The sequence below is a fragment of the Apaloderma vittatum genome, unplaced genomic scaffold (assembly GCF_000703405.1).
Source record: "Apaloderma vittatum isolate BGI_N311 unplaced genomic scaffold, ASM70340v1 scaffold9282, whole genome shotgun sequence".
NCBI lineage: Eukaryota > Metazoa > Chordata > Aves > Trogoniformes > Trogonidae > Apaloderma > Apaloderma vittatum.
Window position 1 is genome coordinate 1 of NW_009703033.1, and position 57,454 is coordinate 57,454.

The window sequence follows — 57,454 nt, forward strand, 5'->3', positions numbered from 1 at the left end:
AATCCGGCTGAGCCAACCCAATACAATGAGTTACTAATAAAAAAAGCAAAGGTAGAGGGAAACGTGGAGGAGAGCTGATAGCGAGATGAATAGGTAGAATACTGATCCACGAAAAGGAGGAATGATTACAAACAGTGAGCTTTGATAATCAGCCGGAGTTTCACAAGGGGCAAGTCTGAGGAGTACAAAGGTTCAGAGTAGCTGACAGTTCCTCACAGAAATGAAACTAAAGGTTGCTGTGCCTCAGCAGAAAAAGGATGGGAAATGTAGTAAGAAATGAACGTGGCTTTGCAATAGATCAGACAGCAAAGAAGTAGTTAAGGGCAAAATAACAACAAGAGTAGGTATGTGCAAGGAGCTGTACGCTTAAACACTGATTTTCAAGTGTAGAAAAGATCCAAGGTTAAGAAAAGAGGATATGAGATCATTCATATATATTGTCTGGAGTGTCATATATATTGTAAGGATTCCAAATTCGATATTCCTGGGAGGTCTGTAAGAACAGGTTAGACAAACATCTGTCAAGAACGACAGTGTTACAGCTGCCCTGCATTGGGAGGGTGAAGTAAGCTGGATATTTTCTCAAAGCTACCTCAGCCTTCCTAGGCCTCTTTAAAGACCTTCACATTGCTTCACATTTATTTATTTGAATGCTTGCTTTCTTAGTGGATATTTTCTGTGTGCTGTAGTCCTCCCACACATCACAGGCATCCGGTGTGCCTGTGCCAAGAGCACTGTGATGAAGGAAGGCTGGTCCCAACCTCCCCAGTGAGCTAAGGATTCCAAATTCGATGCACTTTTGCATCCCTAGTGCCATGACAACTGTCACATCCCACCCAGGAGAAGGGGCACAGGTGACTTTTAGATTTGTAATACCCCAACGGAGCAGACAACGGTGAGACAAGTCTCAAGGTCCATACACAAACATTTATTATCAAATTTCTCACAACATAGAGATCGGGCTCATGACAATGGATTCTAATTTAAAAGCACGGTAGGGCACACAATATAAGAAAAACCAGGAAAAGGCTAAATATGCAATGGACTACAACAACTTAATAATAACAAGAGATAATAAAGGACATCTAAACATAATATTACAACAGACAATATTATTCTTAACCCTGACAAGAAAGAAATTTTAGCATGAACTCAGTAAACAGTACGATAGGCCTTGCATTACTTAGCAAGAAAAGGAGGGGGGAGGAGGAGACAGACAGAGAGAGAGAGAGAGATCACCTGTTCAGGTTCCTGCATTGGTCCTGCCAAAGCAGAGTTCAGGATGCATCCATCATTGTCTTCCACTCCTCCTGCACTTTTCTTCTTCTTCTTTTCTTCTTCTCTGCCTGCACTTTTCTTCTTTTCTTCTCCTCCTCCTGCACTTTTCTTCTTCTTCTTTACTTCTCTTTCCTCCTGCACTTTTCTTCTTCTCCTCCTGCACTTTTCTTCTTTTCTTCTCCTCCTCCTGTACTATTCTTCTTCTTTTCATCTTCTTCTCCTGCACTTTTCTTCTTTTCTTCTCCTCCTCCTGCACTTCCTTTCTTCTCCTCTTCCTGCACTATTCTTCTTTTCTTCTCCACTCCTGCACTTTTCTTCTTTTTCTTTTCTTCTCCTGACTCATGCTTTACCTTGCCTCAATTTATACACAATCTTCTACATGCGGACATGCGGAATGTCAGGTAGGGGATCAAGGCACTTCATTGTTTTTGATAATCCTCATTAGCATGCCCGAATGTCCTATCTTCTTGGGAGATAGGCTACAAGATAAGGCCATTCTGCCTCCCAAGATTATCTAATCTCATCAATACTTTTTGAGAGACCTGTAGCCTTATCAGATCACCCTTCTACAACATTCCATCACTTTGCCACACAGGACCAGAAACTGGTCTTGTTTTTCACCAAGCTGGGGATTTGTAAAAATGACAAGAAATTTGTAAGGCAAAATTCACACATGTGTCTGCTACAGACAACATATGCCCTATTTTGTGATATTTATAGTTATATGATGAGGGCCATTGTGGTGTGCACACCTGACAGGTCCGAGAAGTAGGTCCTTCCATGTTTAGGAAGAGAAGCTGCTTGTCTGTGGCTTCCATAGTGCGTTGTGATCTTCCTCTTGCTTTCAGCATCCAGGTAGATGCACACGATAGCATCTCACACCATGTTCTTTCTCGTGCACTGGGTCATGTACAGGCTGCATTGCTCCACTCTGAGTACACGAGCTGCTGCCTTGACCACAGGGTGAGTGAAGATAGGACTTCTCTGCTGGATGCTGGGGACTAACTGCTGTGAGGAGTTTGCTTTGCAGCCCGATGCCAAATGCTAAGTCTAGAGAATCTGGTGCATGCAGGACTACAGAAACAATGTAGATCTCCAGAGGGATATGGATAGGCTGGATCACTGGGCCAAGGCCAACTCAATGAAATTCAATAAGGCGAAATCCTGGGTCCTGCACTTCAGCCACAATAATCCCTAGCAGCACTACAGACCGGGGAGGAGTGGCTGGAGAGCTGCCAGGCAGAGAGAGACCTGGGGGTGTTAAGAGATGGCCGGCTGAACATGAGCCAGCAGTGTGCCCAGGTGACCAAGAAGGCCAATGGCATCCTGGCCTGGATCAGGAATAGTGCAGAGAGCAGGAGTAGGGAGGTGATCATGCCCCTCTACTCAGCTTTGGTGAGGCTGCATCTCCAGTACTGTGTCCAGTTCTGGGTCCCTCACTACAGGAGGGACATTGAGGTGCTGGAGAGGGTACAGAGTTGGACTGCCAAGCTGGTAAAGGGCTTAGAACACAAGTCGTATGAGGAAAGACTGAGGGATCTGGGGCTGTTTAGCCTAGAGAAGAGGAGATTGAGGGGAGACCTCATCACTCTCTACAACTACCTGAAAAGAGGTTGTAGAGAGGCAAGAGTTGGTCTGTTCTCCCTAGTGGAGAATGATAGGACGAGGGGAAATAGATTTACATTGCGCCAGGGGAGGTTCAGGTTGGCTATCAGGAAGAATTTCTTTACTGAAAGGGTTGTCAGCCATTGGAACAGGCTGCCCAGGGAGGTGGTTGGGTCACTGTCCCTGGAAGCATTTAAGAGACGACTAGATGTTGCATTGGGGGACATAGTTTAGCCGGTTGATAGAGCTGGGACAAAGGCTGGACTCCATGACCTTGAAGGTCTCTTCCAGCTGAAACTATTCTATGATTCTATGAATGCAATTTGTGGAAAAGAAAGATCCTTAAAGAGGTAGGAACTGGTATTGGGTCTGGGAATGGAGTGAAACTGTGGGAAATTCAGGCTGTATCTGGACCCGCTTGCTGAGGTATAGCTCTCCTTTTCTTGCTGGCTTTTCTCTGCACCAAAGCAGAGATAGCAGGGTGCTGAGCACATGCCCAAGTGGGGAGGCCAGTGGTGTGTACGTGGGGTCAGGAACAGGTATGTGCTCCCAAGAACCTCAGCAAGGTTCTGCCTGAAGGCATTAAACAGCCCCTTTGTGTATGTTTGAGGATATTCTCATAATGAACCTCCTGTTCTATGAGACCTGCAGGAGTCTGAGTTAACACAGTCCAGGAGGGGTATGCAAGTAGCAAAACACCGGGAAATACAGTATTTTCTTGAACTGTCATAATCCATGCACACACCTAGAAGTTTAACTGAATTCTCAGCTTCAGGTTCACCACTGAGTGATGTCTCTTAAATATAAAGGCTGAAACATTATCAAAATCGGAGCTGAGCATGAACTGAAGATCTGGATCTGTGCTTCGAATTCCAATAACCTTCATTTTTGTGCAGAAGAAGGATTTACGTTTGATGCTTTCATTCAACTCATTCTAAAAATAGGAAGCCTTTGCAGAATTTTAATCCAAGGTTTCAGTTTGTGTTGGCCCTGAAGCACTCACATTGCAGCTCCAGATTTAAAACTTAAGCAACCTGATCGATGCGTGCGCACTGCCTCCATGTGACCAAACAAGAAACTGAAGTTTCAGTTTTCCATCAGAAGATTTCTGCCACTGGTTCCAAATAACTGTCCACAACTTGAAGAAAAAAAAGTTGCTCCTCTTTGAATCAATGTGATTCCTGTTCATGGGCAATCAAAAAGCTTGATATTTTTTGTGATTTTATTTAAACATATGTATCAAATATTAATTTTCATGGCTTTAAAATGTTTACTTCATTTTCCAATAAAATTGTTCTGTGATAAACTGCATGAGATCTAGTTGCCTAAATATAGGAATCCAATGCCATTTTAGGTGGTCTTTTGCTGCCTTGGCTGCCCTGTCCCTTCTACTTCAGACAGGTACAGATGTTTTGAAGACCTGTGACATAATTGGAGCTCCATGTAGTCCTCTCATAACTCCCTGAAAAACTCAAATTTCACTCTTTTAATTTCTTTGATTACTCCTACTGCAAATAACTTTTACAGCATGCCAGGAAATTATTTTTAAGTGAGCATTTGTAGATAAAACTTAGTTTATTTTCTAACTAATTTTTTAAGTGAAGCATTAAAAGATTTTATTTTCTTTTTCCTGTGATTCAGAATGAAAACTATTTCCTAGACCACGTGAACAAATTTGGCTCAGCATCACGCTGAACATACCAGCCCACAGCACTTCCATGCCTCCACGTTAGCCCAGGAAGCAGCTTGGTAAAGAAACCCATCAGGGCTGTTTGTGGCCAGTTTTATTTTAACAGCGCTCTGTGTGTCTTTCTCTCTTTTTCTTTCCTTTCAGAGATTGTCGGTGTAGGATGTGTCCTCAATGGAGTCAGATATAACAATGGGGAAACATTTCAGCCCAACTGCAAATACAACTGCACGTGCATCAACGGGGCTGTGGGCTGTATCCCCATGTGCACAAACTCACGCCCTCCCCTTGTCTGGTGCCCAAACCCAAAGCTGATTAAGATGGCAGGGAGGTGCTGTGAGCAGTGGATTTGTGATGACTCCAAGAAAATCAGGAAGACGTCTCCACGCCACATCTCATCTGCAGGTATGGCGAGAGCGAGAGTGGATCTCTCCTTTGTCATTGGGCAACTGAAGTCAGAGCCTACAACCAAAGTATCTGCTTGTGCTGCCAGAGCTGGCAGGTGTCTGGTCTTTGTGTGAACGAGGCACAGAGGCGCCCATACAGCATATAGTGAGGGACAGGACATGCAAACACCAGTGGTGGGCTTGAACTCCTTACCAGAGGTATGAGATTCATCAAATATGCTGTGTGACCCTTAAAAGCACACATCTGCTGACATGTCAAAGATGTCACCAGTACTTTCAAATACACCTTTTTTTCTTTGTCTTTTTCTTTTTTTTTTTAAGGCTGGGCCCTCTGGAAAACAGTATGGGCTCAGTTTAATTTGAGACTGAGCCTTTCTGTCTGGTTATATTGCTTTAGTAACAGGAGTTTAAACACCCTGTACCTTAGTAGTCCCAAACTTACATAACAACTTGAAAACATTGTGGTGGATGTTTCACTGTTGTCTAAATTGTCTTTGTGTTAGTGTAGTTTTTTAGAAATTCTGGACTGATGATAACATTACTGAACTACCTGTTTTATGTATCACACAAGGTGTCTTCTTCACTCACACATTCATAGTGAGGATCATGTAGCCCACTGCACAGAGGTGACACCATTTGCCTCCAACATGGTCCCAGATTTTTTCCCTCACACCCTGTGATGAACATAGTGACATTAGCCACAGTAGGTCCATGTTTTAGGCTATCTCACACCGAGGAGCTCAAGGAGACATAGGATCCATGTTGAAACCCAGGTTTTTGGTTTCTTGATGGTAGGAGGTTTTTTTCCCAATCCTTGGCTTGTATTTCTGTTGCACAAAACAAAGCCTTGGTCTCCATTTTGTGGTTTAAACCCACCAGATTTTAGCCCTCACTTCTGTCCCTGGTAGCTTTAAACCATGAGGTAGGTCCAAATTCAAAATACTTATTACTAAAATTGGCCTTATGTCTTCCTAGCCTGTGTCCCAACATGGGAATAAGAGATTTCCTTGCCTAACTTTTTCTCTTATAAGTAGAAGTCTTATAGAAGTGAGACTAGCATTAATTACATTTAATATAACAATAAATGTAATAGTAAGAAATCTCAATGCAGCAGAGTTTCTATCAGAGTTTTGCCAGAGTTTGGGCTGTACTGTGAGCTGAAGACCAGTGGGGACTTTGGCCGAGGCTGTGAAGGAACCTGGAGTTGTTGGCTGCTTTCAAAACAGAGCCCACCCTTTCTTCAAGCAGCTTCCAAACTCCCTGAGAGCTATTCAAGCTGCTCTTCCTCCCAGTGAAAGGCTGTGGCTGCTTCCCAAGCCCCTTGGCCACCCAGCAAAGACTGTCGACCACTTTCTGCTGCAGGGAATCAATTGAATGGGCTCAGAAATAAACCTTCATAGTGAGATCAGATTCATCCCTTTTCTACACTGGCTGGTGCAGGCTTCTGTAATTAAGTGCTTGCATTGTGGCAGCACCTGGGCATCCCAGACAAGGACCCTCTTGTGTGAGCCTGCTAAGGGAAATAAAGAAGCGAGCCCTGTCCCCGAGCAGTCACAGCACAGGAGGGTCTGACTCAAGTAGGTCAGCAGCAAAGGGGGGTGGGATGAGGAGGTTCACAAGAATGCTGAGCCCCTTCGCTGTGATTTAATTATCTGGGTTAGTGGCCTGAATGTGTAATGCGCTGGAGAGAGGGTGTTTAATATGGAAAGCTGCCCCAGCTGAATACTGTGGGGTTAATCTGCTCTCTGTAGCGTACGAAGGAGAGGATGAAGCCTGGCAGAAGAACTGCATCGTTCACACCTCACCTTGGAGTCCCTGCTCAAAGACCTGTGGGCTGGGCATCTCCACCAGGATTTCCAATGACAACAACCAGTGCCGGCTCCTGAAGGAAAGCCGTCTGTGCAACATGCGGCCCTGCGAGGTGGATATAACCAAACACATTAAGGTGGGGAATGTTTCTTCATGTGCCTCTTGAGCTTTGCCTGGACACGGGGACAGCCTTTGTTTGGCAGCTTTCAGGCTTCTGATGGCTGCACTTCTAAATGGACTTACTATGCTGCAAAGAGGTAAAAAAAAAAAGAAAGTGCCCTCTCTGTTCTTCCACACGCTGGTATGAAAAATTTCGCCTGAAAGCTTTACTTCCAGCCAAAGGGTCCTTACAAGGAAAGAAAAGCCAAGTTCACTGTGCTCACTGCTGGTTCAGACCCAGCTAGTGCGAAAGCGATGGTGCACTGCTGGTCATGTATTCTGCAAGTATCCTACTTGCAGCTTTTGCGTTCATATGTCTAAACACAGTAATCATAGAATCATAGAATGTGGTAGGTTGGAAGGGACCTTAGAGATCATCTAATTCAACCTTAACTAGACCAGGTTGCTCAAGGCCTCATCCAACCTGGCCTTGAGCATCTCCAGGGAAGGGGCATCCACAACTTCTCTGGGAAATTTATTCCAGAGTCTTGCCACCTTCCTACTGGAGGATTTCTTCCTAAGAAGAAACCTATTCTCCTTCAATTTAAATCCCTTTCCCCTTGTCCCAGTGCTGGACTCTCTCGTAAAAATCCCCTCTCCAGCCTTCCTGTAGGTTCCCCTCAGGTACTGGAAGGCAGTTATAAGGTCCCCCTGGAGTCTTCTCTTCTCCAGACTGAACAATCCCAGCTCCCTCAGCCTGTCCTCAGAACAGAGTTGCTCCAGCTCCTGGACCATCTTTGTGACCCTCTTCTGAACTTGTTCCAACAGATCCATATCCCTCTTGTGGTGGGGACACCAGAATTGTATTCGAGGTGGGGTTTCACAAGAGCAGAGTAAAGGGGGAGAATCACCTCTCTTGCCCTGCTGGCCACACTCCTCGTAATGGATCCGTCACACCCTTTAATAAGGGCTGCAAAATGCTTGCTAACAGCTTCAGAACCCTTTAAATATTGGGAAGGTGGTTTGTATGTTCTGCTTGTGCTAGCAATTAATACTAACCTTTCTCTTTTCCTGTTCTTCTCTAATTTAGCCTGGGAAGAAGTGCTTGGCTGTCTACAGGGCGAATGAACCAATGAACTACACCATCTCAGGGTGTGTAAGCAAAAGTTCATATAGACCCAAATACTGTGGTGTCTGCACAGACAACAGGTGCTGCACACCCTACAAGTCTAAGACTATTGAAGTGAGGTTTCAGTGTCCAGATGGAACTGAGTTTTCCTGGAAAATCATGTGGATCAATGCTTGTTTTTGCAACCTGAACTGCAAGAACCCCAATGACATCTTTGCCGACTTGGCTCATTACCACGATTACTCTGAAATCGCTAATTAAATTGGCTGAATGCTAGAATTGACCCATTGCTCTGATTTTACAGAGGTTTTAAAATAAAAGGAGAATCTTCATTTGCTGCCAGTGTACAAGTTGTTTTTTTCCTGAGTTAGTGTGTTAAATCTCTTTGTTTTGACACGCTGTTTTTGGAGAGGCCTTGAACAAGCAGGATCTTCAACTCTAATGGACTTCCATCCATTAACAGCAGCCAGAAACTCCTCTATATACAGATTCCAGGACTTAAATGACAGTCCTGTTGGCACTTCCATTTATTAGGCCAGCAGTTTAATTGCCCAAAGGAATGAACAGTACACTAGTATGACAACAAAAGTATGGCTGTCAGTAGCTTAGACATGAATTGTTACTGTCACTTCTTGAATAATATGGTCTAATCTGAAAAATGGGCATTGGCATGGGTGGTTTATTTTCAACAATAGATTTCAGCGTGTGGTGCTCCTGTCCCTCAGGACCAGACTCTAGTCTCTCTCACATTGAGATCAGTCCTAGAACTTCTCCTCTGTCATTCTCAGCCAGGTTCTACCTCATGGGAAAAGCCTAGGGAGGTTTCTCCTGAATTCTCTGTGCAATGGGGCTCTCTCTCTCACTTCACTAGGCTGGGTCAAAGAACCTCTGTGTACTACCGTCTTGGCCTCACCTTGACCTCCCTTTGGTGTTACCAGCACAATTGTCCTGCTTACCACTGCCGCCTTGCCAAGGCTGATGGAAAGGAAAGGAGATGTGAGAAAACAGGTATTTGGCTTCCCATCAGCTCTGTGGATGAGTGGATGCGAAAGAAGAGGACAACGCTTGGCACATCTCCCAGTGCATTAATTGCAACTGGGCTGCTCTTTAGAGTAAACATCAATATAAACATTTTATGCACAAGTGGTTTCACATGCAAATATCAGCTAAGAGAAGCAAAAATCTGTCATTACTTTTCCGGGCAATAAATTTATCATCACTGAAGGATGATGGAGACAGGTTTTTCTTCAATAAGTTGTTAGTTCAGCACCCATGCCCCATGGTGTGTTCACTGTTACTTCACTTGGGAGAGTAGAGACATATTTCTTCATGGACAGCTGTAGTATCTGCTTCCAAAATTCCTGGCGCCGCGGCAGAACTGCTGAGTGACACATGGCCTGGAGATTAGACCAGTACAGGGCTGAACTTCAGATGATGCAAGTGTTTTAAATCAGTCACTTATATTGTTTTAGTTTCATTTGACAAGTTGTCTGTCTTCATCTTGGTAACTCAGAGGAAGCTAGATTAGTTCCCAGGAGATATAAATCTTTCTGGCTAAGATAAACTAAAGCTTCTTGTGAGCAGGCTGAAAATAATGCAATCCCTATGTAAAAACATCTAGGAAAAATGCTGTATATCTTCAAAAGCTGTTAACTTCAATAGCATCCTCGTTTGTATACAAATAATTTTTTTTTGGCCCATAAAGTTCTTGTTGAGCTAGGTCATTCCTTAATTCAAAGCTTTAACTATTTCTATGTTGATGTTTCCATGAAATCCCCAGTGGCATAAAAGAAGGGTGAACCCTCTCTGCATGTTCCAGTGCACATGCAAAACACCTCTCCTGCTTGTTCCTCTGGTGACGAGAAACTTGTAGACACCAACATATTGCAAGATTCAGCGTCGTGACTGCCTTTGGCCTGGATGATGTGACAGGAGAGGTCACACCTGACCTGTTCACCCCCACCAAAACAAGCGCTCAGCGCTCACAAGACTGAGTGTATTACATTTTTAACTCCATCACTTGGTCAAAACAGGTCCATGGGAACTTATAGAAAAAGGCCTTGGAAACGAAGTTTTCCAAAAGGGAAAGTGGCTTGTATTGAGAAGCTTGGTAGAGAAGCCATCTTTCTCAATCAAATTCCTTAATATGGCTTGGAATCCTGTGTTCTAGTTCTTGTCCATCTTAAAATACCATCTAGATGTGTGTATGTGTATAACATATGTGTGCATATAAATATATACATATGTATATATGCATACATACATATGTGTATGCATGTAAAATTTTATATGCATGTCTTGCTGTAATGTTGTATATAATACTATATATAAAAACTTAAATGTACATGTACATGTGTATCTTTACAGGTACATATTCCTATGGTGCAGTCTATGGTGCATAAAATGGTGTGCATATATAATATCCATTTATATGTATAATCAGTCTTTCTCTGTCTTACATATACACATAATCAAACAAGAAAGCAGGATGAGAAGACGTTCCCCAAACTGTTGCACTCCACAGGCTTGCTTTGATTTGCAATTAACTGATGCTGTAACCTCCATCATCAAACGCTGCAGTGGCTGAAACACACAGCTTTCACTGCCAGATAAAAGAAGCCATTGTAAGCTAATGCATGACGAGCAGCTCCAGTGTGTGTCTGTTTTTAGTGAAGTGAATGCCTGGAAACCACAGATCTCGCCCAATGCACCCAAGATGTTTCTGTTTCTAGCCCGGTTTCCTAAGGGAACGAGGCATCTGCAACCGTACTGTCCACTTGTCTATCAATCAGTCCCTTTGGGGAAATGTCAAACAAAGCAAGCAGAAAAGTAAACATCTCAAAAGCATCACAATGCCTGAAATAACAAATGAAATATAAAGTAGCAGGACAGGGAAGATGCCCGCTTTGCCCCTATCAAGCCCACACACAGCCAACATGTCCAGCACACCTGCAGCCCTAAGGGATTTTGAATGGATGCATCAGCTGGTAGCAAGCAGCCACAGAAGAAGGGGAGCTGAAGGCATCACAGACGGGGAGCAGTGTTTTTTACACTGCTGTAAAGGAGTTTTACGGGTACACGGGATATAAGCCTGTAGGAAACCAAGACTTAATTAGCTCCACTGCTTGTGCATCTGCTTATCCATCTCATGACACTGAAAGGGGAAGAGCAACACATCACCAGTGAACTTGATTTGCAGTTTGTGGTGCATTAGAGATCATATTTTAACAGATGTTTACAAGGAGATTATCCCCAGGACCATGACAATAGACCAGCCTTTAGTTTCAGTTCCCTGGCTCCTTGTGTGCCTGGAAAAATCATATATATTTACAAAAGTGCTTTTGTGGTTACTGTTTAAATACATTGCGGATCTAGATCCTCAAAGGCTTTCATGGATTAATTTCTTTGCTTTCCCTCCATTCTCCAGAGCCAGAAGAACAAGGCCCTACTGTTCATTGCATCTGTTGAAAATGAAAACTCCTCCAGCAGGAACTGGTGCTCACTGTACATTTGTATAGTGATTTGTACAATGGTTCTAGGTCTCTGCTGGGACCTCAAAGCAGTTCCATCATCCAAGAAAGCAACAATAATAGCATTGAGGAGGTACCAGCATATGAGCTGGTGCTAGACCCAGCTGATGCATCGGTTCAGGGAAAGGCTTGAGAAAGGATGGGAGTGACAATTTTGCAATCCAGACTAAGCTGAGACAGTTTCACACGTGTCCTCCTCATGACAATCATCCTGTTGCCCTTAGAGGCTGGGACAAGGATGCAGGCTGGGACTTTGAGGGTCAGCTCGTGCTGATACAAATGGTGAGGCTCCAGCTAGCTCCAGTGACCATAGTCATTAGCCTTCTATAGGGACTTTACCAGAGCCAGTACCATGGCCTGAATTGCCTTGTTTGGGAGCCCCAGAAAGCAGGTTAACTCACTGAAGAAGCAAGCAAGCATGTAACTTACAAAGATGTCTTTGCATGGAGCTTTGACCAGAATTAAAACCATTTTGTTGTGCATACAGCTGGAAACAGGGTGTAGTGCAGTTTTGATGTGCTCACCAGGATTGTGCTGTGTATATGTAATACTCCAGGAAGACCACAATATTCAGAAACACTGTGTTATTTTGTAAATTAAGCCCTGAGATTTTGTCTCTTGTTTTTTTGAAGGAGTTAAGACAAGCAGTTTATTAAATTAATGGAGACAGAGTGCTCCCCATTAACTACAGGCACATATCCATGCATATATCTTTTCAGACTGTGACTTTCCAGTTTAAACAGTTCTACAGAGTTATTTCTGTAAGCTTCATGTGGTGAAATATATAAAATATCAGCAGGAATTGGAAGTGTCGGTTACCCCAGCTACATGACATGTATTACTTATTTGTACAGCATCATGGTGAGGTTTTATATGTGGCATGCTGCTGCTATGGTTTAAAGATACTAAATAAAATCATACATGGTAAATGATTAATGAATCTATGGCTGACACCTCATTTAGAAGCTTAGGTAAGCAAAAGATGGTGAAATATGCTTTCCACTGATACTCCTTTTCCTTTTCCAATCTCGTCATCTGGTCAATGTCCAAGTGTGTGTTTGCAACCTGTGACAAAGCCCTGAACTGGAAGACACGTAAGAAAAATAAACAGACAATAATGTGGTATAAAAGGATGCTCTGAGAGAACTTCAGTGGGAATATTTTGGCAGCTTGGGAAACTCAGGCGTTCCCTAACTCACATGTCCTTGTTTGCTGGTCTGTTTATGGCTCTACATTTTTTGTTTGTTGTCTTCCCCCGACACACACTACTCTTACTGGATTTGAGATGCCCTGTCTTTTAGTAAAGCAGAGTGTGTTACTCAACCTGCATCAGCATGTCTTCTTTATCAGCTCTTCTGAGAGGGCGCAGCAGTAACCTGTTTGCAGCAGCTGTACAGACAGAAATTGTTCGAACAGGTTTATTAAAGACATGAAGAAAAGCATTTAAATTAAAGAAACATTATTACATATCCCCGTGTTTATGTATCCTCAGAGCTAACCCCAGTAAGGATTCTATCATTGAATTCTAGAAAAAAATACTTGTAGAGTTTTCCCACAAATCAAGTTTCCCTTCCAGCATGAAGTAGCTTATCTGTTTTGGTAGGAATGTAAACCCTTTGAGTGGCCTCCTGTCCTGCACAGTGACAGGTCTGTGTTGGGGTTGGCTTATGGCTACTGGGACGTTGAGCAAAAAACCACCCTTTCCCCAGCCTTCTCCTTCAGCATGCTTTTTATTGCTGGGAAGGGAAGTCCTCTGTATTTTTAAGCACTATGCAGCTACCTGTGCCTCTGGTGATAGCTTTTAGCAGAGGTAGCACATTTCCCTGATGCCTTTACAGGCACCAGAAGTCTCATCTTGCCTCTGTGTCTTCTGCTTGACACATGTGGCAGCTGCCAAGCACTTGATCTTGCATGAAGGGCTTCCTGGCTGCTTTCTCGGGCACGGCACGTGGGGCTAGCCTGGGAAACTAACAATCTTTTAAGGACTTTGTACTTTCCAAATGAAGTGCTGACCCTATGCTAGGCTCTGCTTCTGTGGGATCTCCCCTGCCCAAGCCTGGATGAGTGGCAGGGAGGGAATCACCACACGATTAAAGTTTAACATTGGCAGCTGGTGCTAAAGAACAAAGATTTTTTTTTTTAATTTGGTCACCGGTTATTATTAAAAATAAATGACAACACATTGCAGTCAGTCAATAAATGATAATTTTCCATCTGGAGAGACACAAGTGTAGGCCTGAGGTAAGGCAAGGGGGTCTGACTGCATTCATCTTACTGGTGGGTGAGGGACGGAAAGGGATCTTTGCTGGGGGCGGCTTGCCAGGCTCTACAAGCAGGCTATCCTTACTGATACCAAGTCTGCCACTTCCACAGACCTGTCTTCCCTTCCACAGAGGCTGCTGAGCTTCACAGGAACTCATGCACCCACACCTGAACAGAGCCAAGAGCTGTAAGGCACAGGCTGGTGAGGGTTCTTGCTGTTTTTCCAGTGCCGTTGCCCATGTAGGCTTTGCCTGGAGCTGCCCTAGCCCTCCCTGAGTGCGACTGCCCAGTAAACTAACCCCTCCCTCCCCCAGCCCCCTCTGTGTACTGACCTTGACCTGAATACCATAATCCACTTCAGCCATAAGCAATTGCAGAGAGTGGCGGGTCACCCAAGGATATTTTTCTCAGCTCTGCTGCAGGTCACGGCTCACTGTGGTGATGTTGCATGGGAAGGAAGCGTTGCCTGCTGTCCCCTTTCCCAGACCTAGAGCTCTGCTGGAGATGACCAGTGGTATCTGCACCCAGTATCTGATGCACATCCTGCAGCCACCAGTGCCAAAAATATGCAGGGTATACAGGGGCTGCTTCTTTAATTATGTACAAATAACAACTCTCCATCAGCGCCGAGGAGGTGCTGGGTGAGCAAACGATCCCTACCCTGAGTCAAAGGGAACAGACATTGAACTGTTTGGCAGTTGCAATCAGAAGCTTTTTTTTTTAGTTTTTTCTCCCCCCCTTCCAACACTGGTCAGCAGCTGTGTTGTTTATAAAATGAATGGAGCCCTTAATGAAGTAACAGATAGAAACAGTAAGAGGCTGTGTCTGTCCCTTACAAAGGGCTGAGGGGGAAGGGTTGATCTCTTAAAATACCCTGACATCCTTTCTTGCAGTTGTTTAAACATTAGGCAGAGCAGCAATCACCCATCGACATCAAGCCTGTATTTGGCTCAGTGGAAACACCAAATCCTCACATCCAAACAGCTGTTCATATATAGAGACTGGGAGAGACATCCGGTCCCAGTGGATGTGAAATAGTGCAAAATAGTGCAAAAAAGCCAAATAGCAAGTGGGAAAGGGTGAGACACTGTGCAATGTGTTGTGTTGGTGGAAACAACAACCTACGTTAACATCATGTTGAGGATTCCAACAAACACTCTGCTCAAGACACAAAAACAGGCAGGAAGAGGATTCCAGCACTGGAGAGAAAAAATAAGCAGCTTTGCTATAAACTATTTTCTCTCTAGCTCAGTCCATCCCTTCCAACACACAACATTAATCATAACCCCCCCAAACACATCTAGGTTAAAGTTTCCAGCTGTTTAGTCTCTAGAGACTTTTAAAGAGGAAAGCAGCATCCTTCAGCACAAAAGTCCTGCAGCTATGACACAGTATTGGCACACCCTCTCCCACTCCTCCTCTGCAAGGACAGGGTGGGGGAAATCCATCCTGGGGATTTGCCAGATTTTAGTACAGTAGATATCGAGGCCCAGGCAGAAGTGGAAAGAGCTCACGTTTCAGCAATGACATCCTTTCTACTCCTGATTTTGAAGAGCACCACTACAGCAGAGATTTGGTATTGAGATTCATTAATGCAATCAGGAAGCCTCTTGTTCTCTTGTAGCTCATTCTCTGCTCTTCCAACCATTATAACCCCAAAAGCACTGTGAGGGGTGAACTGCCTATTTTCCAGAAACCTCCTGTTAACCAGTCTGAATGTCCTTTCTCCCAAAGGAGCTCATTGCATCACAGTGGCCATTCATACTTTATGAAAAAAATAAACGCCCGTCTCAACTCTTTGGTTTAATGACACTACAGTATCCAGACTAATTCTGTCTCCAAGAGTAATGCAGAACTCAGCATTTGCAAACCCTAGAAAGGGGTTTCATAAAAATTTCTAATATATCTGCAAGCTACTCGATTCTCTTCAGTTACAGCACAAGTTAGAGATGCCAGCAGAAGAGTACTGCAGGGAAAAAAAGGAATCCTAACTCCTTGTAAAAGGTAAAACACCACTCCTCTGTATTGTTCTCCAAGCTTTTCTCTACAGGTACAGACTGTTCCTTACCAAATAAATACTTTTTGTTGCAAAGCTGACATTTAGAGCAGTCCTAGCAACTCCTTGCTGCTGAGAAGTTCTTGCAGATTCCTTTGTGCTGCAAGGAGGCTTGGATGCATTCCTGACAAAAATAAACTGCCTAGGCTTGACAGGCACACTATGGTGTCCTTGTGGAAGGAATGATTAGCCATTCCCAGAAAAGCTCAAAGAACACAACTCTGCCCTTCTTTTGTAAGATGAATTGGGACAGGTTCCTCCCATTTTCACTGGCACAGGCAGTGGTTAACCAAATCAAGCCCTTGGCTGCTATCAGGCCAATCATGACTGCTGAATCATCACATCTAGCAGAGCCTTGGCTCAGGCATGCCAAATATTTGCTTTTTGCTTCTTCGCATGGCAGGATTTTGAGATGCAAGAGGAATGAGCAGCCTGAAATAGTTCCAGCAGAACCACAAAGGCACCTACTCCCCAAACCCCCAGCACCTTAAATATGTCACTAGGTAAAAGCACGACATCCTCACTGAGGTCCAAACACAAGCAAATAGAAGCTTACAGTGAAAAAGGAAAACTATTTCTGCTTTAGGGACAGTAATAAAACAGTGTTTCTTTCCTGCACTTTTATAAAAGAATATAAAACTAGAGGAATAGAGTCCTTTATTTGTTAAGGGTTAATCTTTCCTCTACTTTCCTGGAGTCAGATTTTTTGCAAGAGATCCAAAAAGAACAGCTTTTAGATACTCAAAGATTAGATACTCGAAAGTGGCACCTGCAATTTTAGTCAAAAGGACCAAATACTTCCAGAGACTGGTGAGGAACATGACACACATCAGCAGATTTACAGATCAGACTGGGCACAGAAAGGATGCCATGAGCAGAACACCAGCTCCAGCAAGGAAGTCTGAGTACACACCCCAAGATCTATGTGTTAGCAGTGCTCTATCTAGAGAGACTAAGAATTAACTTCAAGGAGCAAATAAAAAGTACTCCATATCAAGTCTCATTATATTTGTTAGAGCACAATTATCATAGAATGGCCTATCCTTTAGTACTTTGGATAGCCACTAACACTTAATACTGAAGTGTGCTGTGTTTTCTTAGTATAAACAGTAGGCTGGAGAGAGGGAAAAAAAAAAAAAAAGAGCTCAAGCAGAAAAGAAGGGAAGGGCTGAGATATGAGCAAAAGGAAAAAACCAAAAAATATTTAATTGATACAAAGGGGTGACAAGAAAATACTCTGACCAAGAAAGACTATTATACTCCCGGTAAAATATTACAACACCAGACATTGCAAAGTTACAAATTTATTTGTTTTGAAATAAATACAAATACTTCATTAAGAAACTTTTCTTGATAGACTTTACACAATAGCTTTATTCTTTCTGGAAATTGTCTGTTCTTCCCACAAACCATTATGGATATTCTACACAAGAGCTGCAGTTAGTCAATATAAAGTAACCTAGATTGTGTTCTTCTGAACGTGCAATCTCAAGGTATTAACATTTGCTATTTAACTGCTCAGCATTTGAGTTCTTGTTTGTGTGAGGACTGCAATGCAGCGGGTATGCACCAGAGCTCAGGAAATCCTGTCCCACTACCTATGGAAGGACAAACTTAAGAACACTCAACTGTGAAAATCTGACTGGCAGAAAGGTATCAATCCACTAGCATCAAAGAATGTAACCCAAGGTACCCAGAGGGTATATAAAGACGCAGAACCAGCAGGTCATTGTATTTATGCAGTCATTAAACACTATATTTGACAGATACAGTGCTGCTGCTCCACCGCTTTGTGGAATACACTTCTCAGCACCAGTGCGATCTCATCAGAGTTTCAAATCTAGTAATTAGTGGCAGTTGAATGTACAGTATCTAATTACATGCCATCCTACAGTTATTCATCTCTCCTGACAAAGAACAGCTGGATCTTGCTTTGCTTACAGAATTCCGAATTTATCCCAATTGTGCTGGACACAAAACCTTGAGCTGCAAAGATAAGAAGCTGCCTGAAGGAAAAATCAAGCTGTTTCTGCTTTGCTGGCATGTATGGCTACCCTACTTGTTACAACTACACCAACCTCTGCAGTATGGTAAATGCTTTGGCCCAAGATCCCAAACAAGAAATGCTACTTTGCTCTTTAAATTTAAATCCTGTCCTCAGCTGGCTAAGCGGGTTTTAGGGTCTAGGAGGGGGGGAAGGAAAGACTGGAACTAAATCTCAAAAAAGTGAAATAAAAAAAGCTTAAAGATTTAGTTCGTCTCAAAGTCACATTAAAATTGTCTATTTTAGTAATATATTATTGTACATAGGAAAACAGGCTTGAATACTAATGAATTAGAAGGCCTATAAATGCACGATACATTAACTTCTCTATCATTTGAAGTCGAGCTATATACAATGAATTCAACTCCAGCTTCAACATGAGGCCATAACACATTTGTTTCATTTCCTTTTTTTAAAAGCCATCCATAATAGTGATTTTTTTTTCTCCCCCTCTTTGAAACTCAGCTCAAGTTGTGCCAGTTTATTTCAAGAGAATAAGAGATAAAGGGGCATGTAACTGCTTTGATTTTAAAGGAGCATATTAAGCAAGTCTGGTTTGACTCAGAAGTGTTTACAACCATATCAGCTTTTGGCAAGTATCCTTTAGAATTTGGCATCCACTGAAGGAGGACACAATAGCAGCAACTGTCTGAGTTACAAGAATAACTATAGAGCAAATGAGATGCTTCTTTTCTTTGGTCCCTGTCAGACCCTGGTGAACAGAGTTCATTCTACAGAATAGCTTGAGATTAATATCAGTTATTTTTTTGTGATACAGGGGGCATCCATTACTTTTGCACACCGTGACCAGTTTAAACCTCCCATAGCCACCTAACAGGACACTTCCATGGACTTGGGGCTTGATTGTTCAGCGTTGCTCGCCGAGTTCGGTGTCAGCTCGATGCGTGTGTCTGTGTGCGAGCGGTTCCTGGCACCGTCCCCAGTGTGGGATCGGCTCCTTGTTCCCTCTCCAGTGTGAGATCGGCTCCTCGTGCCTTCTCCGGTGTGAGACCGGCTCCTCTGTCCTTCCAAAGAGGTTACACTGGAGCCAGAAGCTGTGCGGGACCTCATCAGCCTGGTCATGCTAGCAGAGGGGACTGGAAGGAGAGTCTTTCATTAATGCCTTGCTTCATGGCTTGGAAGGAAGCTCTAGCCTTCCTCTCCTGCCTTAACCAGCCTTGGAGAAGCCTTCCAGGTTGAATATATACTTTTTATGGTAGTTGATGTTAGAAGTACCACTGCTCCAGGCATCCAGTTATGGACCTTAAAGTACTAAGGCAAAGTTGGTGGCCAGGACCGAGGGAACCAAGACAGAGCTTTATGGCACGTTGCTGCGGCTGCAACAAGCCAGAAGAAAACTAAAAGAGTCTCATCAGACCTCCCATTACTTTGTGATGTTTAACCTTTGCTGGCAGTTCAGGCTGGCAATGCATCTACACAGCAGCAGCTGTGTCAGAAGCAGAGACACAAAGGACAAACAGCCACAAATCAAAGATGTCTCTGAAGTAGCGAGGTTTTAAATCATAGATACCTTCTGATATAGAATCATAGAATGGCCTAGGCTGGAAGGGACCTTAGAGATCATCTAGTCCAACCTCCCTGTTATGGCAAGGGATGCCACATCTCGACTAGACCTGGCAACACATGGGGACCGAGCGGGAATGTTGTGTGCAGTACCTGAATCATATCCTGTGATGCAACAATGGGAAATTACTATTAAAAACACCCACCTTGAAAGTTTCAAGATAAAGTAAAACAGGTGTTTGTGGGTATAAGCTGTCTACAAAGCTCTTTAGTACTTAGTAACTTAATTTGATCTGAAAACAACAACAACAAAAAAAGGTTGTGGTGGGTTTTTTTCCCCTTGCAAATGCATATCAAACAGGGAAAAGATCACACATTTGGGATCAGAAGCCTCTCTGGTGCCTGGATGCCCAACAAATTTCAGTAGCCAGGTGCACTATTCCATAAAACCAATACTTACTGTATCCCATTCCTTGAACAAAGTATTTGAAAGCTTCTGCAAGCTTAGCAGGCTGAAAAAGAAAGATAATATTATTATATGCAAGTTATAGCAGCAAGGCAGTTACATTACAATGTTCAAATGCCACAGATGCCCTGTCTTAACATGGACATCTCAAATATTCTCTGGGCTCGACTGAAGGTCTGAAAACTTCATTTACGTGACAGAAATCCACCATCCCCTTTCCCTAGTGTCCTCCCCTTCCCCATTATTTGACTAGAAACATGAGTTTTCCAGAGAAGTGACTAAAAGTGGTGTAAGTCTGGCTCAAATTCTGCTCATGAAGTTACTAAGGCAGGTGAGCCAAAGTAAAACAGCCAGTCTCACAAAACATACAAGGCAGTTCATACACAGTCAGTAACTGAGCAATTCCTAATCACCAGAGAACAAATTCAGCTTGTCAGCTGTGTTTACGGGGGGGGGGCAAAGTTTTCAGTAGGAATATGGAAGCACAACTGCCTATGACACATTCTTGCAAGGAGGCAGTCACTATTTTTCTCTGCTGCTGACACAGCAGCCAAATAAGACTCACAATCTCAATTATTGCACATGTCAATCTCGCCTATATTCAATTTAAACAGGTGCCAAAAACGCACTCTGTGTAACAGAAGCAATGCGCATACAATGTGGCTTTAAAAAAAAGCTTTTTCCTCCCCTCCCTCAGGCAAAGCACACACTGCCTGTACAGGTATTTCTCATCTGCTGATAATTACAAATCCAGTTCTTTCCTTAAATTTGCAACCACCACATTATATTACCTAGAAATCTGTTTAGATGTTAGATCACATCCTAAAGCTGATTTACAAGTCAGCTCTTTTAGTGCTGCAACACCAGAGTATAGGTAAATTTTGACTTTCCCAGACTGGAATTTATGTCTAAACATATTTCAGAAACTCCAGTTCATTCTCAGTCAAGCCAAGTAAGAATATGCAAGAACATAGCTTGTTATTTCCTGCCTCCCACTTTCCTGATCTATACTATAAATAGTTCAAATAATAGTAAGTTTTTAAAACACTAGTCTTCAAGGCTTAATCTGTGTTATCTTAGTAGATAGGCATAAAATAATACTCTGCATTCCCAATTCAGACTTTTAGTTGTTTAAGGCTTAATTAGTGGAAATAATATCCCCTCCCAAACCTAATTTTGTGCTTCATTGGCCTTTAAAGAAAAAAGAAAGCTCAGATGACCGACTGACATCATTATTCATGAAATCACAACCATCCTTTTGGCTGACATTTGGGAACAGCAAGTACCCTACAGGAAAACACCCATTTGTTGCAGTCTGACACACAGCAGAACAGGATTAGTAGGTTTTCTGTCAGCCAAATCCTACCTGGGAAACTTGAGGGAGCCCACCACAGTCAGCCATCTGAAATGGGGATGAAAACAGCCAGTTAGAGCAATGCCAGAGGAACATATTTCTGCTCAGGATATATTAAAATGACCTTTTTAGTTATCTGGCAGAGAAACATTTCCTTTTATTGTGTGAGTAAAATATGTGTAGCTGAACACATCAAAAGTAAGCAGTCAAACATCTATAAAAGCTATGACTGCACCTCAGTAAACCTCAGTGTCTTAACCTTCAGGTAAAGTACCAGCTGGAACTACAAATAAATGTTTTTTTCTAGGCAGTGATTACCAGTTTCTTAGAAACCAACCCACCAGTCCTGGTTAGAAGTTCAGCTCTGAATTACAGTAATGTGACACTGTATTGACCTGAATGACAAACAGGGGAGAGAGAAGAAACACTGAAACCTCAGAGGTGAGAGGGAAAAGTGATTTGCTGAGATTGTGGATGGCAAGCGTCAGCCTGACTTGCCAAGGGAAGCAGGGAAAGCCAAATTAGAAAAAGCTATCTTGAGTACATGCAATATTTTTGGAGCATTTCATTTTTCCTGCCACTCCACCCCTCAAAGTCAACCCAACAAAAACAGTCCTGTTCCAAGGAACACCACAAGCTGAAAACAGTCGAGTTGTCAATTACAGGAAACCCCAAATTCTATCTAGGATTAGTTAACAGCAAAACAGGCCTGTATAGCAGGATCTGGCATCAGCTGTATCCCTGGACTGAGCAAAGGTTGGCCACTGATGGAGGATCTGAGATAGTGACAGATTTTTTTGGGCCCGTCTGCCATGCCAACATGGTAGGTCAGCAGTGTAAAAACCAAAATAAATCATTGTGTATTGTAATTTTTACTGACCAGTTGAATAAAGAGAAATGCAGTGAAAGCCCCAAGCAAAATCAAGACCAAACTTGTTTTGCCATTTGCATGCTACTACACACATTCCATTTTACTTGATCGGTAACAAGCTGAAGATTGCACCCACACTCTGAATGCCAAGTGTCAGCCAAAGCCTCTGTACGGTATTTTGCTGTTTGGAAGTGCATTTTATCAACTTTTGGAAAACAAAAGAGTCACTTCCAACAGTAAAATGTCCTGGACCATGCTCTCATACAAGGCAAAACTGTGGTTGGTATATCAGCTGTCCATTCATCCAGCACTGCTGTTGAGGGATCGGCAAGCACAGGAACAGGACGAGTTGATTTGTAGTTCCACTCTCATGATGGCTTTTTTCAAACTTTTAAATACCTCGAGATCAGCTTTGCCAGCTCTACTCAAATTCATTATGGGTGTGTGAAATACTGAGCATTTCAAGTCTCACTCCTAGTGTTTTAAAATGAAGGAGCTGAGAAATTCCCTGTTGTTAATCTTGACAAGAAGCCACTAGTCTCATTTATCCCACTAACACATTCTTACCCTGAAGGAAGTGCCTTTCCACATCAGAACTGGATTTGCACTGTTATCTGTACTGCAGCACATCACTTTGTTTTTTTAGTTAATACAGCTGATTTTATAAATGAGAGGAATGTTTGATTTCAAAAGAACAACAACAAAAAAAACCAACAGCTTTTGTTATTACCTTCAGAAGTGTGGTCCTTGTTGGGTCAAGCTTTGAGTTGCATTCAACCTGTATTAAAGAACAGCAGTGTAAGGCACTATACACAGGAGTTTAACTGTGAACTGCTGGATGAAAACAGATTAAATCACTTGTTTTGTGTCTTCATACAGACTAAACTGAGTATCTCAGGCTTTTGTATAAAGACTCTATGTATACATATATACATCTTTAAACCCGAGTAGGTGAGTTCACATGTCTGACCGTATTTTTTTCCATGTACAAACAAATCCATCATCTGGGAATGGAAGATATTTATTTTGTGTGTGTGTTTCTGGGACTCCATTGGCAACAAGTGTTGTTTATCTTGTGATGTGGGGTAATCTGGTAGAGTCCCAAGTGGTGAGCAGCCATATGGCCCCAGGCCAGCAGACTGGGCATGCCCATTAAGGCACAACATTTGAAGTCATCCAGTCATCTGGGGCAAGTTATATTGGTCAAAAAGAAGCTCTTTGCTTCCACAGTGACCCAGGGCACAGCTCCAACATCACAGAGCAAGTTAAAATACCAGCAGCAGATTCCTCTCTAAAGGAAAATATTTGCGGTTCACTGGAACTGCTGTGGCAATTGTTCCTAACGCGGCAGCTATTAAAGAATGGCACACAGACAGAGGGGACAGACAGCAAGGAATTAATGGCAGCTCTCCCGCGGTCTGGAAGAGGAGAGTCAGCAGGGCTGGACAGACAACCAGCAAGGCTCCCTGGCTCTCCTGCCCGAGACATGTCCATATACCCACCACAGCATCCACCGCCGGGGAGCTGTCGCCAACCACCAGGAGGACAGGGCATCTAGAAGGAAACACATAGAAGAGGTGTTATCTCTGATCTGGCACAGTCTTCGTCTAAGCTGCATTTTGTCTCTGGAATGATGAGACAGCTAAGTGTGTGAACGTTACTCTGTTTGTATTCCAGACACTTTAAACACATCAAATTTGCTGCAAAGCTGCACATCTACTGACATGCTCCAATACCTTTCCTGACCACTTCTCCACTTCAGAGCAATCAGCCCTTCTCAGTGCTTTTGTCCCTTGTTTTACAAGATATTGAATGTAGGCATCAGCATCAATGTCTCACTCCTATACCTCCAAGCCCCTGAGCTCCAGCTTTTTGGACCTATCATCCAATTTCAACCATACTGGAAGAGGAGCAGTCTCAGTCTGTGTATAAACACCATTAGATGAGCAGGGAAGGACTTGACAACTGTTACATTGTACAAATTACAGCATAAACTAAAAGCTATCAGCAGATCTGCCAGATAATAATTCTCACACCTGCTCTATCTTGAAGGTTTTTTTTCTGGTTTTGTTCTTCTTCCTTTGTAATTGGTTTTGTTTATGTTCACTCGGTTGCGCAGGCATGGCTTAAGCAGATTCAGAGCTATAGTTTCTGTTAACTGCAACTAATTTCCAGGTGAAGCTAAGTACATTTACTTTTCAAGTAATTACTTTGTAAGCCCGAGTTCACAGATACACAGTGACAAGAAGTACTTAGCTTTCCATTTCAGCCAATACGACTCAAGTTTGAAGAGGCAAAGTCTTTCTAATGGTGGTCACTGACTTGCATTAACCTCTTATCTCCTTCTGCATAATCCTTTTCTAGCACTTAAGTACATTCAGCTACAGCTCTGCAATGCATATGCAATGCACCCACTGATCATACCTCTTAGCTCACATCATGTATGGGTGAACTGCTAGGAAATAATGTACTTACTGAAGGGTGACAACATTTATTCCAGGAACAGGACGCTCAATCTCTAGATCTCGCCGACTAACAAATAGAAAAGGAGAGAACAAAGGCCCTTAACACATTGAAATTTTACAGATACTTCCATATTCTTCTAGTTTAGAGAAAGCAGACACTCACATATGTTAATTTAATCTGATAGTCTCCACAAATGATGGAGAACCACTGTTAGACTGATGTATCAATATCTTATTTCAGTCCTGGTGTACCATCCTTCTCCTCACAAAAGCAAAAGGTCATTCTCCCATTAAGCAAACCACCTGAGATCGCTAAAGGCACTGTCAAGAAGAACTTGATACTGGGGGATGACAAGTAACTCCACCACACAAGTAACGCTGGCTCCAAGAGCTGTATAGCCTCTAAAAACAGTTTCCAGTTAGAAATCAGATAAATATGTTTACCTGTTGTAAGAGTTGACAAAGAGATGAAGGTTGGTTTGGTTCATATCATTAATAATATGCTGGCGGTAAGTGTGGATCAGGTCATGGTTGCTGTGAATTTCTTCCTATAGTGGAGACAGAATGGTTCAAATAGGGCTATTTTCTGAAAGGATCTGAAGACACGGCACAGCAGTCATGTCAGACTCATATCTACACAACAGGAGTGCACTTTCAGGGAAGGGAAACTTCTAGCACCCAGTGGTGTCACCCAGAATTAAATACTAGTCTCTGATTGCAGCACCACATTTCTTGCTCTAGAACATCAGTACTTTGTATCATCAAAATCTTATGATTGCAAAACATGTAGTGGTGGTGCAGATGGTTACACTCAGACAAGTGTGAGGTTTTAAACAAAAAAGATTCAGGATAAGAAGCTCAATAAATGTTTCTAAGGTGAAGCAGATGTTGAAAGCTTACAAACGTGTAATGTGGAACTCTATTTCACAATAGTAAATAACTAAGCTTCAAGGACACCAGCCACTCACATTTTCAAACAGTTTGGTTCTAAAGTCTTTATAGATTAGTCTCTTGTGCTGCTGGAATGGAGTTTTCCATTGCATTTACTAACAGTTTCAAGTACAGCAAAATAGCCTCAGAAAACAGCACAGCACTTCCCATTAAAGCAGGCTTGCACTGACAAGCACTGTTAGTACTAATAACCACCTTTTCAAGAGTTACAATTATATTAAAGTATAAAAAAAATATAATCTGTGGGGTTATTCTCAGAACATGAGCACATACAATGCTTTATCATATTTAGGTGCTGGCTGGTGTGGAACAGGGAGCTGCCCCTACTAAAGCTGTCATGACTGAGACACACTTGGGACACAGCAAGCCTCTCGGCAGGATGCCACCTCCAAAACACTGGGAACACAAGTGTGAATCCTATCTCACAGTTTACCTTTGTAACCATGTTAAGAGAAAACTTCTCTCCTCCTCTTAGCCCCAAGAAGCAAATACAGATGACTGAACACATGAGAAGAATCTCTTGAACATCCTTACCTTCCCAAAAAGATGTGAAATGACCATGTCTGGTAAAGCATTTGTCCAACCTGAAATCTAAACAGGAAGATTATCTAAGCATCTGACATTCAAACAATCCTTCAACAACTGAAACCTTTCGATTGCCCATAAGTAGACCAATGGATGCTTCTCTGCTGTCCTTATAGTTACAATATCCTGGATTGATTTTCTTTTTCCCCCTTCAATCCAACTAAAACACCATCAGAGGTTGGTCGAGTCATTGTCTTTACTAATGCAGTTATATAGGGCACACGCTACTATATGGCACAGGTATAGCTGGAACACCAAGCAAACCAGCCAGATGGGTGGCATTTAACCTCACAGCCCTGTCTCCTCCCTAGCAACCCACAATGACAACACATTGGAGCTGATACCTAAAGCTCATGTCCCACAATGTGTGCTCTTTCTTTGGAAGGACAGGATACAGGGCACCCACTGTGCTCCTAAGGTCAACAATACTTGAGAGGTGGAAGGCAGAGGCATAGATAAAGAATTTAATGACAGTGAGACAGTGGGTGACATAATTAAAATAGGTCAGCTGCTACATCTTTAAATTCTCCACATTAAGATACTTCCAGATGAAACTCACCAAAACAAACTGGTATGCAAAATTATTTTCAGACAAGTGAGTAATTAATAAGCATTGAAAGAAGATCACAGTACAACTCTGGAAAGTTTCTCCTATTATTATAAGGCTGTCATTACATTTAGTATCACCCTAGACACTTACAACGTGACTAAGTCTGGTTAAAATACACACAATTTTTTTTACTTCTTGGTTCATAACAACGATCATTCACTTATACGTGACCCTGAACAACACAAAGTGCCTTCCACCAGGATCACACTGAAAAATATTTCAACACATTTAAATCTGAGTTACATGTAATTTTTACACTCATTTATATATGATACTTCCAGAAAAATTTTTGAAACCACTTGTCAGCAACTGTTTTCCCACATTGCAATCTTTCTTACAACTACAAAAAGAAGACAATCAACAGGAGCTTCTTTCACTTAATCTTGTGTGGACAATCTCTCCATAGTTACTGTAGCTAATGTCCTTTTCTGAGTCTTCTTTGGCATCTAAGACTCAGCTAAGTGACTGAAACCTGGAAGATGTTCTGAACATTCTTCTGTGCTCTAGTTTGCATTTTGGACTATTCTGGTAAACAAAGCCACAGACAAGAAAGAACTGAATGTTACACTACGTTTGAAGTTTACTTGAAAGTTGTTTCCAAAACTACCCCATGTCCAGGTTAAACTAGGTTTGAACCAGCAGTTACTAGCTCTTAAGAATTGTCCATACGTGGTAGCTCCACTATACCACAGGTATCGGTTTCCTCAAAGCAATTCTATGACTAGTCCTGCAGTAGGTACCTTTGTAAATGGAAGAATAAACCCCAACGGAATAAGCCAAGGATATTTTACACCTGCAGCCATGCCCTGACACACAAGCTAGTCCAGCTCCTCATGCTTGACAGGCTCACAGTATGATTTATTCTTCTAACTTAAAAATGTTTACCTTAGTTGCTGCCCAGTCCATCCAACCTTCAGCACAAGGGTTTACATTAATGAGAACTAATCCCTCCACCATCTCTGGATGGTTTAACTGCAAGAAAAAACATTTAAGATTCAGCACATATCCTTTGCAACTCGACAGTCAGCACAAAATTTAAATTAGCAAGTTATCAGATGGGGAGAAAGGCAGTAGGTCTGGTTTTATCTTGCACAAAACAAGCGTATGTATGGAAAAAAAAAATTATTAAAGCAGTTTAAGTGAGCAGCTGGAGAACATTAAGATTTATCTTCTTCTCCACCCTCAGTTTAAATAGAGAACTCCCATTAAAAAAACCTTCTGCAAATCAACTGGGTAGAGCCCAGGCCTTAAAATGGAAAAAACTAGGTCTTCTGGATTAGCTATCCTGCAGATTGTAGTATTGCACTTACAAGCTGAAACTGCTTACTTAGACGGGCAGAGCAGGAATTCTCTGCACACGCTACAGGGGTGAAAACGCCTCAGGGAATCAGGTCCAAGGCTTTAGGGAAACTCCACAAAACTTACAGCAAATCTGGTTAAGATGTAGGCACCGGCTCCAGTTCCCATTCCTATAATGGTCTTCAGCCTGCGCAGCAATTAAACGGAAGAGACAAATGAGTAAGAGGGCGCTGAAAATAAACCCACACCAGCAGCCTTCCTCTTTCACATGCCAGTGTGCAGCTACAGAAGGGTGGGCTGCAGCTCGGGCAAACTGGGGGCCTTCAGCAATGCTACTGGTCCCAGTCAAGATCTCAACATAGCAGCTGGTTTCCTTTCAGCAGATTTGCAGGACACTGGTCCTCACACATTGCAGGGCAGCAGCAACTCTCCCTTATCTTTAAGTAAATATACTGAGCAACCGTAGCATTTGTCCTGATCCTGAAAGGAAACGAGCAGTCTCTGCCAGAGAAACTTAAAAGATACAGTCTTGAAATCTGCTCAAATACAAAGCTTCCCCCTCCCCAGGCTCCCCCTGCTCTCCCCAGTACAAAGAGCCAACTGGGATACTGATTCCTCTCTAATAGAGGGCTGGCAGAAAAACCTCTCATGCTGTCCAGCCATTGGAGTGATGAAGTTTAAACTACATTACCAAACAGGGCAGAGACAAATCAAATATTTGCATTAATTGAAATTGGTTTTAAAGCATTGCCTTCAAGGTCTTAGAAAATACATGGAAGGGAAGACTAGACAAAACCACTCAGAAAAACAGGTTATACAATGCTTTTCGGAAAATACCCGAGGATAGTTTTCATTCTCATTAGCCATATTAAATTAAGGTTTTGTAAGTACAATGCAATTTAATTGATTTTCAAGGTACTGAAACTAGGTTAGCTTTTTTTTTTTGGTGCAAGAGCAGAATTGTCAACCTGTGCCTTACATTAGGTGTTTCAAAACACATCTTTTAAGAAGGCAGTGAGGTGAACTGGTCCAAGGCAGCATAACTGGTTACAACACCCAAACAATGTCTAAATTAGGGTGCTGGTCTAAGAATAAAATTCCTGTCAGCAGTCCAGCCTTCTCCAAGGTTGCTGCCAGGGTTTCTCTGCTTGGTCTGAAAAGCTCTCAGAGGTGTCTACCTGCACCAGGAGCACCAGCTCAGCAGAGAAGGGACCTTTCCCAGCTACAGCTCCTGCTAAAGCCAAGCACTAAGGGAGGACACACATCTGAACTTGTTGCAGGTAGACACCATAGGACCACTGCCACCAGGACTTTCAACATCAGCAACGTGGCACCTGCACTTGGTAGCCAAAGAGGCTCAAGGAGGTTGGAATGACTGCCCGAGACACTCAAACTACAGAAACAAAACAGTTAAGTGTCTTCAGATGGGACCACATTTTTTTCTTCTGCTAACCACACAGGAAAACGTGGCTTGTCACAGTGCAAAGAACAGATTGTCTGTGCCCTGCCCCTGCAAGGGTGACACGTAGAAAATACTGGAGGAAGCTCCTAAATTACGCACAAGGGATTTCACTCAAAGCTCCTTCCTGTTCAAAAGTAAACAGACATTTCAAAAAAGGCCAAAAAATAAACCCTAATAGAGGAGTTAAAAGCTAACTGCAACCATAATTCTAGCAAACAAAATGCCAGGTAGCCAGATCAAAGCTTCAGGGGCACCACAGTCAAATATCTGCTCTGCTCTTTTGGTGTGCCATGTAGATACAGGAATGAAGAAAGTAGGCAAACAACTCTGCACTCACCCAAACTGTTTCAGGATTCCAGGAAGCATTTCAGCCAGCTGATCCATGGAGGGATACACATATCTACAACAAATACATGTTTGTGGAGTTAATACTTGCAGTAGAGTAGGCTGGGATATTTAGAGACACAGCGGTCACTGTAGATTCAATATCAAATGTGCTCATTATGAGATCATTGACAGCATAACCTGAATTTAAATTAAAAGCAAGCACAAGTAATTTAACAGAAATACAAGCCTATCCAGTATTTTATATGAGTTACAGGATGGTAGACGTCTGATCTGGCTGATAGCAAAACAGACCACAACGAATCACTTCCAAGAAAAGTTAACACTTTTTCTAAGTTTTAAGTTCTGAACCTAAGAGGTGAGTTTTCAGCCAGATTCACCACATTTGTACTTCTGGTCCACCACAAAACACATTTTCCTGTGTTGCAGGACCACAACAGCAACAAGATCTAGATCTCCAGCAAATAATTTGCATGCATGTTTTCAGGAGCACACAAGTTTCCACAGCTATAAAATGAGGATAGCTTTTCTGTTAGTATTCATGGAGAAAATGAAGCCGTAGGAAGGGCTACAGAGCAGCTAAGGAAGTTCAGTAAAAACAGTTGACAGTTAATGTTCCTGGCGTTCTGCAGAGCAGAAAAAACAGAGCGAAGTAAATTCTAAATAAAATCTCAGCTGAGTAGCACATGAAAAAAATCCACCCAAAGTAGATGGAGAACATCTGCTTAGAATATATCCAAATCTCTGCTTCCCATGAGGGCTACACTTAATTCTTTAGTCACTAAAGTAAAACCAAATAAAAAAAGAAAATTCAAAACAAACCAAACAAAAAACACTGCAAAAATCAAAACTAAAAACAGTGCAGAACTATTTTGATTTATTTTCTTATATTTTCTTGTCAGGAAGCCAACCCTTGTCATGACAAAAGCTAGTGTCACCATAACAGCTACGAATTTTAACTTAACATGCTGGTCTCCCAGCTAGATGGTTAAGAGATAACACAGCTTCTCGTGCTGTCATCATGCCTTTATTAAGCAGTGGTCTTTGCTAGCCTGGACCATGATGGCTGCCCTATGCAGCTAACAGCTCAGAAGTGTTAATGCTTGTTCAGGACCTGAGGGTTAAGACTCTTAAAAGCTTGTGATTCAAACAAATGGAAAGGGGGGGTGGGCTGTGACTGAAATAGCTTTGCATGCTGCTCTGGTAGACAACTGGGCCATTGCAGTTAACACTAGCCAAGAACCTGGCCCATCGTGACCTCCTCAGCATCAGACCAGCTTAAAAATTAAGAAGGGAAATAGACTGGCTCATGCAATAAGGGCATATATAAGCTCCTTAATACATAGCTCTTACAGAACAACTGTTCCTTGCCTCATACGCTCCCCTCAGCATGTTGGCTGCTCCCTTCCTCAACCAAGCTGATTCCTATCGAAGGGGCACCTTAAGGCAAACCTGTCTCATTTGAGTTAAGTGGGACGAGCATTTTGGCAAAGGCAGTGCTCACGGCACACGAAGTTTCCAGGAGTTACAGCATCATAGGATAAGACAGTCAGGGGTATGCACTTTGTGGGGGTACATCACTTTGTTACTGTCCAACAATTAGGATTTTTCAGATAGGTGATCAAGTCTACTTAACATTTACCATGCTGCCACTTCACTAACAACATGGATTTAGGCATTAGCAACTATATAATGTCTTTCCTATCTCATTTATTGTAAAAATTTAGTTTTATATTTTTATTCAGGATATGTCACTCCAAAACACGTAACTCAACCTTAAATTGACAGATGTTGATGTCAGTCAAGGAACTTGTTTACAAGCAGTCTAGGTATCAGGCAAAATACAAAACTACAGCCTCAAAGTCTACTGCAAACTGGTACAACACAGCAGAGCTCTCAGAGCTCTGGTACCTTAGAAACAGACTGTCAGGATTTAAGTTCAAAAGTCAACTCCTGCGTTTGCTGCAAGTACCTTTTAATTAAAGCTCAGGTCATGACACTTTTTTGAGAAAGAGGATAACTCTGAAAGCATGGGCTGTTCCCCTGACAACTCACCCAGCTTGGAAGGACGGTGCTCCATCCTGCTGACCAGGGGCATCCACATGGCAGACTGCAAAGTGCTGGGTGATTTCCTGCATGTCCTCAAAGTTGAAGAGAGGATTGAAGCAGGTTTTATCTTGAGGAGGAAAAGAAAATATGGGATAATTATGCTGAGGCCAAATAGTAAGTGTGCAGCTATAATAAAGCCATTTAATAAATGGTCCTGCAAGTTAATGAAAATTCAATCAGGTGAGCTATGCTACAGCCTGGGAAACGCAGCAGCCCCTTATTTCTAGGGAAGAACAACTGGTAACGGGCTTCTACAAAGCAACCTGTGCCAACCTGCTTTAATTCCTTGAAGGAAAAAACCTGAACATGGCCAGCTAAGGTTTATATATGTGATTTAGTACCTGCCAGAAGTATTTGCTTGGTACACCAAAAATCTCAAAAAGTTATACTTAATGCAAAGTTAAAATGCTAATCAAACACAGCCAGGAGTATTCATCTTAGGTTTTGGCTAGATTAAGTTAGCCATTTACTTGTCCAGTCCTTTTTCTTTGAATTGTGTCAAAACAGATGAGGAAAAAGTATCCAAGGCTGAGATCATGATTTGTGCTTTTGGCCAAATTTCGAAGTATAAATATTACATGATCAGCTGCTGCAGGCAGCTCAAGACAAAAGCATCCTTCTGATATACTCAATGCTGTAGGATCCCAACTTTGAGGTAATTTTAATTCCGATATTTAAACAATATTAATCTGGGGAAAGGGTTAGTATATTTTCCTCCTGGAGCACAAAACATGATTTTTATAGCATATCTTTAAGATGCCTAGAAAACAGTTCAATGTTATGTGTATGCTTCTGAATGTCCTCACACTACAAGACACAAGCAAAAATCACTGCAGATGATAAAATCAGCTATAAGCAGCTTTAGGAGAATGTGCAAGTTTCCCCCTTTTAAAGGGAAGGAAAGTTTATTCACCGTAAAGATAACCTTTGTACCTCTAGAATGGAAAAAGTCTTATTCAGAGAATATTAGATTAAGCTCTGCCCTGATTCAATGAAAATCCAAAATAAATGCAGTTCTACAAAAAATAGGCAAGAAAATATTTTTTTCTTATAAGTTATATCCATCCACCTAGCAATAGCCAGACTTTAGAGATGTGCAGATGTTTTTAAAAGTAAATATTGTAACTGATTAAGAAATAGTAAATTATGTGAAGCAAACAGTATTGGTGAAAAGAACAAATTAGAGCAGATCTGGTATTAGGTCATTTTATTCTTGGATATGACAGATAATAAAAAAATTGAGTGCCTTTTATCTTATTTTCTTAATACTGTCTAAGGACACAATGCCAGCATTCATTTTGTCATCCTGATCTGATATGTAATTCATATAAACCCAGGGCAGCCTAAGAGTGGTTATCAAACAGGAACCTACGACAAAACACCAGCAACGCTGTTTTCCAACCCGCTGGCAACTGACCCTCAGCCACCCCCTACAGACGTTTTTACAGCATTTATACAGGGTCATTCTGAGCAATCCGAGATCTTTTGTGAAACACTCAAATTACTCACTTTGCAAGAAAAAAATCTGAGAATTAAACTTGTTAAAGAGAGGAACTGAGTACCATCTAACAGGTCACCATGCACATAAACAAGCGAGGACCCGGGAAAGGTTTCCGAACCATCACTGCCGCTTCCACACGTTTTATTACGGCAGTGGCACTAAGGAACCAGGCCATACCTGTGCTATTAAGTAAAAAGTCTACTTACGATTCAGTCCAATGTCATGGTAGGTGAGGATGGCTGGTCGGTTCCCTCTGGGAGTCCCACACATGGTGACATGGACCGAGCCATGGACAGTCTCCACATCTTGCTCCTGGCAATAAAGAGGAAGGGTCTGTTAGTGGCTCATTCAAGAGCTCCACTGAATGCCCAGTGCAACAGACCTCTGACAGACCACGAGCAGGGGTCCTGCCCTACCTCAGGGTCTTCCCATAGCCCCAGGGGTCTCCGCAATTCCCCCACTAACACACTCTGTTCTCCCCCACAGTGAGTTTCCCGTGATTTGGCTGGCACCTATTCCAGTCCACAGAAAACTACAGCAGTACTTGAGCTGCTAGCTCTAATCAGATGCTGAGTGAATAGTTAAATAGTTTTTAACCTCATTAAAAGGCATTAAAAGAAAATAATAACAGAAAAAGCAGGTCTGTGCAATGATGTCTTAAATAACAGCTTACAACTATGACTGGCGGCATTTGCAAAAGTGCAAGTTGCCAAAAGAAAATACCTCTTTTTTTTTTAACCTAGGAAAAAGGCTTTAACTCAGCAAATAACCACCATTCCCCAAAGAAAGTAGTATTAAGTAGCCTGTATTCACTGTAAAGATTTACCACGCTGTGAAGCTCTGTGTTTATAACAGCCTTCCCCAATAAACACGACAGATGCGCATGTTAGCTTTATGACTTGCTATGTGTAGACCTGAGCATAAACTCCAACTGTCTAAAGCTGGCTATAGAGCACCACATCCACAACACAGTTGCAGTTATTATCAGAGAAACAATATTAAGTAGTATACTTCCACTATTTGACATAACAGGAGTTTGTACTATTTTATGACCTTCAAGCTAAGGACACCATTATCAAAACAAAGTCCCCCAGTACTATCTTTTATTTCTTGGGTGTCTACATAAACTAGGTGTGACCTGAGTTGCACTAACCTCCACTACATATGGTACAGTTTTTTCTTTTGCACTTGAAATTCAGATGACTACAAACAGTTTATTATTTTGCCAACATGTATAAACAGGATCAGAAAACAACAGTTACTTATGACACTTACTTACAATACCATTGCACTTACATAACAGTCAACTACTACATAGTTAGTAGCCAGTATTAGCATTTCACCAGAATACTTTATTTACTGTCCAGCACACAGATATTCATGTCATTCAGTACAGCATAACGCCTGCTGTTGCAGGGCTTGCTTGACTTGCTCGATGCAGTAACAACCAGAGGCAAAATCCAAGTTAAATTCAAATCTATTAAATATCATGCTGTAGAAATCAGGACCACATAGCCTCTTCAAAAACCTTTACAGAGTAAAATCCAGCAGTTCTTCAGAGATCTGATGCGGTAACTTGATCTAAATCTCAGCTCCTTGATTTGATTCATGGAATACACCACACATTTTGTTGAAAAAAAAGAATGCTAGGCAATACCATTCCATATTTCACCTATTTTCCTTGAACTTACACCTTTACATCTGTTTTAAGTTACAGTCACAGCAATGAATCAAGATCCACCACCCCCTTGTACACCGGGCGAGTAGAGCATTGTTGCTATCTCAGCTATCCTCCACTGAAACACTAATTTGCAGCTTTCATGTCTCCTTAGAGATTCATTCCTCTGCATACTCACTGCATTATTTAGCAGGTAAGCTGTATCTTCCATATCCAACACCATCTTTAGGCAAAACAGGGTGATAAATCCAGCAAGTCAGACAGAAGACTGTAGCTGGTTTCTACTCTATCCAAGGAGGAAACTGGGTTACATAGACAAGCTGTACCCTGCATAGGCTTATGACTCCCATAATGCCCAGCTAGAAAAAAAACAAAACAGACTAATTCATGAGGATGTCATTCTTAAATAGGATTTGACTCAGGTTTGACCAGAAGTACATACTTAACAGAGCTCAGACATAAAAAATTGTACTAAGTTTTTGCCACATAATGTACAAAGTGTCATATTTCCAACCTGGAAATTAGTACAGTCTTTTCTATTGCTGTTTCCATCATGTTTTGCTAAGTTTAACTTCCTTTCAGATTTTTATGACTCAAAGGCTAGAATGCCCCAAACTTACTCTAAATCAAACCAGAAGTGAGTTCTTTCCTAAAAGCCAGAGTTAAAGTTTCTGGTAAGAACACAAAAAAATTTTAAAAATCAGCATAAAACAGAATCATTTCGCACAACAAAAATGAAGACTTTAAAGTGCCTGAGAACTAGTATTTCCTAAAGTAGCTAAGTAACATTTGGTATGAATTATTCCTACATCAGCCATACTACTGTCACTGTAAATATCATTTTTGACACAAAATAGAGTATTGTAGGTATATTCATTATACAATACTCCAGAAGAGATTTGCATTAACAAGGTATAGCAACTGATAATACCAATTAATAATAACAGCAATTAATATTTTCCACATTCTACCTTCCTTCTGTACTTTGATAATTTCAATAAAAGCATAAATATCAATAGCTTGGCAACATTAACACCAATAACAAGAGTAAGCAACATTGTGTAACACATCACCTGCTCAGTGCAGAATACAGAAATTATTTCCTCCTCAGAGACTAAGAAGCATTTCATATCATCACATTTTTATTACTAGATTCTTCCAGTAACATCACTTAAAATATAGAATGCATTTTCTTCAGAAGTATCACTTTTCAAGGTTTGGGATCTTCCTCCCTTGTGCATGAAAGAAAAATTAAAAATGTTCCTAACAGATAAAGCCAGAACCTTGAACCTGCAACATCCCCTTGACCTCCACAGGTAATTCTTATGGAAGTGGAAGCCTGAGTCTAGTTCAAACTCAGTGTCAACTAAAAATAGTTCAGAGACGACATGCAACCATACTCATAATTACTGGCATAAATCACAGTCAGTTTAACAATTGGTTTAATTCCTCATTATCTTCACAGTAAGACTTCCCTAACTCAAGAGGGTTGTGCCGTTTTCCATTAGTGCAAATTCTTAATGGCAAATTCCAAAAGGTTCTCCTGAAAAACAATCATTTCAAAGCAGTTTCTTCTGTGACAGCAAATCAACAACTTCACATCCCTATAGATCCTATTAAAGATCAAGAGATTTGTCTACGTGATGTAGGGATGGATGTTTTCAAAACGCAGAGTACTAAAAACAGATGGCAGCACATCCCAATCAACATTGACATTATAGTAAGAGGCTCTTCACCAACCGATTTGTATTAAAACACTATCTTGGAAAAAAAAATCCAAGGTACACTAATCCGATAGAAGGATAAAGACAGACACACCATCTGTTCACATCTCTCACTTTAACAGAGGTGCAGCCTTATCTTAGTGCCCTAAAAAACACACACAAAAATACTTTCGATACATGCAATTTAAGAGAGGCTATCTTAGTTTGAAGGAGCTGATCCACTCCAAAGTAGATTTTATTTTTTGGGTCAAGCGACTTTCTGATGTTTTGTCTTGAAGTTAGAAGGGGGAGCCAATTTGTCAGTCAGTAATGTAGGAGAGCTCATTTATCCCCGCCCCTCTTTACCCTGGCTAAGGAAGATGTGGATTATGGATCAAGTTGCTTTCTGAAGTACTGGATATGTAGCCAAAATGCTTTAGACATCTGAAGAAGAAAACCACATACGTACATTGCACATTTTGCTAAAAATGTCATACTTTATATTTTCACTAAAATACAGCATTCCATCAAGATTAAAGCTTTCAAATACACTGTCTCCTGGCAATTTAAAAGAGATGTAAATCCTCTTTAAAAGCTCTGAAGCTTTTCCCTTAGTGCTGAGGCAAGAGAAGGGAGGTGTACATAGCAGACATAATACTATAAATTAAAATAAAAGCATGAGATGATAATTGAGGATTAAGTGTATTTCAAGTTCATCTTTCTTAAGTAATTTAACATACTAATACCTGCACATGTTATTTTTCACTTTTTTCAATATCTTTCAGATTAAAAACATTTGAGCTTTTAATGTGGTATTGCAAAGCTGGTTTTCAAATCCCCTTTGCCCTGAAATTATTTAGTATTTTTTCCCCTTAGCTTCTACTCTGAAATAATTATTTCAATTCACATTATGTTTTACTAAAACTCAAATGCTCATCTTTCCTAGCTTGTTAATATTTTTTTTTTCAAGGAATCAAGCTGTGAGTTGGGTACATTATAGGTCTGAAGTCATGATTTACTTAAGTGTAAAGTAGAAGTCAGTAACAAAACCTTTGGTGCAAGAACTAAAGCAGATTATTGCAATAGCACTGCCCAGGGATTCTTCCTAGTCCAATTAGCACTGGGTCACACTGCTCTGCAAAAGTATAAACCCACAGCCACCCCCATCCCTTTTAGCGATCAAAAAGGATGAGGAAATCCGTGTAACACGCTGCAACACACCAAACTGCCTCCATGGATGCCCGTGGGAAACCCACCTCATCGCACCACAAGGACCAGCCCATTTGTCTCCTGTTGCAAACTGGCTCTTTGCTTCTCCTCTCACAGGAGGGAAAGTAGAAATCACTCTTGCGTGCTGGTGGGTACAGATGGCCATGAGCCACGAATTGCAACGGACAAACTCATCTCTGCCACCTACAGCTGCTGCACGGCTCGCAAAGTTTTGCTTGTTTACTGAGAAAGCAAGTCTGCTGGGGACCGTTCCCTTCTGAAACTCAAAGCTGAGAGATTACACGCAGGGACAAGGAGCCAGACCTCCATCAGCTCCAATGCTACCAAGCTAGGGAATAGGTGAGTACAAACTGGAAAAATACAATTACAATGTGTTTGGCATTAAGGCAACAGAAAGCAGCACAGGGCACTCTGCCCTACACCCATTCATCATTAATTGTGCTAAAACAGATTTAGTCAAGAACACTCGCCTTCTTGGGAGTCAGGGGACTTTCACTTAAATTTTCATCTGGGTGCCACAGACAGGCATACAGACAGATATATAGTGCTGACTAGAGGTGGTTCAGAGCTGTCAGTTCTGCTCCTGGTCATCCCCTGGTAACTTCATGAAAACTCTTCCTCCAGAGAAAAAATACATACATGTCTTGCAATATGTGCTTTCAGAAAGACGATACTGCACTACACAGTTACTTCAAAAATGGAAAAGTACATTTAACTCAAGTCTGTTCAAAATAGCAGTGAAAAAAAGCTCTATTTCTTTCCAAACCTGAATAGCTAGGTGAAACTTATTCTTTGAACCAAACCACCTCATAGGCAGTCACTACTTTTCACTAGCGGCAGAAACAAGTTATTAACTGAACACTGCGTAACTTGTCCCCGAAAGGACAGAGCAAGCTGAAAGTGCTATGATGAACATCCACAGCGATACACAGTCGCTAAATAAGAAGCTCCATCCTAAGCACTGATCACAGAATCACAGAATTGTTGAGGCTGGCAAAGACCTTCGAGATCCTCAAGTCCAGCCTCTGACCGAACACCACCACAATGGCCAGACCACGGCACTAAGTGCCACCTCCTTGTCTGACCACATCCATCCTTCCAGGTATGTCTCAGTAGACAGGTTGCTTATTAAGAGCACACAGGAGCCTGTGTCAGTCCTGAGTGATGTGGGTCCTCCAGGGCCACACATGAACATCTCTAATGAACTAAAGCAATCAAGTCTCTCTTACAAAAGACGTGGTTTGAAGCTGTTAAATCAACCACAGAAAAACTCAGACACATAGGTAGGGTGTCTGTGGTTTTAAGAACCAAAGCTCAGTCTCCACTGTAGCAGCAGTTCTTAACATAATGGATTGAGACCATTCTTCCACATTTTTCCTTCCTGAACTAGAACAGCCAAAGATTAAACTCTAACAAAGAAATACAGAGCTGGCAGAACAGAGCTAGATGACAAGAACCACTGCTCTGGATTAGCAACAGTTAATCCAAAACAGGGAAAGAAAAAAAACCCCAAAACTACAAACAAAAAGGCTTAGAGAATTTGATCTCGCAAGCCAAAAAAAAATAAAGCTATATATACACATGGTTTACAAACCAAGCAAATTTATCCAAGAATAGAAATAAAATATGGGTCACTTCTAGATTCTTAATCAAAATACTGCAGTATTCGTGTTAGCAGATTTAATCTGGGATTCAGATTTATTTAGACCAAGTGACCAATCTGGACACAAACAGAAAGCTTCCCCCATGCTGTGCACAGTCCTGCAGGAAGTTGCATCGTGATAATTTTAACTTACAATTATCAAGACTTCAGGCAGTGGATTTCATCATTGGAAAGGACAAGGAGGAAGATGCAGGATTACTGTAAATTACAGTTTTGCTATACAAGTGAGAACCACTGGAAGACAGTCAAAATGTTTAACTGCTTCCCTTGGTTTCCAGGGAAAAGACTGATGAGTTTGTGCTGGATTTTTCACCGCTCACTTTTTTTCAAGGCAGGTTCAAGCTCCCTTGTCTCCCCCTCAGTTCAACACAGCCTGACTCTGACAGCCATGCATTTCCTTAACCTCAAGCTTAAGAACAAGCAAAGCCCAAGAACCCCAAATAGTGATAAAATATACAAAAAAGGAGCTGCAAGAGTTACAATATCACCTCTCAAAAGTACACCACACATAGAAATTGGAAAGCCACCACTGGTCCAAGTGGTGTGCTTTATGAACTCTTACTTTCCAGCTGTACATAAACATATGCAAACTCCTGTCACTCTTGTTATAGGTAAAATTGATTTCTATGTGCCTTCCACCACTCCACAGGTTTCAGGAATCATTTGGAAACTTTCAATGGCATAAAAGGATACAAGAGCAACATTTCCTCCAAGGAAAATGGCACACGGCTAATGAAAACAAATTAATTGGGGAAAGTGTGTGTCTATGTCAGAGGGAAATATTTTGCTTGCACTGTCACTGCTGCAGAATCTCGTTCTCTTAACAAGAATACAGCCTCCTGCAACTCAGTCACCTCTTTGGGATAAAATGTACTAAACAAAGACCTCCTGCAGTCCCCTTCGCACCACTACATCAGAGCCCCATTCAGACCCCTCTCTCACAGTAACAGTATTTCTGGCAAAGAGTCATTTCTCATCACAGTTTGCTCTTTTCTCAACTGTCAACTCAGTTTCCTCTTTTACCAAAAAATAACAAAAAAAAAAAAAGCTTTACTTGCCTGAACATCGAAGTCTGGAAGAAGGCGAGTGATAGCCTGTAAAGAGATTTTAAAGTATTAATGCAGGCAATGTTTGCAGCTATAGAAATCTGCACTGGAACACGTGTGTTCTAACACACCGATTCTGCAGTAGAGAGCCCTGTCCCATCCCTTCATCCAGCAGGAGCTCTCTTGCTAAAGGTCAAAATTACACAAGAGCTTTTACCCACCAATCTTACAAACAAAACAAAAGCAATACAGTACTGGATTATAGACCAGCAAAACAAAACACAAGATCTGGTGCACTTTCAAAAACACTGGACTTTTCTACATTGCTTATTGTATCGATGGGATGACCAACAGCCCACTTTGGTCCTGCCTAGAATGGAAAGCCATTCTTCAAGCATGCACTCAGGACTCGCAAATCATCAATCATTACTGGATTCTGGTCACAGGATGTGGAAGGTGGGAAGGGTTTTATCCTAGCCAGAATTAGGCCTTGTTACGCTTGGGAGGCTGGCTGGACAAAGAAGTCCATTCCAACCTGTCATCAGCCACTGCTACTACTGACAAACTCCTACACCTCTCAAGGATTCCCACTAAAAACAGGAGTTAGGTGACATCCTCCCCATTTCCAATAGTCTAAGAGGCTTAGAACTTCAAAGGAAGAAGTGTCTTACAGTGACCTCCCCTTTATTAAAAGACAAGGAAGAAGTCAAATTTGTATTTCTACCAGCAGGCTGAAAACAGAGAGCAGGGCAGCTGAACTAACATCTTCTATGCTGCAAAGTACAACAGAGAAGCCAAAGCTTGAAAAAAAATAGAGATAAAAAACAAAGCTTAGAATCCTGGCAAAGAGGTCACTCAGTCCCAGAAGCCCAGGTAAATTAAGGATGGAAAAGGTCAGAAGCAATGTACCTGTTGTCTTAGGCAATATTGTCTCAGATGGTGGACCTCAAAGCACTGTAGCCCAATTCATAATTATGATAGGACTCTAGAGTCATGATCTTTCGGTAATTAGGCAGCCTTGTACATACAATCAAATAGTTAGAGAGCCGAATGAGCTTAGGAAAGTCATTTTACACAGCCTTAGCTTTAGACAATATGCTGGGGGTTAAGCTTACTATACAGCTGGTCTTATCACCTTTTAAACATAGCTCAGTTCACACACTGTCATTCCAGTGGGGCTAGAGTTGAAAGAAATAATATGTTAAACTGTATCAACAACATGCAAAATAAGGCTCATCACTGTTCAGGAAGGAAGGCTCAGCTGCAGAAGAAACCAGGATGCAACTCCAGAGTGCACCACCTACTCAACACCAGCTCCACTGTTAACCTCGGTATGTGCCAAGTGTCTTCCAGGGACATCTATTCCACTTTCGCAAAATACATTAAGTAACTTCATGTCTGTTAAGAATGTCCACCAAGTAATTTGTGTTAAGGATGACTGCTAGTTTCCTCATGCAGACAAAACTTAAAGTAACATTGTGACTAAAAGCAAATAGGGTTCAAGATTCCAACTTTTAATCTACATGCCACAGAAATCCAGGAAGTTAATCAGCATTTTAAGATATTTTTGAACTTTGAAGCAAAGGCGTTTTGGTACTCATAGAACTTCTGCTTAGTATCTTCTCTGCTTTGAAACTATTGAACAAGATTGGCATTAAAAAGGGATCTTAGTCTCTGAAGAGTTTGAGTGCTGCATTCAATAGTATCCAAAGAAGCTCTGCTTTCACGCAATGTCCTTAGCAAAGGAGCTATGTTTAAAGTTTCTCTAGCCATTTCACTGTAGTCACAAGTGGGAAAGATTTTCTTAAGTGTTTATGCAAAAGAGCTAGAGAATTTTAAAAAATTAGCAGATAGAGCAGTGAATAGTTCTGATGAAGAAAATAAGAAAAAAACCCACACCACTACATTTATATACATCATTGTCAAGAATTACAATAACTGGAAAAAACAGAAAAATCTTAGTTTTGATTAAAGAAAAAAAGCTGAGAAGTTGCTTCACATATTACAGTTAATTATTTGCCATGAACATACAAAAGCACAAAGTATTGCTACCAAAGAGTCAGCCAGCCAGGGAACCCAGATGCTGTGAGAAGTTTTACGAAGAAAATAGTGCAAAAGAAAAAGAAAATAAGTACAACAGAGTATAAAAAAAAAAAAAGCTAGGATGTTTCTACACTGCAATGCGAGAGGAAAGGCTGTGGCTGGTGCACACCCAGCCAGCTGCAGAGCTGGGAGCAGTTTGGCTGTAACTGAGCCCAGTGCAGTGACAGAGGGCAGGATGGAGCACAGTCAAAGCTCCAGACTCGAATGTGCCCAAAGGAAAAGTAAAGGCTCTCTCTGTGCCTCCTTAAAAAGTAGCTGATGGAGCAACAGTTGTATCTTTACACTGAGAAGTATATAGGTATAGATGGATGTACAGGAGATTGCCCAATTTGGCATTATGCAAAATAGCTAAAGACACTCAGAGCTGTCACTGTTCAGAAAAGAAAAAAAAGTCATCACCATGTTAGAACTAGAGAAGAGTAAAACCAAGGACCAAGAAAGAGCAAACAATTAAGGCTGAGTTTTGTATTATTTTTAAATTATTTTTATATTTCCAGTTCCTCTTACTGATCTAAGAACAAATGGGCAGTTCCAACAGCAACTCTAAAATAAAACACACAAGCTCTATAAATCTTGAAAACACTTACCTCCTCCTTCTCCACCAGAGGTTTCACCTCTGCAAGGTGAGCATCCTGGAACTCTGACATGGTCAGTAGCTGATATCTGCAAAGACGAAAAAAAACGATTTGTTCTCAGCTTGCATCAAAGATTACATACAGGAACAAGTAAAGATCCTGCTCCACCCGACACCCGCCTTTCCCCCTCCCACCAATGACCCACTGCTTCTGATTATAGTTTAAAAGAACTCTGCAAGAAGGTCAAGAATCTCTTGTAAAATGCCTCCCTGGTTTATTTATAGACACAATCCTGCACAATACTACATTAAAAGAAATATTAAGGTTGTAAGATCAAACAAAAGTTTGGCAGCTTCAAAACGAGGGATGCTGAAGGAAACAGGGCAGGGACCAGTACACAGAGAGTCATGGAAACTGCCAGGAGGAGGAGACATAACCAAATCTGCACAGCCACTTCTGAAATTAGCTTGGATACTTGTCTCTGGATTACTTTTTTCTTTCGATGCAGGCTTCCTCTCCATCACCAGAACTTTAAGAAAACTGAACTGGACGCTCATTAGCATCATTCTACTCTCAGATCGATAGGTTATATTCTCTGGTACAGAAATACTTTCCTTTATCTGAACAAACAGACAGCACCACATAAAACACAAACGCATGCAATTAATGATACTCTTAGAACCGTCAAAGCAAGGAACAAGACTGCTGTACGCTGCTCCAAGAAAGGATTGGCATCACGATGCCCAGCCCTCATCCGCGGGAAGCTGACCTAGGACCATGAGTACAGCCAAACCCCAGAAGGGCTGACGCCAAGGCAGGTGGAACAGCAGGTTGTGCTGGAGGTGCCAGGCACCTTTTGCATCTGGACCAATGAGCATCTCACTTCAGTGACCATATCAGTCCAAACTCAGAGTCAAAACGAAGAATGACATGTTTCCATCCTGTTCACAAGGACAGGGTGCCAGAGGCAGAGGGCTGTTCCCTGCCAAACTCTGATGAATAGCCAGAAGCAACTCTCAAAAGAGATATCAGAATGGTTCTAGCAGCAAGATGACAAATACTAAAGTCAAAGTATGTTTGTTATATCCTCTGGCCTGCTAGAGAAATGCATATCATGTGGGCTTGGGGCATCTTTGCAGAAAATTGGAAATTTATTAATTAGTCAAGTATAAAACAAATCAATTACCTACTTTTTCAGAAAAGTTTAGAACTGTCCCAAGAGAAGCATATGAGTAAGCGTACTCAAAGCAAGCCAAAAGGCTTAAACAAGTTTAATTATTAACAGTTTTCCTAAGGACAAGCATAAAACTACAGAACAAAATTTATATCGATTCTTTAAGCCATGATTTCCCACTTCCTGACTTAAATCTGATTTAAGCCAATCAACCTTGTCTACATAAATGCCCTAGTGCTCAGCTAGGGCATATCGAGAATATCGAGAGCCAGCAGCAGCGGCAGCAGCAGCATTTTTTCTCTGCCCCATGGGTCAACTCGATGCACTTTTCCCTGGGCAAAAACACTTTAGTAAGAAAACACGCAAAATGTCTGGATGCTGCAGAAGGCTACAAAGTAGCACAAACGGATTAAGGAAGTTGATGCTGAAAATCCACACACATGCAAACAGCTTCAGATTTTAGGAACCCTTCTCACTAGCTATGCAAGTGAGTGTATTTTTGGTAAAGAATTAGACTGAGGACTCTAAACTTGGAGAAATGGTTCTTGAATATTTAACCCCACCATCTGAAGTGTGAGAACAGGAACAAAACTGACCCCGTTGCCAGTAATTTGTAATCCAAATTTACAATGAGGTACCCAAGACACTTAGGTAAGTCAAGAAAGAGTTAGTTCCCTGGCAGCAACTCTGATTCACCCCTTTTCTCCAGTTTTTGCAGTAAGTTACAGATGTCAATCAGAACAAACAAGAAAACAAGTTTGCCACGATTTCAAGCAATTGCAAGTGACATTTTAGAAGCACATTACATATTTTTGTAACTATGGCCATCTGTGTAATCTGCCATTCTATACAGCAAACAGTTGTGCATGGCAGAGAGGCAAATAAATGCTGCTCTAATACCCGGAAGTCAAAATACTTATGTGCAACCACAGGTAACTCAGATGGCTTTTTTTCAGCAAATTCTTTTAAGACAGAAGTAATATATTAACGTTGCACCTAATTCTGCAGTAGGCACTAGAAGCGCAAAAGATTTTTCCATGTTTTGCCTGTATTCCCTGACGTTTTCCAGCAAGAAGAAGCTTGGGGAACACAGCCACGGCTACTGTTTGCGGAAGAAAGTTGTTTACATGGGATAGTTTCAGACTTTCAGGGACTCAAAGCATTGACTACAAATGACCAGAAAAAACAACTGTGCCAAAGAGAACAAAATGGATGCCTTTTATAGACTTAAAAAACAATCCTGTTTTCATATAGTTCAAAGTTGTTGCTCTATGTTTCTGAAAGAACCAGCTCTAGCAAGTGCTGACCAGCAGATTACACACTTGCCATAAAGGCTGCTGAACAAAAGCCCAACACGTATCCAGTCCTCACGTTTGCAAAGATACCAGATCTTGGAGCCACATCATGCTTTCAGAACATGATTTCCAAGCTCTGGTTTCTCCCTCTCTGCATCAGGAATACCTGAAACGTTCCTACCAAGAAACAACCTTGTGATAAGGCAGCACAACATGCTGTTTGTTCACGAGGGCTGGCAAACAAAGCCCCGCTATCTGGCAGCACTGTAAAAAACATCTTTTTTTCCAAAGAGAAACATGCTAGGGAAGTGGTTTTGTACCATCCATGCTCAGCAGAAATTTTACAATCTCTAAAGAGGTGCTTTGTGCTCCCCTCTTACACAACAGGGCTTGTCACTAATGCAACTGCGTAACTCTCCTGCACAGATAACCATACAAGCATTCCTTTATACACATTCCAAAGCACTTTGCCTCACAGAAGTCTTCAAAAGACAAAGTTCATTTATATCTGCAAGCAGTAGTGTAAAGTTGCCAACTTGGAGAAAGAACAACTTTTTTTCACTGTGCTTGGCCAATTTAGCCTGCTAAGCAGTCCTGCTTTCTCCTTTCTAAGACAAGCCATCTCCACTCCCTGGAAACTCATCATCCTGCTCCCAGATATCAGCTACAAATGCTGCTCAAAGGATTAAGTTTTAAAACAATCATACCTTGAAATAAGAAAAAAAAATTAAGGTACTTTTGCAGCTCGCAAAGTGCTTTAAAACTGATCAAATATCTACTCTTGCCAACCAGCTGGAAAGATATCAAACCAGCTTCTAGGAAGGAAAGGGAGTGTGGGGAAGGGCAAAGTCATGGCATCATAGAATGCTTTAGGTTGGAAGGGATCTTTAAAGGCCATCTAGGCCAGTCCCCCTGCAGTGAACAGGGACATCTTCAACGAAATCATAGTGCTCAATGCCCTATCCAATCTGACCTTGAATGCTTCCAGGGAGAGAGCTTCTAGTAACTCACTGGGCAACCTGTTTCAGTGTTTCACCATCTTCTTGGCAAAAAAAAACTTTATTCCTTATATCAAGTCTAAATGTAACCCATCCCACACCCTTTTGTTTAAAAACAGTATAAAAAAAAAATAGTCCTCATATTTCCTGTGGGCCCACTTTAAGAACTGAAAGCGCTTCCCAGAGCCTTCTCTTCTCCAGGCTCAACAACTCCAGCCTCTCAGCCTGTCCTCACAGGGAAGGTGTTCCATCCCACTGCTCGTTTTTGTGGCCTTCTCTGGACCTGCTCCAACAGGTCCATGTTTCATGTGCTGAGGATTCCAGAGCTGAATGCAGTACTGCAGGTGGGGTCTCACAAGAGCAGAGGGGCAGAATCACCTCCCTTGACTTGCTGTCCAGGATATGATTATCTTTCTGAGCCAAGAGCACACGCTGCCAGCTCCATGTCCAGCTTCTCATACACCAGCACTCTCAAGTCCTTCTCCACAGGGCTGCCAGAATAGATACAGGTGGGTTACTCAGACCCAGGTGGAGGACCTTGCAATTAGCCTTTTTGAACCTCATGAGGTTGACACAGACCCACTTCTCCAGCTTGTCCAGGTCCTCCTAGATGTCATCCTGTCCCTCAGGTGTGTCAACTGAACCACGCACCTTCCGGCCCAAACTATTCTGTGACTCCATGATTCTCTGATCTTCCCAGACACAGAGGTGAGGCTGACAGACCACTAATTCCCAGGGTCCTCCTTTCTACCCTTTTTACAAATGAGTGCAACATTTCCCTTTCTCCAGTCATCAGGGACTTCATCTGACTGCTATGACCTTTCAAATATCATGGACAGTGGCTCAGCAACTACATCAGCCAATTCCCTGAGGGCTCTGGGATGCATCTCACCAATGTCATCTGTGCAACACTGTGTTCACTAATTTCATTCAAAGAGGCTTTTCTGTACCTATTCCAGCCCAAATCCAGTGCTCCAAAACCACCAGAGCAAATGTTAGAACCAAGCCTAGTAAACTTAGGAATCATTTACTGAGCCTGTATGTTTTATTCTTAAATAGATCCCCTGGCCCTCTGTATCATCACTGGAGGGACAGGCATTGCTGGAGCCTTGTTTTGGTAGCAGAGTGTACAGGATGGGATATGTGGCCTGGCTTTGCACAACAGGGATCCTGACAACAGAGCTAAAAAGCTACACATCAGGCCATTAAGACACTAGCAATGTTGCAAACATAAGTACCAAATGTTAGATAATCTCAATACATGTGACCAAATTCATTCCAAGCACAGAAGTAAAACAAAAGATCCTTCATTCCAGGCTATATTCTTCTGAAGACACACGTGATTGTCCAAGTTTGTGCCACAGGGTGCATCACCAAGCGTGACAGTCTCACATCCATGAAGTGCTGGGGGAACTGCTAGCAGTACTTCAGGATTTACCTCTGGCCCTACTTGGTATCATAGAAAACAAAGAACAGGAAAAGACTCCTGCCTGAGAATTTCATAAAGAACACTTATTTCCTCAAAACAACTTGTTTAAACACTGGCAGAGATTATTCTCCTTTTGAGTACTGATAGCCAGAGGCAGTCTGACAGTGTTTCCATCTTTTCAGGCTGAGCAAGCACCTTATGTGTGGGTTTTAATGCTCATGAACATCTAATGGCAAAGAGGGAGAAGGCCACGGACACTGAAGGTCACAGCTTGCAAGCACTGGTGTTGCTGTCTTTGGAGAAAGGGACCACAGGGCTCCAGAGCCACACATGGGAAGTACTTCCAAGCCAGTCACATCACTCTGTGTTTTGTCCCTTGAAAGCCACAAGTATCTTCAGAGCTTAAGCAACAAAGCAGGCAGGAAGGACAGGGGTCACAATCTGAGGCTTTGTGCATCTGCAGCAGCTCAAAGCATTATTAAAGAAGCCAGGATGAGGCAAGGATGGAGAGCGCTTAGATGTCTCCAGAGCTCTGCAGAAGTTGATTTGCCAAAAGCCCCATCACTTCCAGAAAAATAACCAAGAAGCTCAGGCCTCTGCCAATGAAACAAGGAAAGTTACCACAATACTCAAACAGCATTTGAGCCTTACATACAGTCAGTTAGACATCTTCTAGTCATTAACAGTACATGCTGTAAACTAGTCTGGCCCTGAAATCAAAAAAACAGCTTGAAAAAAAACTTGTCTCCACTAAACACACAAGTGGACATCAGTCAACAGCACTCACGTATGGTTATGGTCCACAACGCATACTCTCATTAAGTGCCGTTTACATTTCAGATACTGTATAATATACTTGACAAATTTAATCTTCCTGTTTGTGATTAATTTGAAAATTATGCATTTTGTAAGCATTCAAAACACCTCATGCATAAACATCTTCCCACACTATTGCCCTGTTTAAGCTACTCTTTGTTACAGGCACTGGTATCACGAGGTCCTTTGTGTACCGAGTAAATGATTTTCTCCAACAGAGTTCCGCACAATAAATCATGAAAGAGGTTTTATAGCAGCTCCTTCCCTTTAAAAAGGGCAGATGACTTCTGACAGTCAAGTAGCATCTGACTTAACAGTTTGAGCAGCGAGTGTCAGAAGTTGAAGGCACTCTACTTGTGACTCTGGGTATCCTTAGACTCTGGTTATACACGATTATCTCAGTTTGTGACTAAAAGTTAATAACCTGATGCAAAGGAAGCTTGAAAGCATAACCCTTAAACTCTAAAGTTTCAAATCTGAAAAGGCCAGGAATGAGAGCATTACATTAAATAGTATCAGGGAACTGAAACGAGTACACTGCCTGGTGGCTCTGATTCACAGATGTCCCATGATTCTCCATGGCCCAGCCCTCTAAGCACACCACATTGTTGATACTCAATTTAATTAGATTTGTTAGTTTCTAACCAATTTGCTTTTTCTTCCTTTCAGTCTCCTTTGTGAGCTACTCCAGCAGCATATTTTAGTGAAGGCTGTAGCTGAAAATAAGAGATTTCAGCCAAAAAGATGTCCCGTGATTCTCCATGGCCCAGCCCTCTTTAAGCACACCACATTGTTGATACTCAATTTAATTAGATTTGTTAGTTTCTAACCAATTTGCTTTTTCTTCCTTTCAGTCTCCTTTGTGAGCTACTCCAGCAGCATATTTTAGTGAAGGCTGTAGCTGAAAATAAGAGATTTCAGCCAAAAAAAAAAAGTGGGTTTTTAAGAGTATAATGTAGCATAATAGTGATTTTCAAAGCCAAAAAAAGCCTTAAAGTTTTAACCGTTTTTACGTTTAGACTTATGCTATGTGCTGATCCTAATCCATCTGATTAAGAAACTGAAACGTTTTAGCCACAAACTTGAGCCCTGTGCCAAGCAGCAGCCGAGTGAAGGCACACAGTGATGGCAGAGAGGACAGAGTCAGGCGCCGACCCCACCGGGCTCCCACGAAGGACACGCAGGTGCGAGTCCGCAGCATCTCCTGCAGCCACACTGGCCTGTGGCCCAGGCATCCCCCTGTGCCGTTATGACAACAGGATCTACGAGCTTGTCTCCAGTCCCTTTGTTCTGGCTGTTTTTCGCTTGTGCAACTGGCGCCGGTGCCTGTACAGAGACAGAGCTGTTCAGCCACAGTTGCTTTGGGATCAGACACAGCCTTGAAACTGCCAGTTCCTCAAGCCAGGCACTGGTTCCTCTTCACACACATGATATGCTCTGGCAGCTGCACATTGATAGCAGAATCAAAACAAAGTGAGCTGGAAGTAACTCTTGTGTCTGCTCAATTCAGACGTTGAGCAAGAAAACTGTTGCAATGCAGCTTGCACAATCCTCTCTCTGTGGGATGCAATGAGGAATGTTCCTTGGAAAGCTCAGCGTTCTCCCATGCTTCACAGGAGAAGAAACCAGCTGTGGGAAGCGTTAGTGTGCTAGCCAAAGGATATACCTGTCCCCACCTCCTCTACACCAGACACCCTCGTCTCCACCCCCAGTATAACAAGCAGCTACTCTATCCCCTAGCTGGTAGGAAAACGGAGAGCTTGCAGTGTCTTAGGGCTTTTTTCCTGTTGTAGCAATGCCTAATACTACTTACAGTATAATACCACAACTCCAGGAAGCGACGGACTACAAACCCTAACCAAGTTCTCAAAAATTCAGGTTTCTTCAGCAGCTGGCACCTGAAACTGCTTCTGGTCATACCTCTGTGAAAAGTGGCTCTCTCCAACAATGTGAAATGTCTTTAAACAGACTAAAACCTCTCAGGTTTCCCTGACTATGAAGAATGCTGTCATCCCAAAAACCCTACTCAAGCAGCCACCACTCACTGATGATGTGGCTACAAACAGTCCTTGCAGGGTGTGGCAGCTGGGAAATCCAGGGATTTTGTATAAAACACTGCATTCGAGTGGCAGCCTAAGCTTATCTGGAAACACATGATCATTCGTACTGGTGCCAATATTATCCGTTAGCTTTACAGAACTGCAGGCTGTGGGTGGCAGCACCACAGGGTGGAAAGAATGAAGAGCAACTAGATGCCCTCCTTCACCATCCTTAACCAGATGCTTTCCTTAACCATCAAGCCAGCCTGTCTCCTTCCACTGCCCCAGCACCCTCATCATATCTTCCCAACATCTTTCTCTGTATCTGTCCCACTCTTTTAACTTCAAACATAAAGCCTTAAGCAAAGACTAAAGGTGATGGTATAGAACCTGACACCTGCCTTGCAACTGGGTGCAAGGCTGGGCTTTGGAGGCAGATTAGATAACCACCAACGCAAAGACACATTAGGCATTTCGTAATGTGGAAGGGATGGCTTCTGTCACAAAGATTGCAGTCTAAACAGACAAGAAACAAGCTATTGTTCACCAGTGTCAGGCCATGCTCCCCACCCCCTCCTATTCTCAATCTGCCATGCTTTAATAGGACATAGCCTCTGCCCAGCTGCAACTGCTTCAAAAAAGTGGGTGATTCTGTGCAAGTTAGAGGCAAAACCACACCGAGATTATTCCAGAAGGGATAGGCTCACAGTACACTCAGAGATTGGGAATGTTACCTGGCTCTCTAGATTGCATCCTTGCAAGTATACAGTGCTTTCTTTTCATGTGCTTTGCATTTTCATGTCGATGTTGCAACGATGAGTACCTATGTTGCAAAACATGGCAGTGAAGCTACATTTATTCACTAGGTCATATTATATGGGTTACAGCTTGAGTACATATGCAATTTGTTCTACCACCTATTAAAACTGCTTGCTCATAGCTGTCACAAGTTTTTATAACCCCTGCCAAAATGTCTGGGCTGAAGTTTTCCACGACAAGTGTCTGTGGGTTTAATTTATGAATACTATTTTGTTCCTGTGAACTCCTGGGTCCCCTTTTCTAGGGTGAACTTTAACGTTCTAGAGGTTAATTTGGATGTAAACTTTGCAGAAACAGACACTGTTTTAAGGATACATCTTTCTTCCCAAGAAAGTCCCGTTACAAATTTTCTCAAATTTAAGCATTTGCACATACTGAATTACTTCTAACTAAATTTGGGTAACAGTCTTTTTTGCCTGCAAGCCTTAGCACCTGGAGATACAATAAGAAACCCAAGGGCTGAGCACACTCCTGCCTCTATCAGAATAGATGGGACTGTTGATGGAGTGTCTAAGTCAGCACCATCCACTGCCAGAATACTCCTTGCTTCTCAAAATAAGGCATTTCAAAATCCTCCAAAATGGGTTAAAAGCAACTCTTCATCCTCAGCTGACTTTTTCTAAAGCCTTACCTGCCTGTTCTCCAGGTTACAATCTATTACACCAGGCAGAGAACTTAAGAGTTATCATTTTCCATACTTTGTCTACAAGAGGGGTTGGAGTTATGCACGCCTAAGTGTTTATATAAGATTTTATACATAACTTCATGAAATTCAGTATGCTACACATGGAGAAAAAAAATGTGATGCTTTTAAGTTTAGTCATCTAAGAAAAAGAATAGTATTTTGAATTTATCATAAAATCATAGAATGGTTTGAGTTAGAAAGGACCTTAAAGATCATCTGGTTCCAACCTGCCCACCAGCGGCAAGGACGCCTCCCACTAGACCAGGTTACTCAAAGCCCCATCCAGCCTGGCCTTGAACATCGCCAGGGAGGAGGCATCCACAACTTTCCTGGGCAACCTGTTCCAGTGTCTCACCAACCTCACAGAAGGAATTCCTTCCTAGTACCTAACCTACTTTCACCTTGAAACTCAGTTTGAACTACTCTTAGTTTGAAACTATTACCCCTTGCCCTATCACTACCTTCCCTGATAAAGAGTCTGTCCCCATGTTTCCTGCAACCCCTTTTAAGTACTGGAAGGCAACTATAAGGTCTCCCTAGAGCCTCCTCCTCGCCACACTAAAGAACTCCAACTCTCTTAACCCATCTCCATTGGAGAGGTGCTCTAGCCCCCAATCATCTTTATGGCCATCCTCTGGACTCATTCCAACAGGTCCATGCCTTTAAGTTGGGGGCCCCAAAGCTGGATGCCATATTCCATGTGGAGTCACACATGAGCAAAGTATAGGGGCTGGATCACCTCCCTCAACCTGCTGGCCACGTTTCTTTTGATGTAGCTCAGGACGCAGTTGGTTATCTGGGCTGCAAGCACACATTACCAGCTCATGTTGAGCTTATCAACTGACACTCCCAAGTCTCTCTCCACAGAGCTGCTCTCTATCCAGAATTGTTGAGGCTGGAAAAGACCTCTGAGATCATCAAGTCCAGTCATATGGCTCAACACCATCACAGTGGCCAGATCACGGCACCAAGTGCCACATCCAGCCTCTCCTTAAACCCCTCCAGGGACGGTGACTCCATCACTTCCCTGGGCAGTGCATCCCAGTGCCTGAGCACCCTCTCCATGAGGAAGGGCTTCCTGATATTAGGAAATGCTTCCTGATATCCATTCATCAACCCAGCCTGTATTTGTGCTTGGGACTGCCCCAACCCAGGTGCAAGACCTTGCAGTTTGCCATAATATAAGGAGTCATTATGAAACTCTGCACTATCTACTCCATAGACTAGTCACATAACCCAGTATCTTGCAACTTTGTCCAAGGACACAAATACATATTACAATTTAGCAGGGGTATGTTACATACAATGTCTGTTTAGAGTACTCTCCAACTATAGCAGCAGGGAAATTACATCATTAGTCTGACAAGGTGCACATGAGTTTCCTGAAGGTAGCAACACAGAAAACCCACAGCACAAGCAATCCTTCCTTCCTCTAGTAATGCATTTCCTGTCTGGATATCTGCTTATTGTGTTCACAAATAAAAGGTTCCTTTAAAAGCTGCGTTCTACTTTGCTGATTACTCTTCCATCATACTTTATGCCTATCTATCTATATATATAAAAAATATTAGCAATTTATTTTCAACACCAGTTCCTCCACCTACAAAGTCTTCATCACAGGCATTACAGACTAAGATCCTTATCACTTAGTTTTTGCTTCCTAAAAAATAATAAATCAGAATTTCTTAAAGAAGTTGTAAGAGTGGTGAAATGCCAATGACTGAAGCCTCTGCCCCCACAAAAAAAAACCCCGAGGAATGGTTGAAAGTACACAGAACAATCTGTTTTACAGTCAGTTAGGTTTTCATGATGAACTAGGTCCTCAGGTTTGCTCATTCCATTAAGTTTTACATCATCCATACAGTACTAGCAGATTGGCCTTACACATCCATGGTATGAAATAAGCTAAAAGAGCTATACTTTTGAAGGTATAATTAGTTCAGACAGGAAGCAGCCAGTTAAAACCCTGGAAGAGTAGTGCATATTCAGTTTTAAAACCAGGGCTTGAAAAGGAAGATCTGCACTGACCAACTTCCAGCTACCAAGAGGTAGACTGACAGATGAAAAAGAGACATTAAAATTGTGACAATTAACTGAAAGGAAGTAGCACAAAACCAAAAAGAAACATAGGAAACTGATCAGTCACACAAAATAAGGGTAGTAAAATTGACATACATCCTGCTTTGTACAAACAGATAGAGCTGTGGAAAATTTCATCAGCATAGGCAGTCCAGCTGTTCATCAGCAAGCACATTGCTGAGCACCTCCGTATGGAGAACACCCCATTTGACAACAAACCACTGGGCAGTATCCCAAGACAACACTCTCACGCCTGCCGGGAAAGAAAACAGGCCTGATCCTGCCACAGCCCTTAGCCAAAAGTAAAACTAAACTCATCTTCCTTGTCATCCAACACAGGAGTTTGCACGTTCAAATCTGAAGCTTGGATAAGTCACAAAATCACAGAACGTTATGGGTTGGAAGGATAATTGCTGGCTTTACTTTCTCTCTTTACTCCACACTTGCTGTGCTGAATTAAATGGCAAATAATGGTCCCGATTCTCCTGGATGCTCAGTACTGAGTCTAATTATGCCATAACAACAGTTTAACGACACATGATCACATATTCAGGAGAAACTCTGAATAGTTCCTTACTGCCGCTCCAACTCTGCCGCCAAGCAGAATTAACAATAGATATTACCTCCTGCTGACTGGCCCTGCTGAAGTCACCCAGGGCTCTGGAAGTGACACAGATAGGAAAAAAACCACCACCATTTGAGAGAAACTCCAAGTTCAATAGCCATTATATTCATAGTCATTGATTTCCAAGAGGCCTAACCCAGATTTTAGTCATCCATAGCAACACATCACCGAACCTGAAAATGGGAAATGCCTCACTCACAGCCTCTTAAACAGCTTCAGAGTATTTCCTGTGACTGTCCAGCGCTAGCAAGTAAATTAATTGGAACTTTTGGGACAGAGCTTTTGACAAATGGCAGAGAGGTTAACTACTGCTTCCTTAACCTGCTGACCAGTGGAAATCCACTCCTCAAACAGCTGTCCAGGAAAGGTCTTCATCAAGAAGGCTGTGAGGGTAGGACATTACATGCCAGGTAAACTCACCAATTTACACTTAAAAGCTGAAGCTAAAGGGCAGTCTACATACAATACCTTTTAGTGAAACAGTGACAGGAAAAATTTCCTCACCATAAGGGTTGTTAAGCATTGGAACAGGCTGCTCAGGGAAGTGGTTGTGTCACCATCCCCAGAGGGGATATTTAAAAGATGTGTAGATATGGTGCTTAGGGACATGGCTTAGGGGTGGATCCGGCAGTGTTAGGTTTACAGTTGGACTTGATTATTTTAAAGGTCTTTGCCAACCTAAATGATTCTCTGACAAAGTGGGCTCTCCTGTACTTTATGAGATTTCTATGCTGTGACACAATGTGGAAGTTAGATGTAAACAAACTTCCAGCTAGAAGTCACACTTCATCTCAAGAACCAGCCTTTCACCCTTATTATCAGGCAGTTGCATCTCCTGGGTTTTGGAAGGTTTTCCTTTCAAGTGGTCAGACCAGAGCAACTACAGAAAGTCACTCTCACTGCATACTGCTGGGACTGAACTGAGTCAGGCCACTGCTCTCCCAGGCTGTGCTCTCCCCTGGCAGCAAACGGGCTTCCGCTGCCTTAAGCTTCCAGCTGTACACATAATGTAAACATTGCTGATCCACCACAGTTAGAATTTGTGTTATTTTTGGGGGAGTTTCACAGTTTCTAGTTGTCTTCATTCTGAAGAGCTTCATGCCAGTTTCACCCCTTCTGTATCTTTTCTTCCACTCTTTGTCTATTTTGAGACAATAAAAGCAGGAAACGGCTCATTACATATACGATCCATGTTTTGTGCAACAGATTTTCAGGTTAAGTGGAAAAAAAAACAACAAACAAACAAACAAAATACCACAGTATTTTCTAAGGGAAGTGAGAAATTTGCCAAAACCCCTGAAGCTGGTTATGAGAAGATGTATGTTGCACTTCAGTCAAACAAATTAATCATAGGTTTAAAAATCCGAATCAAAGAATTTTTCTCACAGAAGTTCACTGCTAATCCACCTGAAGTACAAGAGCAATTACTCAACTGCCTTAAAACTATTTTTAAGGACCAGGCTCCCATGACAAGCTGCCTCCCAAGATGCACTGTAATCTCCCCATGTAACTGTCAGTGCAAAAACGAACACTGAAAGAACAGAATATCTCCTATTGGAGTAAAGAAAAATTGAGGAATCCTGCTGTTTTTTCTGAGCATTCATACAATCTACCCAGATGATCTGTCATGGTTTCAGCATTCTTTTTTTTTTATTTTGGCAAGAACAAAAAAGCTATTGTGCACGGCAGAAACAGAAAAACTTAGAGAGTCTGTTTTTTGGTGGTGCAGATGCTCGTTCCCAAAGGCAGGCAAATATGACAGTAATATCATTGGCTACTGCCAAATGCCATGGACACCTGACTCTATGACGTGTCTATCCTACCATCATCTTGGGAAATGTGACCAAGGAATGTAGGGATCCCATACAGAAACCCTTTTTCCTAAGGGCAACAAGTGAAAAACCCTTCTAGACCCCTCTCTTGCAGCCTTGTTCAAGGCCAGCCACTTTGCAGAATGTCCAAGCTCAGAGGTGTGAGTTTTTCTCTCAGTTCATGGATTGTAGAAATTTTGGTTCAAAGTTGAAATCCATCTCATTCAGGTATCTGCTG

At 42.0% G+C, this 57,454-nt stretch overlaps 2 protein-coding genes across 3 annotated transcripts; one reads left to right on the forward strand and one right to left on the reverse strand.

Annotated features, from left to right (window-relative positions):
* Nucleotides 1-4,717: 4,717 nt before the first annotated feature.
* WISP1 (WNT1 inducible signaling pathway protein 1) lies at nucleotides 4,718-8,346 on the forward strand (the record flags this gene model as incomplete). Its single annotated transcript, XM_009864460.1, has 3 exons — nucleotides 4,718-4,975; nucleotides 6,729-6,922; nucleotides 7,976-8,346. Coding segments are annotated over 3 exons (752 nt in total), but the record flags the coding sequence as incomplete, so codon positions are not given.
* Nucleotides 8,347-18,048: 9,702 nt separating this feature from the next.
* NDRG1 (N-myc downstream regulated 1) lies at nucleotides 18,049-43,532 on the reverse strand. 2 transcript variants are annotated; one of them, XM_009864458.1, is made up of 15 exons: nucleotides 43,459-43,532; nucleotides 40,781-40,816; nucleotides 33,655-33,760; nucleotides 31,894-32,014; nucleotides 29,831-29,893; nucleotides 28,158-28,218; nucleotides 27,618-27,704; nucleotides 26,072-26,128; nucleotides 25,031-25,134; nucleotides 24,597-24,653; nucleotides 23,624-23,675; nucleotides 22,852-22,899; nucleotides 21,263-21,298; nucleotides 19,891-19,942; nucleotides 18,049-19,003 (listed from the first exon to the last, which is right to left on the reverse strand). In XM_009864458.1, exons 1-15 carry the CDS (start codon nucleotides 43,516-43,518, stop codon nucleotides 18,738-18,740), a joined length of 1,206 nt encoding a protein of 401 aa, XP_009862760.1. In that variant the 5' UTR covers nucleotides 43,519-43,532; the 3' UTR covers nucleotides 18,049-18,737. The 2 variants fall into 2 exon arrangements, with proteins under 2 accessions (XP_009862760.1, XP_009862761.1); XM_009864459.1 differs by lacking the exon at nucleotides 40,781-40,816 and having other exon boundaries at nucleotides 33,655-33,757; nucleotides 43,459-43,518.
* Between the last annotated feature and the right edge of the window lie 13,922 nt (nucleotides 43,533-57,454).

Bases quoted from the DNA above. Each gene is read 5' to 3' on its own strand.
- NDRG1 (XM_009864458.1), bottom strand. From the start codon at position 43,518: ATGTCAGAGTTCCAGGATGCTCACCTTGCAGAGGTGAAACCTCTGGTG. The intron at 27,705-28,157 runs GTAAGTTTTGTG...TTTTTCTTGCAG, and splicing joins ACATCTTAACCAGATTTGCT to TTAAACCATCCAGAGATGGT. The intron at 24,654-25,030 runs GTAAACATATTT...TCTATTTGTTAG, and splicing joins TTTGTCAACTCTTACAACAG to TCGGCGAGATCTAGAGATTG.